Raw genomic sequence first — 72,089 nt, 5'->3', positions numbered from 1 at the left:
ACTATTGGCAACATGCGGGCTCACAAGATTCGGCTCACTGGTCTGAGTACAAAAACATGTGTGTTATGTAACATTCGAGCTCAAGTAAGAATGCGAGCCAACTCTGGACCTCCTAACCTCAAGATTGTTCTCATATGTTCTAATAATTGATTACTAAATTCTTGATTACATTGATTCATATGATCAAGAATGATCCATGTCAGCCCAAGATGGAACAAATGTCGATGAACAAAATGACATGTAGAACAACAAGATCAGCCTCCACTAAAGAGATCCTTTTGGAAAATTCATAAAATGAAGTGAAAAACTAAGGGAAGGTTGGCCACATGCCAAGGAACATTGGAAACAACAAACCGAAGCTCCACAAGCTATGTAAGTGATCTGCAAGATCCACCAAAAGCCAAATAGGAACAAGCGGTTTTGGTGTTCTAATCCAAAAAACTATCTAAGATTCCAGAAGCGATAACTTGCCGGAAAAAGATCCAAAAGTCTTATGGACTTAGGATAAGGTAGATGAACATGTCGACAATCAAAATCCAGCTCCACAAGATCCGATGAGAAAATTCCAAGAAACTTAGAATGAAATGTTGAAACTGCAAAACATGAACAAACTGAAAGAAAATGTTTTTGGTTGATGTGAGATTGCCAAGAATCAAGGATGCTCCTGCATCAAACATCTGAAGTTGTTGAAAAAGTGATTCCTTCACTTTGTTGGGGTCAGAGGAAAACCAAGTTGGTCTATCTCTTCCTGGGAAATCTATGATGAATCTTCAACTGGTTTGTCCTTCCACTTCACAAGACACTCTCTGTACTGATTGCTCCGGGTGCTACATCCAATTCTACTGTCCAAAATGTCTTCAATCTGATCTAGTTCCCTTCGGGGTATCCGCGTGTACAATTTTGCAACACTGTCCTCATTGAATTATATCTCATGATATTGGTGTAGATCTGCAATGTTGAATATAGGTGACATACACAAGCTATCCAATAATTCCAATTCATATGCATTTCTGGGACTAAATTTCCTCAAGATCTTACAAGGTTCAAACTTCCCCATCTCCAACTTATTATCAGTTCCAACTAGAAATCTCTCTTTTCTTAGATACACCATCACTTTATCTCCCACTTCAAATTATTTATGTATCCTCTTCTCATCTACTTTCTCCTTATACTTATTGTTCATGTCCTCTAAATATTGTTTAGCCTAAGTATTTACTGCCTTCATATGCTCTGCAAATTCTTCTGCTTCTTCACTCCTCTTGTCTTCATTGCTAATGTCTCTCAATTCTGATATGCCTCTATGGTGTGCTCCAGTAACAATCTCAAAAGGTGCTCTTTCGATAATCCTATTCATTGAATTATTGTAGGCAAATTCTTCTTGTGCAAGAATCAAGTCCCAACTTATGGTTTTATCTCCAACTAAGCATCTCAACAAATTTCCCAAACTCCTATTCATTACCTCTATTTGTCCATCAATCTGTGGGTGAAAAGTAGAACTAACTTCAAATATGTCTTCATCTTCTTCCAAATTGTCCTCCAAAAATATCCAACAAACTTAGTGTCTCTGTCTGAAACTATGCTCTTAGGTAATCCATGTAATCTCACCACTTCCTTGAAAAATAGGTCAGTTATATGTACTACATCTGTTGTCTTCTTATAAGGTATAAAATGTGCCATCTTTGAGAATCTATCCATCACCACAAATATAGAATCATTTCCTTTCTATGTATTAGGCAATCCAAGTATGAAATCTATGCGTATGTCCTCCCAAGGTCTCTCTGGAACTGTCAAAGGCTTATATAATCTGACATTCTAACTACCACCTTTTGCAAGTTGATAAATTCTATAGCTCTGAAAAAATTTCCTGACATCCTTATGAATCTGAGGCCAAAAGTAATTCTCACTAATTAATGCCACTGCCTTGTCAACACCAAAGCATCTGGCTAATCCTCCACTATGCTTCTCCTTTATTAGATTATCCCTCATAGAACTCCTAGGTATACACAATTGAACTCCTCTAAACAACATCTCTTCCTCAAAAACAATAATCCAACCACTTACTTTTGTCCACCATAACCGATTCCTTGCATGCTTTCCAAGGTTTTGCAAAATTCCAGTCTTCCTCATACAAGTTCTTCAATTGTTCAAAACCTAATACCTCCACTCTCATCTCTATCAGAAAGTTCCTCCTTCTACTCAAGGCATCAACAACTTTATTTGACTTTCCACTCTGATGCTTCAAAACAAAGGTATAACTCTGCAAGAATTCTACCCATCTCATATGTCTCTGATTCAACTTACTCTAACTATTCAAATATTGTAAAGCTTGATGATCGGTATACAACACAAAATCCTTAGGTAACAAATAATGTCTCCATTTCTTCAATACTTGAACTATGGCATAAAACTCCTAATCATACACAAAATATCTCCTCCTTGCATAATTTAACTTCTCACTGAAATATGCTACTGGTCTTCCTTCCTGACTCAACACTGCTCCAATTGCATTCCCACTTGCATCACAGTCCACTTGAAATACTTTGTTAAAATCTGATAAAGCCAACATAGGGTGCTCTGTCACCTTCTTCTTCAACAATCCAAAGCTCTTATTTTCTCTAGTTGTCCACTTGAAATCTTTTCTATCCCCTCTCATTGTCTCAATCATAGGGCGACAAAACTGAACTAACATTTCTAATAAACTTTCGGTAGAAACTAGCCAATCCATGAAATGATCTTACCTCTCCAATGCTTTTCAGTGTACGCCATTCAATAATTGCTCTTACCTTCTCAGGATCCATCTTCAATCCATCCGCAGATATCACAAATCCCAAATAGACTAATTCTTCCTTCATGAAACCACACTTCTTAATGTTTATCAACAACTTCTCCTCTCTCAACCTCTATAAAACTTGTCTCAAATGCAACATGTGTTCTTCCTTTCTCTTACTAAAAATCAAAATGTCATCCAAATACACAATAACAAGCTTACCCAAGAATTTATTTAATACCTCATTCATCAACTTCATGAAAGTACTTGGTGCATTAGTCAATCCAAAAGGCATCACCAACCATTCATACAATCCTTCATTTGTCTTGAATGTTGTTTTCCACTCATCTCCTTCTCTGATTGTGATCTGATGGTATCCACTCTCTAGGTCTATCTTTGTGTAGTATCTAGCTCCACTCAAACAATCCATTATGTCATCCATCCTAGGCAAGGGAAATGTGTACTTCACGGTAATCTTGTTTATTGCTCTGGAATCAGTACATATCCTCCATTCTCCATTCTTCTTAGGTGCTAACACTATTGGCACTGCACAAGGAATCAAACTTTCTCTGATCAAAACTTTCCTCAACAATTCATGTACTTGTCTATTCAACTCCTCATTCTTTGTCGGTCTCATTCAATGTGTTGCTTTATTAGGAAAAATAACTTTGGGAATCAGGTTCATGCAATGACTGATACTTGTCACAGGGGGTAATCCATCAAGTACATTATTTGAAATGATGTCTCCATACTCTGTCAGCAACTCCTTTATTCCTTTTGATTGTTCTCCTTCATGCTCTAGGTTGTAAGTCTTCTTAGGAACTAAGGCGAAACACACATTCTCATATATCATCCCATCTAGGAATTTCCTTCCATCCACCAAACAAATTCTAGCACTTGTACAAACTTCACTCTTCAAAGGCTCCTCCAAGGGTAACAAGGTCTACTTCATCCCATTTGCAACGATAGTGTATATGTTCTTCCTCCCATCATGTATTTCTTGTCTATCATACTGCCAAGGTCTTCCCAACAAAATATGATAAATATCCATAGGCATGATATCACACAAAACTTCATCATGAGAAGATCCAATCTTCAATTTCACCAAATATTGTTCACTTACTAGTATCTTATGATCATCCTGAATCCATGCTATTTGATAAGGCTTAGGGTGTTTCAATCTCTCTAAATTAGCTTACTTACCATCTCCTCTGAAACAAGATTATCTAAACTACCATTATCAATTATAACTTTACAACACTTACCGGATACCTTACATTTGGTCTTAACAAATTTCTCCTTTGCAAGGGCTCTTCATTATCTCTGGTGTGACACAAATCTCTCCTCATCACCAACAATTCTCCATCTTCCGGTTTATTAGTTGATCCAATATTTTCTTTTCTACCAATGTTGTTCTCCCAATGTTCTATGTCTTCTTACATTCAAAAGTACGATGTCCTTCTTCTTCGCACTTAAAGCAGGTTCCTCTAAACACTCTTTTATCTTGTCTTATGTCTTTCGTTCCATAACCCTCATTCTAGTATCCATCAGGTTCTCTTCTCTGGTAAAAATTTATATCATCCTTTCGATATGAACTACCATCTCTACTAACATCCTTGTCTTTATTCTAATTTGCAGAGGGTCCTCTTCCTCTGAGATAGCTCCTTCCTCCTTGAAATTTTCCTCTGGAAAACCTTCCACCTCTACCTCTTTGCTTTTGCTCATGTCTTTTGTTCAACTTTTCTTCTGTCTTCAAGGCATATTGATAGGCTTCCTCAATACTCTGCAACTTGATTAAATTGAGTTCATCTTGTATAGACATCTACAACCCATTCAAATACCTGGCAACTTGTTTAATCTCATCATCATCAGTATGTCTGAATCTGATATTCAACTTGTAGAATGCTTTGGTATATTCCTTCACACTAGATTCCTTCTGCTTCAGATTCTACAACTTCCAGAATAGATTCACTTGATAATCGACAGACATAAACTTCAATTTCAACTTACTAACCATCTGCTCCCAAGATGCGATCTTCTCTTTACCCCTTCTCTATCTATCTATCTATCTGCAAATGTTCCCACCAAAGAGATGCATGACCTTTAAACTTAGTGCAAGCATATCTCACCTTTCTATGTTCCATGATGCCTTCAAAATCAAAATACTTTTCCATCTCTGTGACCCAATCCATTATTTCATCCGAATCCAACTTGCCATCATAATCTAGTGGGGTAAAATGTGGTTTAATATTCACTCTTGACAATACTCTTATAAACCTTTTTTCATCTGGATCGTTCGCCAACTGATTTGCTCCATGTTCTCCAACTACTTCTTCCTCGTCATCACTTACATCTTTAACATGTCATCCTCTTCTTTGGGTTGTTTCAACAACTTCCAATTGAGATGTAATTCCTCACAATATTTCCATCATAACAGGGTCTGCATTTCCACACGCTCCACCATTTCTATTTCATCTTCGTGCCATCTTCATGCAAGTCCTCTATAGCTTTAGGTCAGATCTGCAATCTGCCACCCAACAACAAAATCTTACAGGACAACACAATCTCCGGAATGAAATCTCGCTTTGATACCACTTGGTGCAGTCACGGTGGGAGAGTCCTCAAAAAGAATAGTCTGGACCATGCAACAAAAGTTACACGACAGAAACAACTCAATGTGATGGAGGCAATGCAGAAACAAGCTATATTATATCGTGAAAATCAGTTACATATTGCCAGCATCATGCAGGCTCACAAGATTCGGTTCATTGATTGCTATATGATTGATTTCATTGATTTATATGATCAAGAATGATCCATGTTAGCCCAAAATGGAACAAATGCTGATGAACAGAAGGAAACATGTAGAACAACAAGGTCGGCCTCCACTAAATAGATCCTTCTGGAAAATTCATAGAATGAAGTGTGGACTTGAGGGAAGGTCAACCACACACCAAGGAACGTTAGAAACACCAAACTGAAGCTCCGCAAGATACATAAGTGATCTACAAGATCTTCCAATAGCCAAATAGGTCCAATTGGACCTAGTGTTCTAAGCCATAAAACCATCTCAGATTTCGTAAGCGATAACTTGTTGGAAAAAGATCTAAACGTCTTGCATACTTAGAATAAGGTAGATGAACATGTCCACAATCAAAATCCAGTTCCGCAAGATCCAGTGAGCAAATGCGAAGAAACTCAAAATGAAATGTTGAAACTGCAAAATAGGAACAAATTGAAAGAAAATGTTTTTGGTTGATGTAAGGTTGCCAAGAACCATGGATGCTCTTGCATCAAGAAGGTCAACGTATCCAAGTTCAGTATGAGGGTGATGCATAGCTCCGCTACTTCCTTGTGCTTGATGGAGAAAAAATTCCTAGGCAATGATGTTGACAATAAAGGGAATTACAAGGAACTTTTAAGTTCCTTACTGATGACCGGAGCCATGTGCTCAAATAGCCATTGGTTGGCTGAATTTATTTTTCCAAGCCTTTTCATTTATATTGTTAAGACTTTTATTTTGTTTTAGTATTTGGTTAAGACTATAAGACTCTTTATATTTGCTATGAAGTTATTGTTGTTAGTTTATGTATTGTGAATCTTAATATTGTTGATAGACTATTAATGTCAAAGATCAACACCCTATTTTGTTTCTTTTAATATAAAAAACAATGATTATTTTTAAATTTCACACAAAAAAAAATCTTAAATTTATTATTACAATTAAAAATTATTTTTTTTAAAATATTTAAGATAATCTTATATTTTAAAAATTAAAAAAATTAAAAAAAATAAAATCATGGAGATCAAATTTCAAGCTTGAGTGGAGGTGATTAGGTATGTGGATGTCTTATAGTCAAGAATGAAATAGTGCCCCCAAAATAATAAAATGAGATTACAGTTCATGAAGAGTAGATTTGCCTTTTGATTTTCATCCATTCTAGTGGGTGAGGCATGTCCCACCAAATTTGACTTACTTTCTTCATCTTTGAAATTATAGAATCTAGATTAAGATTATGACACTCCCAATTTTACCAAATCCTCTAATAATATTATTATTTTAACAATACTATTGCCTAGGTAATAATATTGTAACATGAAAAATGTTCATATTGACTTAAAAGTCTCACCACCTTTACCTAGGTAGTGAAGATGAAACAAAATAAGCTAAAGTTAAACATTATAATTTTAATTTATATGTAGACGTGTGAGACCAGAATTCCATGAGACGTGAATGAGCTTCATATGTAGACGTGCGAGACCAGATTTCTTGAACAGCTTGTCTATCTTGTCAAATCATTTTCATATATACATGATTTGGAAGGAATGCACAACATTTGGGAGGCATACTAATAATAGCACTATGGGTGACTGTAATACTATGATTGTGTTTCTAATATAAATTTGCAAGTTTTACATGAGTCAAATTGATAATTAAATATAATATTTAAACCTATATAAAAATTGTATGTTTCATCTATATAAGTATAAGGTAATAATATATTTATAATTTTATTTATAAAAATTGTACAACATATCTAAAAATTTATTTGTATCTTTTTCTTCTTTATCATGTAAAATATTTCGAAAGGTGATAACATATCTATTTTTCTAACCATTCTCATGTTAAAATCATAATATGTAGTACAAGCTAAGAAAAAGCCTTAGCTTTGGGAGACATGCTTTCTTCTTGCAAAGATTATAAGACCAAAATTTAGAAGAGGGTGTATGTGATAAAACTAGATAACCCTCTTTTAGTATTTATTTTCCTAAATTTGAGGCTTGTTAGGATTCCCAAAGATACTAAAGGGGGGGGGGGGGAGAGGAGGGCGGGGGGTGAATCAACATCTAACCGGTTAATGGATTTTCTAAACTTATTAAATAAATTGCATGCCAAAATAGTGTACCGCTAAACCAGAAATAATGCAGTAAATAGGATCAGTAAACACAACATAGAAAGCACACCATAACACAATATTTTTAACGAGGAAACCTAGTGTGGGAAAAACCTCGGTGGGATTTGTGACCCACAATATTTGCTCACTGGCCAATAAGTGAATATTACTGATGCGATAGGGGTCTGCACATGCAAGAAGGCCAACTGCCTAAAGCTCACTGCTCAAATACAAAAAGGGAAGTCTCACGGACTTACAAAAGTGGATTATGTAAATTCAATGTCATGTACTGCTTCAGTTCAACATCTGCTATGCCAGGTTCAATACAGGTTTAAGCTCATACAACTTCCAAAACCCTATTCCAAGGTCCGCCTTAATATTCCCATCTGCCTATTACATTCCTTCCATGTATTTCATTTCTTACAAATGATTTACAAGATCTCATACTTATATGAGTCCTAATACAATTCGCCTTGTCTACTTACAAAAAGATTTTACAATTAAATACAAAATACAATAAACAAAATCTTGTTGGCCAGGGTGTCGGTAAACATCTTTGTCATTGCCGCTGCCAGTGTCTGTGCTTGTGTCAGTGCCTATCGGTGCCATAGGATTGTAAGGTTGCCATCAATTACAATACCTTCAATCACCTACAATTTCTCATTGGAGTGTGCATTTGCCAACAATCTCCCCCTTTGGCATTGATGGCAACACTCATGAGAAAAAAGCCAAAATTGTATCCAAAAAGTGTTGTCCAAAAACCTTACCAAAACTGTGTGTTCCCCCTGAGTAGATGATCTCTTCTGTCTTATTCCTTTTTCGCATCCTCTACTACTCCCCCTTTGGCATCAATGACAAAGGTTGTCATTCAATGTCAATTGAGTGTAGTTCCTGTCTTGATCCCTATAACCGGTTGGTTACAATCTGATATAACTCCACTAATGCAAAATTTAGGTTGTTATAGAATCTTTCACTGTCCTTTAGTGCTTCTTTAGTCCTTTGGATTATACCGGTGAGTATGTGCATTTTTTCTTCCAGTGTCTTAAGTCCTGGAACAAGAGCCTCGGAAATCTCTTTTCTCAAAGAGATGAGGATGTCTAGTTTAGGACCTAGTCTACATTTTAGTTCCTTTGCCTTAAACTTTAATCTCTTTTTATCTTTTTCAAGTTTTTCAATTTTCTCTTCAAAGTCGGTAATTTCCTGTTCTACTACCGATATTGAATCTGATGAACCTATTAAATTGTCAACAATATCATTGATTTCCTTTTGAGCTCTGCTGATCTCTTTATCTATATCCTCTGTCAAAATGTTTGTCTTACATGTGTCTCTGTACAATTTCTTGAAGTCCAAAATTGTCTTTCCTAGTGCCGGTAATAATGTATCTATATGTTCCTTACTCTTCTTTATTGTTTCCTCAAAGAATTTTTCCTTCTCTTTATTCATCTTCTCTCTTAAAGTCTCCTCATTGATTTGATCAATTGTTAGAAGATTGATGGTTATGTACTTAGACAATGTGTCTAATTGGCCTAAAAAATCTTTATTCTCTATGTTACACTTGGGTCCAATCATCTTCAAAATTGGTATGGTGTCATCAATTGCCTTATATGCAAGTGCATTGCAATCAGTTATTTTCTTAATTGAATCAAGCAATACCTTTGTTACATTGGTTGGCCGGAATTCTGTTAGTGAAGAATCAGATGATTGACCAACTATCTTAACAATCTGTAATCCGCCGGTGTGAGGAACCTCTTTGCTTGTGGTGACCTCTGGTAGGTTAGTTTGAGTTTGCATTTCTACAAGCAAGGGTTTAGGTTTCCCAGCTAATGCCGGTGGCACAGTCTCTGCATTAACTTTACCTCATCCTTCTTCTCATCTGATTTCTCAGTATGTACCTTAGTCGATTTCTCAGAACTTTCCACTATTGGTTTTTCTAATTGTGACTCTGTGTTTACCTTTGAAATGTCTATAGTCGGTATCTCAACAGATTTGTCAATACTATTAGTAGTCAGTTTCTCAGTAGATACATCAGTATGTACACCAGTGGTATCTGCCATTCCTGTATCCAGGAAATCAATTACATGTTCAGTTTGTTGTTCAGTCCCAATTTCAATGTTTCCAACTGTATCCTCAATATTTGTCTCAACTATAGTGTCTTCTACCGGTGGCTCAATTGCCACATCTCTCTTCTTACTTGATTCCTTATCAACCACAATGTTGACTTCCCGTGTGTCAATATTCATTGTAAACAATACCTCAGAATTAGGATTCGTGTCCTCATGTGTTGTCTCCATACTCTCTGTTGCCGGTGGTGTATCAACATTTTGTGCCGATGGAGTATTAGAAGGAGGTGGGGGTAAGTTATCTATCATCTTTATACTCAGAGGTCCACCTACCTTACCTTTACCTTTATCCTTTTCTTTTTGATAGACTTTAAAAGTCTTTGGTCTCTTAAGCTCTTCTTGTTTCTCTTTCTCAACAAAGAATATATACCATTTATCTGTTATCTCTTTTGTGATCTCATTAACTCTGCTAGCCATTAGTGCTACATGTCGGTGACTAGTTGAAAATACTGTCTGGTTAGCCTCACTTATTAGTTCATCAATTTCTTCTATTGAATTCACTGGGTGAACTGCAAGTAGTTTCTCTATCTTCATCTTTTTATCCAATTCAACAATTGCTGCTCTCCTTGCTTCTAACCTTCTATACAACTCATTGGGTAAATCATCTACAACCTCAATCAAAAATTTCTTGTAGATATCCAAGTGTAGGATAATACTGTTTTCAATGCTTTCCTTTTCATCACTGTTAAAAGTATCATACAACTTGCTAATGTTTGATAAGTTACCATTTTCCGTTATCTCATTCAAAAGGTTGTCAAGTGGAGGAACAACTTGTTTTTCTTTTCTTTTCTTTGGTGTTAACTTCTTTGCTAGAGTCCTAACTGCCTGTTGTTTCTATCTTGTTCTCTTAGGTGTAGGAGCGGGTATCGGTGAAGGTTTCCTTTTCCTTACTACCCTTTTAAACTCTGCCGATATTTCACTGTCAGAGGAGGTACCAACCGGTGAAAGATGTGTTTCTGGTTGTAACCCTTCCAAGTCACTCTCCTTAATACCAGTTTTATTCAATATGCCTTCCTTGATTGCTTTAACTTGCCTTGCTCCTTTTCTAACTATTTGTTCAGTTTTCTTTATTCTTTTCTGTGATTGAATTTTGCTTTCAATTGTTTCCGCATTTCCAAATATTTTTTCAGTGGGTTCTTTAGGGGCTTCTAGAAGTGCTTTTGCATAAGTTTCTATTATGTTCTCATTAGCCTCATATCCCACCTCTGTAACCCAAATATTCCTCGGAACCACTACCTCAATCCAGATTTCATCTTTCTTTATCACAAAGCATATCTCCTTCTGATATTTATCTACTATAGATTGAGATAGCCTTATCCTAGTTTTCATTTTATCCTTCAGTGTCTGAAAGTGTTCATTTATGTTCTTTTCTCTGTCATCTCCCATGTTGTTTAATATGTCCAGAAGTTGTTTTCCTACCGGTATGTCAAAACCAAAATCCTTTCTACCAATACCGGATACTTGCTTGGTAATATATAACATCAAACATACAAGTAGGTTGCCAAATCTGAATGTACCTTTCTTGTCACCTTTGATCTTCCTTAGATTGTCTATCATTTCATCCTTCAACCATTCGCATATGTCAATCTTTGCATTGTTGTTTAACATGTCATAGGCACTCTTGATAAATAAGCTAGAAACAAAGTTTAATATGTTGGCATGTGTAACTTTGTATCCAAGAATCATGCTAATGAACCTTACATTGATATCCTTTACATCGTTTACTTTGTATCCAAGAATCATGCTAATGAACCTTACATTGATATCCTTTACATCGTTTACTCTCAAGGATCTCTTATCAAAGTTTGCGTTAGTTAGGGTCATTACAGTGTCATTCAGAACCTTTTTAGTCTTGTCAGGCCTGCTACCAGTGGAAGGTAAGCCTGTCACTGCCCTAACTGCTTCTTTTGTTATCTTATGAATTGAATCCAACCAAAAGAACTCCCCATGAACTCTTCTTAACACAATCCTTATAACATCCTTTGGAAAATCAGGGACACTAAGAATCTCCATAAAACCTAGGGTTTCAACTATCTTATGTTCCGGTTTCACATTTCCATTAACATCACAAATTATTGTTCTATACATGTTCATTATCTCTTCAGCTCCTAGTTCTTCAATATGAAAATGTATTTAAATTCTAGGATCCTCAGCATAAGCAACTCCTTTGGGTATTTTTGAAAAAGCTCCTAGGGTACCATCTTTCTTCGCAATTTCGGGAATAATTTTAAATATGGGCCTAGGGAGCTTAACAACTTCAATTACAGTAGGATTTGCAATGAATTCAGGTGTAGAGGAGGAAGCCATTGTATAAATACCTTAATCTACCATTAGGTATAAGTTCTTGAATGATTTTCTTCACTTCTCGTTGTGGATGCCTTCGCTCCGGATTTTGCGCTCTAAGGAAATTTGAATGCTCGATGAATGAAAAAGAGCCAAAATACTTGCTTTATAATGTCATTTCTTTCAACTGCCACATTAAATGCATGTCGGTTAAGTGAAACTTAACACATATGCCGGTAAAGAAGTATTTCAACTTCTCACCATCAACTGAGGGTAAATTAGCATGTTTTTCAATTCGTTACCATACCCCCAAAAGGTTTCTTTTTAGTTAGATGATGAATCTCCTACCGGTGGAGTGATACTATGTTCTACCAGTGAAGGAATAGCTTCATTAACATTCATATCTGACTTCCTGATCCATTGTTTTGAAAATTCTTGCTTTACTTCTTCAACCTTCTCTTTACCTTTCAAATTGGGTCCTTTGTTATTTGCCAGTGATATCTTACTTCTACAAAATTTTGAAATATGTCCAATCTTGTTACAAGCATAACAAGTCACATTGTTTTTCTAAATAGCTTTTCCATATCCTATGCTGGTATGTATTCTACATTGATTAGATAAGTGTCCAAATCTTCCACAAACATAACATCTTACATTCATTCTGCAGTTTTATGAATTATGACCAACTTTGTTGCATTTAGAACATTGACTGGTGGGTGCATTGGTGTTCTGATAGTTTCTAGATCTACATTGATTTGCTCTATGACCATACTTGTTATAGTTAAAGCATTTTCCATTAAATTTGTAGGCATTAGGTTGTCTTACCGATTTACTGTGATCCTGATTGTTTGTAGTACCGAAGCTTTCACCAACTTCAAAGCTAAGGCCATTAGTATCTCCATTAGGTTTCTGATTTTTCAACATGTCATCAAGTTCTTCTGAACTTTTCTTGAATTTCTCCTTGTGTTGATTTGCAGTAGCCAACTCATTTTCTAAGAAATCTTTCTGTCTCATGACTTTAGTTTTATCATGCTCCAAGTGAATTATATTTGTTTTCAACATATCATTTTGATGATTGAATCTTAGATTTTCATTTCCAGCATCATTGATTCTCCTAGCCAAGTCATCTTCATTCTTCTTTCGATCTTCAATGTCTTTACAAAACCTCATAGTCATATCTTGCATCTCATTCCTCAAGGTCATGTTATCCTGCTTCATCTTGCTTACAAGATCATTAAGAGTTTCTTTTTCATCATCATCACTCTGTATCTTCTCATGAAGTTCTCTTCTTTTTTTCCTAGCAATAGTGGGATTTTCCTGAAGTCCTTGAATGATTTCCTTTGCAGCCTTCAGATCATCTTCAAGTTTCATGTTCTTCATTTTTTCTGCATCATAATCTGCAAGAGTTGTTTCCAGTTGCTTTTTCAAGTTTTCCATCTGTACCAGTGTCAGAATATTCCTCAAGCTATTAGGCTTTTGAAAATAGAGGACTAGGCTCTGATACCAATTGTTAGGATTCCCAAAGATACTGAGGGGGGGGGGGGTGAATCAATATCTAATCGGTTAATGGATTTTCTAAACTTATTAAATACATTGCATGCCAAAATAGTGTACCGATAAACCATAAATAATGCAGTAAATAGGATCAGTAAACACAACATAGAAAGCACACCATAACACAATATTTTAAATGAGGAAACCTGGTGTGGAAAAAACCTTGGTGGGATTTGTGACCCACAATATTCGCTCACTAGCCAATAAGTGAATATTACTGATACAATAGGGGTCTGCACATGCAGGAAGGCCAACTGCCTAAAGCTCACTACTCAAATACAAAAAGGGAAGTCTCACTGACTTACAAAAGTAGATTATGTAAATCCAATGTCATGTATTGCTTCAGTTCAACATCTAATATGCCAGGTTCAGTGCCGGTTTAAGCTCATACAACTTCCAAAACCCTATTCCAAGGTCTGCCTTAATATTTGCATCTACCTATTACATTCCTTCCATGTATTTCATTTCTTACAAATGATTTACAAGATCTCATACTTATATGAGTCCTAATACAATTCGCCTTGTCGGCTTACAAAAAGATTTTACAATTAAATACAAAATACAATAAACAAAATCATGTCGGCCAGGGTGCCAGTAAACATCTTTGTCATTGCCGCTGCCGATGTTTATGCTCGTGCCGGTGCCTGCCGATGCCATAGGATTGTAAGGTTGCCATCAATGACAATACCTTCAATCACCTACAATTTCTCATTAGAGTGTGCATTTGCCAACAAGGCTATCCAGAAAAAAATTTCTCACCTTGTGAGAAGAAAATAACTCTTTGAGAAAGAATCACAGATAATGTAGCCTTTTTATTTTATAGAAATGATACTCATTCAAATTCTTCCAATTGGCTCTTGAAACTAATTTCCAAGCTTCTAAAAGTATACGATAGTATTTAGCTTATATTGAACCTCTATTGGCATGTTTGGCATAACTGATGAAGATGAGATGATGGTGGATGATTGTACCGATAGAGGAAGATGACATGATCAGTAATTTATATTGTCATTGATGGCAACCAGATTCAACTAATGTTTAATAATATTTACAATTGGTTTTCGGTGATTGACTTGTTGGCTAAGTGATTTGGTATATCGGAGTAAGAGTTTGACAGTTTGACAGAGTTTACCGGCAAGATTGCGAATTAGGACCTTAACCGGTAAAGCAGATAAGTTTTGATGGAATCGGGTGATTGGCGATGTTTGGTGACTTGTGGATTGATACATAAGCTTTTATGATAGATTTGAATATGTAACCGAAACCGCATCCTATGATGGTTACTGGAAGGCATGTTTTGAATTTCTGATGAATTTTTGTTAGGGTTTAAGAAGGGTTTAAGGACCGGTAAAGAATTCTCTTAATCGGTAATGATTTTTGGTTTGGCGGTGATCTACATCAAGTTCACGTGTTGATGATAATGTGGCACAAACTGGGTGATGAGTTTGAAAGATGTTTTGGCATGTTTGGAGAATGAATTTCTTGGGAATGTGCAAAGTCCTTAGCGAAATGTGCCAAGGGTTTGACTTTGTACCAGATTGACTTGCTGTAACAATTTATGATCATTCAATGGTCGATATTGATTTGTAATTGTTTGTAATGATCCCTATGATGATCTGTAATGAGTTGTAAAGATTTGTGATGATCTATGTAGTAATTCTTAGGGTTTTGATGTCGACCTAGTTGTAAAAGTTATTTATGTCGGCAAGGTTGATGCTTTGGAGTGTCGGTGATTTTGAGAAGTGTGAGAAGCCGAACCAGTGTGTGAGAGAAGATTTGCCAAAGAGATGCAGACTTAGAACTTAATTGGATCTGATCAAGCAAGAAGTAGAGTGTTATACATAGATCATTCACTGTTGTTCTCTAATAATTACAACAACTAAAATCCCTTAATTGGGTAGGTCCTAACAGGCCTCACATTGTAAAATCCCCTAACAAGGTGACTCAATATCTGGGTTCTAAATCCTCTTGCGAGGTTGATCCTAATAGATCAAAGCTTCTAACATGGTTGAGGTAAATCTCTTAACTGGGTGACTCCTAACAGGGTTTTCTCCTAACAGGGCATCATTGTAAGCTTCTAACCGGGCTTGGCTCCTAACAGGGCACATTCCAAAAGAGTGCAAAATATTTGTGGGTACCAATTCCCACCATGGTTTTTCCCTATTTGGGTTTCCACGTAAAAAACATGGTGTTCATGTGTGGTATACTTTTCTTGTGATGTTCATGTTGTATTTCTGTTAACTGGTGAAGACAATTTATGTTTGTTTATCAAAGATCTTAAAGTGGTTACCGCTATTGATGATTATATGATTGATGAAGCATTCTGATTAGTTAATAAGTTGGTAACTGTGTTTGTTGATTTGATATTGAATTGTTGGCTGATTTGATTAATAAGTTTGCATAAGAGGAAATGATTATCTAGATCTGATAAGAAAATCTGTTATGAAGATTTGGTTGAAGTGTTGAATGTTTTCAGATCTGAGATAAGTCTGTTTTGGTGTTGAAAGTTTCAATTTTTGTTAATATTGATTCACCCCCCTCTCAGTATTAACCGGATCCTCTAGGATTATCAATTGGTATCAAAGCATTGGTCCTTTGTGTGCAGAAAACCTAATAGCTTAAGGGAAAGATTCTATGAAAGATGATGAAGAAGGAGGGTCCCAAGTTTACCAAGGACAACTAATGGATATGGAGTGATCAGATGAAGATCTACATTAAAGAAATGGGTTCACAGTACTGGAATCATGTGATAACCAAATATGTTTCTCCTACTACCAGTCCCTTGACACTGGATAAGCTCAAAGAATAGTAGGAAAACATTTGAGCTCTTGAAGCAATTGTAAGTGTTGTGTCTAACTCTAAATATATTGATGTTCATGGATTAGAAACTGCAAATGAAGTATGGGAGAAATTAAATTTAATCTATGGAGGAGATGAACATGTACAAAGGCTAAAGGAAGAGAGTCTGAGAGGAAAATTTGATGATATGAAAATGGTTGACGGTGAGAACATAACTCAATATGGACAAAGGATTAAGGAAGTTGTAGGTGGAATAAAGAGTGTCTGAGGTAAGATTGAAGATGATACTATTGTTAGCAAAATGCATAGAACTCTTTTACCGCAGTATTCTATCAAAGTGTCTGCTATTCAAGAATTGAGATCCATTTCAAAAGATAAAGTTACTGTTGATTCTTTAATTGGAAAGTTAACTGCATTTGAACTTAATAATTTTGATAATAGTGTTTCCAAACCTTCTGAATTTTCCTTTAAGGCTTTAGTAACCGGTACATCAGCAAGGAAAGGAAAAGATGTTTGTCATAATCATGACTGCAGGTCTAGTCATGGTGGTAGCAAAGGTGATGGTGATGATGAAGATCATCTGATGGAACTTGAGGCATTACAGGCTAGAAGATTCCCTAGAGGAATAGGTAAATATAAAGGTAAATTACCCTTGAAGTGTTTCTCTTATAGTAAGCTTGGACACATAGCTGCTAACTGCCCTAAGGCTGATAAGAAAGATAAGTTTAGGAGATTCAAAGGAAAAAGCAAGAAACATTGTTATGTTGCAGTGCATGAAGGTGTGACTGATGATGAATCAGAAGAAGATGACAATGAGGAGATAGTATTTGTTGCTATGAAGAAGGATCTTACTGATGAGAATACTAATGTAAATGATTGTTTGGTGGTGAAGATTGAAGACAACTAGTTGTGGCACAAGAGATTTTGTCATGTCAATTTTGACAATTTGATCAAAGTGAGTAAGTCAAGTATTGTTAGAGATTTGCCCCATCTTGTGAAATCGGACAATGTGTTATGCAAGGATTTCCAGACGGGTAAGATGACCTCTGTATCCTTTAAGAGTAAGTCTTTTTCTTCAGAGAATATTCTTGATTTGGTTTATATTGATCTTTGTGGTCCTATGAGGACTAAGAGCTATTTTGGTGATAAGTATTTTATGATCTTTACTGATGATTATTCCAAAATGATGTGGGTAAATTTTTTGAGAGAAAAGTCTAAGGCTTTTAGTAAGTTTAAAGCATTTAAAGCTCTTGTTGAGAAAGATACAAGGAAGAATCTAAAATGTTTGAGATCTGATCGGGGAGGTGAATTTACTTCTGATGAGTTTGTGAAGTTATGTGATGAATGGGGAATTAAGAGGCAAATCTCAGCTCCTAGAACTCCACAACAAAATGGGATAGCGGAGAGAATGAATAGAACAGTTGTTGAAGCTGCTAGAACCATATTGATTCAAGGTGAAGTACCGAAGATGTTTTGGAGAGAAGCAGTCAACACTGTTGTCTATACTTTGAACCGGGTACTTGTCAAAAAAGGTAATAACAAAACACCTTATGAACTATGGCATGGAAAGACTCCTAGTATAATCTATTTCAAAATCTTTGGGAGTAAATGTTATATTAAGAGAGATGATTACACTGAAAAACTTGATACTAAGTGTGATGAAGGCATTTTTCTTGTTTACTCTAGAAAGAGTAAGGCATTTAAATGTTGTAATAAGAGAACTAAGAAGATCATTGAGAGTGCTAATGTGAAGATAGATGAACTCCTTGAGAAATCTGGTGAGTCCAGCATATTTGAGCTTGAGAAAGATGAAGACAAACTTGTGTTCATAGAACCGGAAGTGTAGAAGATTGATGAGAAAAATGTTGCTAAAATAGGTGCTCAACCAGTAAATGTAGAGAGCGATGAAGAACATGAAGCAGGAAGCACAACACTGGAACCGGTTATTCCAAGGTATGTCAGGTTAAATCAATCAGAAAAACAAATAATTGGAGATAAACAGTTGGAGTACAAACAAGGAGGAAAATCAAAGAAAATTCTTGTATGATTTCTACTATTGAGTCGAGAATAGTAAGAGAGGCATTACGGATGATGATTGGATTAGTGCAATGAATGAGGAGTTAGATCAGATAGAGAAGAACAAGATATGGACACTTGTTCCCAGACCGGAAGACAAGAATTTGATTTTTAGAAACAAGTTAAATGAAGAAGGAAAGGTTGTGAGAAATAAAGCAAGATTGGTTTGCAAAGGCTATGCATAATCATAAAGATATGGAACTAAATGGGTTTTTAGAAACAAGTTAAATGAAGAAGGAAAGGTTGTGAGAAATAAAGCAAGATTGGTTTGCAAAGGCTATGCACAAGAAGAAGGAGAAGATTATGGTGAAACCTTTGCACCTGTGGCAAGATTGGAAGGAGTAAGAATGTTACTTTCTTATGTTGCATTTAAAGGATTTAAAGTCTATAAAATGGATGTTAAATAAGCTTTTCTCAATGGCATCCTTGAAGAAGTAAACATAGAACAACCAGATGGATTTACTTTTTCTGAAGACAAAGATATGGTTTGCAAACTACATAAGGCACTACATGGATTGAAGCAAGCACCAAGAGCATGGTTTGAAAGGTTGCATGCATACCTAATCAAGATAGGATTCCAACATACCAGCGAGGACAATAACTGATGCTCTACAAAAAGGATTAGAAAATCTATTTGATGGCAACACACACAAGAGCACAAGAAACAAACGTTAGTGTTAGCAACAAAAGATTATCCTAAACAGGCATATCAAGAGAGATATTAAGCATGAAATAGAAAGCATACAAACATAGAATAGATAAACTATACTCCTCCAAATGCTAATCAAGATGCTCATAGTTGCTCCTCCCTTGTTCCTCTCCTCTCCAAGTTCCACATGAGTGTAGCTCTCAACTTTTAGCACTAGCCATGGATGTCATATGGAGATTCAAGATGGTTGAAAATGATAAACAAATGCTATGCAAGTGTAGATAGTGATGCTATGAAAAAGCTCTATGCTAATACCAGTATAACTATAATACTCTAATGCTTCCTTCTTTGCTTGAGGAGAAGGGTTCTATTTATAGAAGAAATGGGGAAATGAAGGGTTAAGATTGAGAAATCTTAACAAGGGTAAGGATTGAAAGATATTCAATCCATGTGAGACTTTCAACCCAATCCCATGTTGACAAGTGTCACCATGAGGAGGCTTGAGAGGAGAGATAAGGAGCATTAAATGCTTGAGGGGACATGATGGTTACCCTAGGGGGTTGGGTTAGGGTTAGGTTAATGGATATTCCTTTTATCCAAGGGATAAATGAATGTGCAAGGGTTAAATGGCTACCTAAGTCAAAGAAATAAATGCTTTGAAGAGACCCATGAGTCAAAAGGATTGTTAAGTTAGAGGAAAGTCTCTAACCAAAGGTAAAAGGTGAGTTAACCATAAATGGTTATGTAAGAGCCTTTAATGGTTTGGAAGACTTTAGAGGTTAACCTTTTGAAGACATAAAGCCTTTAATGGTTATTGAAGACTTTGGAGGTTTTTGAGAAGTGACTTCCTTTTATTTAGGAATGTGACAATGATTAGGATAAGATTAGGCTAATTAGAAGGAGTTAGAAGAATCTAGAAGGGATTTAGGCATGCAAGTGGATTTTGTAGAAGAATGCAAGTGGGGGGAATTTTGGGATTTTCAATTAAAATAAAATCATTTATTTCAATTAAATGGTGTAATTTGCATTTCAAATAAATATTAATTTATTTAAATGAGAAAAAGGAAGATAAAGCATTAAATGCTTGAAGACTTTAAGGGAAACCTTTAAAGGCTTAAGAAGACTCTAGAAGGAAGCCATTAAGTTTGAAGACTTTAAGGTAAACCATTAAAGTCTTAAGAAGACTCTAGAAGGAAGCCATTAAGTTTGAAGACTTTAAGGGAAACCATTAAAGGTTTCAAGTGGGTGAGGATAAATAAGATTTTAAATAAATAATTTATTTATTAAAACAGTTGTGCAACTTGCATTTGTAGGAAAATGCAAATGGGTGAAGGATAAAGGTGATTTAAATAAATGTGAGAGATGAGATTTTGGGGGATTTAAATAAATATTAATTTATTTAAATGTGAGAGAAGATTTTAATTAAACAAATATGATTTATTTATTTAATTAATGGTTTAAATTTGGTTAAGTGAATTAAATCAAATAAATTGAATAATTTATTTAATTAATAGGAGAAGAGGGTTAAGATGAATTAATTAAATATTAATTTAATTAATTATTGATTGATGGTTAAATAATCAAATAAATACTAAATATTCATTTAATTAAGTGGACAGATTTATGTGACTACAGTAATATATATCTAAAGACTAATGGAGAGAAAGTATTAATAGCTAAAGTATTTGTGGATGATATTATCTTTGGTGGCAATGATGACTTATGAATGGATATTGTTGAGGAGATGAAAAAGGAATTTGAGATGACTCTTATTGGAGAGATTCAATTTTTTATTGGGTTGCAGGTCCAACAGTTGGATGGTGGAATTTTTATCTATTAGAGTAAGTATGTCAAAGAGGTGTTGAAAACATTTGCCATGGAACATTGTAAACTGGTTGGTACTTCGATGGTGATAGGCTCAAAGTTGTCTAAACAAGATGACTCACCATCTATGGATGAGAAAGAATACAGGTCTATGATTGGTAAATTGCATTATGTCATTCATAGCAGACCAAATATTGCACATGTTGTTGGATTGGTTTCTAGATTTCAAAAGGATCCCAAGGAGACTCACTTGGTAGTGGTGAAAAGGATATTCTGGTACTTGAAAGGCACAATAGATTATGGTTTGTGGTATCCTTATAAAGGAAATTTATCTTTGGATGTGTTTACTGGTGTAGATTGGGCAGGCAATGTAGATGAATGGAAAAGCACTACCGGTGGAGCTTTTCTTCTTGGAGGCAGATTGGTTGCTTGGACAAGTAAGAAGAAAACTTGTGTTTCTCAATCAACAATAGAGGCAGAGTATGTTGCAGCATCAGTGAATTGCACACAGGCAATCTGGATGAAAAATGTGCTTGAAGGATTTAGATTTGATATGTCTGAACTAGTAACTATTTACTGTGATAATACTAGTGCAATCAATATTTCAAAAAATCATGTGTTACATGCAAGAAAAAAGCACATAGAATTGAAATATCATTTTCTAAAGGAAAGAGTACATGAAAAACAAGTCCGCAAGGAGTATGTGACAAGCAAAGAGCAGCTAGCAGATATTTTCACAAAACCATTGCCGAAGATAACCTTTCAGTATCTCGGAGGTAAATTAGGGGTCAGACCCCTACTTAGATAAAACTAGAATGATGCATCAATCCAGTGGGCTTCATGACTATTTTTCACTTTGGATTGATGAGATGCAGGCTACTCCGCAGGGGGAGCATCTTAGATGTGTTTGCAGACATGTTGAAGACAACAACTGCAGTAGACTTGATGATTTGTGATTCTTATGCACCTTTAGCATTGTTGTCAAATGGGGAGAATAAATATGATTAAGAGAAGACATATGATCAGTTGGAGTTAGATATAATGTAACTGATAGATGAGGTGCAATAGAGAAGAGAAGAGTTGCAGAGAAGGTCCAAAACAAAACAAAACAATATGAGTTGAGTATGTTGATATTTAGTGTTGCCATCAATGCCAAAGGGGGGATATTGTTGGCATGTTTGGCATAAATAATGAAGATGAGATGATGGTGGATGACTATACCGGTAGAGGAAGATGACATGATCAGTTATTTATATTGTCCTTGATGGAAACCAAGTTCAACTGATGTTTAATGATGTTTACAATTGGTTTTCAGTGATTGACTTGTTGGCTAAGTGATTTGGTCTACCAGAGTAAGAGTTTGATAGTTTGATAGAGTTTACCGACAAGACTGCGAATTAGGACCTTAACCGGTAAAGCAGATAAGTTTTGATGGAATCGGGTGATTGATGATGTTTGGTGACCTGTGGATTGATACATAATATTTTATGATGGATTTGAGTATGTAACCAAAAGCACATCCTATGATGGTTACTGGAAGGCATGTTTTGAATTTTTGATGAAGTTTTGCTAGGGTTTAAGAAGGGTTTAAGGACTGGTAAAGAATTATTTTAATCGGTAATGATTTTTGGTTTAGCAGTGATCTACATCAAGTTCACATGTTGATGATAATGCGACACAAACTACGTGATGAGTTTGAAAGATGTTTTGGCACATTTGGGGAACAAATTTCTTGGGAATGTGCAAAGTGCTTAGCGGAATGTGCTAAGAGTTTGACTTTGTATCAGATCGACTTGCTATGATGATTTATGATCATTCCACGACCGATATTGATTTGTAATTGTTTGTAATGATCCCTATGATGATCTGTAATGAGTTATAAATGTTTGTGATGATCTATATAGTATGTCTTAGGGTTTTAATGCCAAACTAGTTGTAAAAGTTATTTATGTTAGCAAGGCTGATGTTTTGGACTGTCATTGATTTTGAGAAGTGTGAGAAGTCGAACCAGTGTGTCTGAGAAGATCTGCCAAAGAGATGCAAACTTAGAACTTAATTGGATTTGATCAAGCAAGCAGTAGAGTGCTATACACAGATCATTCAATGTTGTTCTCTAATAATTACAACTACTAAAATCCCTTAACTGGGTAGGTCCTAATAGGCCTTGTATATGGTGAAAATGGATAACAATAATAACAAGATCGAAAGGCTAAATGAATTCAACCACCAAACCCTAGCCTAACAACAACAAAGATCCACCATAACATATGAAGATTACCTAAGACAATGTAAATAAAACAAAATCACAAAGATGATAACATCACATGTCCAATAGGGTTTTGATCTCCATTCTTCCTATCTCCATTGATCTTGCTTGATATATTTGCTCTCAGATTTTATGTGCACAAGAGCTCAACAAAGAATGGAATGTGGTTGCAAGTAGGATCGTAGTGTAGCCAAGTCCTCAAGATTGTCGATTAAGGTTTGATAATGAAGAAAACATCTCCTTAAATAGAAGACACAACATGAAATGGAGGGATAAGATTGAGAGGTGTAAAAAGGAGGTCAGCTAGGATTAGAGGGTAGGTAGAAGAAATAATAAAATAATGAAAGAGGTAGGTAGTGTAGGAATTAAGAGATGAATGACATGTGTCATTTGCAGAAAAAGCTAATGAATTAATTAAATAAATAAAGATCTATTTAATTAATAGAAGAAATGAGATCAATTAAATAAATAAAATATTTATTTAATTTAGGAAAAGGATAATTTAAATAAATAAATGTATTTATTTAAATGAGAAATAAGGCTAGAAGAGGATAAATGAATTAATTAAATAAATAAGGATTTATTTAATTAATAGAAGAATTAGGCTTAGATAATTAAATAAATAATATTTATTTAATTAGACATGACAATTTTGAGTGTCTACATTTTTCCCCTCTATGAGACAATGCGGCTTGTCGCGTTGTTTCAAAGAAGATAAGATGAACTGATACAGAGTTGCCCCAATATGGGAATGATATGCCCCCTCGAGAGATTGGATGAAAATGTCTGAAAAGAGTGCAGACAATCTCTTGATAAGAAAGACGAGATAGAATGGACTGATCGAATAAAGTGACAGAGTCACGGGATAAAGAAGACTAACTCGGGAAACAAGGGCGAGGGCTAGAGTAGGCTATAAGATAGACCACGGGGGAAAATACATCCTCATTGTCATCTACACATCCACGAGAGCAGATTGCAGAGCGAGAAAAGAGCAGCAGCAGTCAGCAGTGATGGCTTTCGTTCATAGATTTGACCGTGTTCGTCGATTCCAGAGGCCAGCAGAGGCAGGAGAGCCAGTAAGCGTCGCAAAACCTCCTCGTACTTTGACGCATTTAATTTTGTCATTAATGCATGCTAGTTAGAGCAATAAATGCGCTCTAGGTTAGGGTTAAAAACTATCAAAAATCGTCTAGCCGCGTCTGTGTCGGTGCCAGGCATGTCTGTGTCCGCCAAATGCGTCTGTGTCAGTGCCAAGCACGTTTGCGTCTAGAACCGCGTCTGCGTAGAATGCGGGCGCGTTTGCGTCATGAAGGGGCGTCTGTGTCGCCCAGTCATGTTTATGCAGGGCATAGGCGCGTTTGTGTCATACAGGCGCGTCTGTGTTGTACAGGCGCGCTTGTGCAGTCTGTAGGCGCGTTTGTGAGATAAAAGCGTGTTTATGTCAGAGAAAATGCAAGTTTATCTTCTAGGTCAAATCGACAGTTCTATGATGAACATACGCTATCGATTGGATAAGCTGCTGAGAGGATACACTCAAATAGGTCCTCTAGAGAAGATCAGGATAGATCAAGGCACTTTGTGATGAACAGTGAGTACCAAGATAGAGTACTTTGTGATGAACAGGGAGTACTTAAAGTATGAGTAGCACTTTGTGATGAACAGGGAGTGCAAATGTGAGCAACACTTTGTGATGAACAGTGAGTGTCACACACGTAGTACTTTGTGATGAATAGGGAGTACTACTAGGATAGATAGCAACACTTTGTGGTGAGCAGTGAGTGTCACTAGGATAAATAGCTATGTGCATTTAGATAGCGAGTAGCATTTTGTGATAAACAGTGAATGCCACGATGACTGACATGATTTGATTTTCTTGACTGTAGGAGTATTTACCTATGCTGGAGTCACAGGAGAGATTCCCGTCAACACAAAGATTGCGACCTGAGTTGTCAGTTGGAGACAGAGCTACCATCGAGGAGATGGGTCTGAGACATGTATTGTATGTGCCTGAGTTTCGGGCAAACATGGGTTTGCTGACTGCGTTGGCTGAGAGATGGCACTCAGAGACGTGCACGTTCCATTTGCCGATGGGTGAGATGACAGTCACCCTTGAGGATGTATCCAGGATTCTGCGTGTGCCGATCGATGGAGATCTGATCCCATATGATCGAGATGGAGACAGGGAGGCATTGAGACGGGTGTTTCAGGACCCTGGCTTGGAGATGAGGGCAGGACACGTGGCATGGGACACCATGACAGCCACAGGGTTAGCATTGCTGACAGTGATTGGAGGAGCTATCAGTGGGTTCCTGTGTCCAGACAGGGCGACACGGGGGTTGGCTATGGGTTGGGGGGGAGCACTGGAGACATTGGTGACACAACACACCAGATATGCCTAGGGACCATGTGTGCTGACCCATTTGTATTACGAGCTTCACCAGTTTGTGTATCATGGATCAGTGGGATTGGGCTGTGGAGTGACACTGCTGCAGGTATGGGCCTACGAGCATCTGCTGATTACCCGACCGATACACTTCAGGGGCAGGGGTCATGGACGCAGCTTTGTTCATCTGTACGACATGATCACATCACAGTCGCGGATTGGTAGGTTAGAGCATTGGTGGCGAGTGATTGATGACATTGATGTGGTCATATGGAGACCATATCTAGGCTGTGAGGAGTGGGAGGATGATGTAGTGGAGCTACCTTACACCTTCCGAAGCAGGTACCTGATTGGGCGGATGCCCTATGTGCTAGAGAGACAGCTGGTAGACAGGGTTTGCCGACAGTATGGCAGGATCCAGAAGATGCCATGGGGCTCGGGCATGTATGCCCGCACAGTCAGAGATCAGGCATAATTTGGGCCGTTACTGTCATATGATCAGGCACTCACACAGCTAGTAGAGATGGTGCCCCTACCCTGGGACATGTGGCCTGAGATCGAGGATGCCGAGATGGATGCTGAGTATATAGCATATTGGGCAGAGCATCCATTCCTATGGTTGACGGATCTAGGAGAGGCACTAGAGGGAGATGGTGGGGGAGATGATGATGATGGTGGAGGTGATGGGGGCAGAGGCCAATGGAGGAGGAGAAGAGTAGTTGGAGAGAGGCAAGTTGCACCTCAGAGGGAGGGTGGGGAGGAGAGACAGGCTTAGGTGATGAGGGGTCACGGTGGATTGCCCTTACAGGTACCAGCAGCACAGGGTCCCAGAGCACAGGTACAGAGACAGGGACAGGTACAGGCACAGGGGCATGTACAGAGACAGGTACCTGTACAGGCACCAGTATAGGTATAGGTACAGGGGCAGGCACAGGGACAGGCACCTGCAGAGGGGGAGCCACAGGCAGAGGCAGAGGGGGCTGACCCAGAGGAGGATGAGCTGATTGAGCTCAGGGAGATCTGCCAGGGCCAGGTAGATGAGATTCAGGACCTAGAGAGGGAGAGAGATCGGCTCAGGATGAGGCTTAGGGATACTAAGCGGGAGAGAGATCAGGCTATCCAGTGCTATACCGAGGCTGAGACAACGCTGAGGGCAGGGAGACAGGTGGCGGAGGACACAGGGGCAGGATATGCATATGTCCTACGGGCAAGAGAGGAGATAGGCTACTGTAGGGACCTCTACTATGGTGCAGTGCCAGCAGATCAGCGGGCAAGGAGTTTCCATAGACCGTCGCGTACAGTGACAGCTACGGGAGGGAGCTGGAGGAGATAGGCATCGAGTGGTGGGGTCATGGGTCCTCTACCACCACCAGATAGAGGGGATAGGTGGGATGATCCTGGGGCGGGTCCCTCAGGGGCTTAGATTCCACCGAGGCTAGGCGGCTCCGAGGGAGGGAGTTCATCATAGCCACAAAGGGCTCCCTTTGTATCAGTATTGTACCATTTTGTTGTATGATGATGTAGACACCTGCGGGTGATTGTAGCCATATGATTTTGACATCATTGTATCATGACACTTTATATATATATATATGAGATGATTCATTTTTGCAGCAGCTATATGCATGTGTACCTTTGTGATGAGATGTTCTTATGATGTATGTTTTGTGTGATGCTTATAATATGGATGCAAATATGTATGTAATGAAATGCAATGTTTTTATTCTTTTATGTTGTATATGTGTATGCATGATGCAAATGTGAATGTATGTAATGCAGATGAATATGATAATGCAAATGTAAATTGTGCTAACAGGTGTTGTGTGCAGGATGTGATGCAGTTGTGATATCTATATGCATGTATGTATGAAATGCTTATATGTGATAATGCAGGTGCAACTACATGAAATGCAAATGTTTTTGGCGTGTCATTATACTTAGTCATGTGATAGCAGGCTACACGAACTCGAGAAGGACGATGGAAGTCAATCAAGAAAGGGGGGATGAAAGACAGAAGATATGAAAGTGAAAGAGCTTCTTGTGCATTATCATCATTGAGCTTTATTATGGAAAAATAGGTTATGACAATCGAGGCATATGTTCGACCCAGAAAGTCATTGTACCTGTTTGCATGGAGATAAGACAGTCACAAACAAGGAATGCCCCAGTTCACACTAGACTCACAATGTCCTCATATCCTTGGACAAGTCATAGCATTACTAAGAGACAATCCATAGACAGCAAATAAAAATAGATGATGATACCCCATCCTCGCCTTTCTAGTCAAAGACATCCTGGAGATATAATCTCTAGTTAGAGACATCCTGGAAAAGCTAAAAGACATGTCACTAAAAGATAAAATCAAAAGAAAACCAAGACTCGACACCAACATCCACTGTAGTCCTCAGGTTTAGTGTCTCTTGTCACTTGTATAAGTCTTATTTGATTGTGGTTACAATGTTTACTTTCACAAAAAGGATAGATAGCACTGAACCATATGTTGTCTGAGTCTGTTGAAAGATTTGATTTTGTTGAAGCCCATTGTTGCTGCTGTGTCTCATCTGAAACTGACTGAATCCATGAAGCTGATACTTTATTGTGGAGAAGATGAAACTTTATTGTGGACTGGCAATGCAGATGTTATTTTATTGCAGATTGTGCGCAGATAGACTGAAGGAAGTTGGAAGAAACTGTACTCCTCGAAACACGTGATGTTCTTAGTTCCACACCCATCACTAGACATAGGATTTGTCGTAGCCACAGATAGGATCTGATTTATTATGGAGGGAAAGGGAGGTTTATTAGGAATGGCTAACCAATCTTGGGTAGATCAATAATAAGCCATGATGGGAATGGGTAAGTTTATTATGGATGAATTGGTCGTGAGTGTGTGCAAAGTGAAGTGATGAAAGAGAGTCCTGAAGGAGGGAGGAGCAATGTCTCTATGCATGGCGCTGGTGACCTAGTTTTCACCATGGTACTTGCCCAGGGCGCCACCAAAGTGGTTTTCACCATTGGACGAAATTATTTCTCTTTACTTTTTTCGATTTTTCAATGTTTTTTGTGTCACAAGGCGCCTGTTTGCCAGGTTTTCACCAAGTAACGATTTTTTTGTTTTATAATTTTTTTTGTAGTTTTGAATTTTTTGATTTTTTTGTATTTTTGAATTAGGATATTCTGAAGAGCTATGTGTAGAACCTACGAAGGTGCATGCTGTTGATAGGATCCTCCAAAGGTTAACCTTCTGTAGTTGAGAGCTGATATGCCCCAGATCCATATACTACTGTAATGATGTAAGGACCAAGCCAATTTGGTTCGAACTTGCCTTCTTCTCTCTGTCTTGCTGATTCTTGGGGTTTTCTCTGAGAACTAAGTCCCCTACCTCAAATGTGCGAGGCTTGACTTTGTGATTGTAGTTGTGACTCATTCGTTGTTGATAAGCCTTGAGATGATTAAAAGCAGTTTGTCTCCGTTCATCCAGTAGTTCCAGTTCTTGTAAGCGAGAGACCCTATAATCTTCATCACTGATGATGTTTTGCAAAGAGACCCGTAAAGAGGGTAACTCGACCTCAATAGGCAAGATGGCTTCAGCGTCATAGACAAGTGAATATGGTGTAGCTCCTGTAGGTGTGCGAACACTTGTATGATAGGCCCAAAGTGTAGGATTAAGTTGGATATGCCAGTTATGGCTAGCATCGTCGACTGTCTTCTTGAGGATTTTAAGGATTGTTTTATTAGACTCCTTAGCTTGGCCATTACCTTGGGGGTAATATGGTGTGGAGAAACGATGGGAAATATGGAAGCGGTCACAGAGTTCACGAACATCCTAATTTTTTAAGGGACGCCCGTTATCAGTAATAATGGAAACAGGAATACCATATCGACAAATGATATAGTTAAGGATGAATGTAGCAATCTGTTTTCCAGTGACTTGTGTGAGAGGCACGGCTTCAATCCATTTTGTAAAATACTCTGTAGCAGTGATAATGAATTTATGACCATTAGAAGAAGGAGGGTGAATCTTTCCTATGAGATCGAGTCCCCACTGACAAAAGGGCCAAGGAGACGCAAGTGGTTGTAGTTCTTGTGCTGGCGCATGTATGAGGTCTCCATGAATTTGACATTGCTTACATTTCTTGACAAACTGATATGAGTCTTTTTCCATGTTGGGCCAGTAATATCCAGTCCTAATGAGTTTACTGGCCAAAGTAGGACCACATATCCCTTCATGTACTTCACGTAACGCAATCTGAGCTTCGTCACTTTCTAAACATCTAAGAAGAGTGCCATCTAGACCTCGCCGGTATAGGATATCAGCTAAAATGACATATCAAGAGGATTGGCGAATGAAGGTGTGGCGTTGGTTATTTGATAGATCAGGAGGTAGGGTATTGTCGCGAAGGTATGTGAAGATGGAACCATATAACTGGGATTCGGGACCAACAACACATATCATTTCAGTAGGAGTGATCTCATATGAAGGAACCAAAAGGTTCTCCACCAAGAACTCATAGCAGGTCTCATTTTGAGGTAGATCAATTAGTGAAGCGATTGTAGCCATGGCATTTGCGGCACAATTCTGCTCTCTTGGTATCTGCTCAAAATCTATCTTTGTGAAATGTTGTTTTAGGTCGTCCACCATTTGTTTGTAAGGCAGTAATTTTTCATCTTTTGTTTGGTAATCATCAATTGCTTGACGGATGACAAGTTGAGAATCCCCAAAAACATGAAGTTCCTGAATCTTCCACTGAACTGCAATTCGTAATCCAGTTGTTAATGCCTCATATTCCGCTATATTGTTAGTGCAAGGAAATGATAAGCGGTATGATTTTGGTATAGAGTCCCCTTGAGGAGTTATAAAGAGGATACCAGCTCCTGCCCCATGCTGTGTGTATGAGCCGTCAAAGTACAGTTGCCATGGCTTTGCATGTGATATTGTTAAAATGGATTCATCTGGAAATTCTAAATTTAGAGGATCATTATCAATCATAGGGGCATCTGCTAACTGATCTGCGATGGCTTGTCCTTTTATTGCTTTTTTGTCCACATACTCGATGTCAAATTCACTCAGGATCATTACCCACTTGGTTAGTCGCCCAGTAAGTGTTGCTTTGTTGAGAAGGTATTTCAATGGGTCTATCCTTGCAATCAACTTATTCTTATGAGTAAGCATGTAACATCATAATTTCTGTGAAGCAAAGACCACGGCGAGACATGCACACTTGATTGGTGTGTAGTTTAGCTCATATCCCACCAATGTGCGACTGATATAGTATACTGCCTTTTCCTTGCCTTCCATGCTTTGTTGTGCTAAGAGTGCCCCCAGTGCTATTGGAGTGGCTGATATGTATAGTAACAGTGGCTTATCTGGAACTGGTGGCATCAAAACTGGCGGATTCAAAAGATAACCTTTGAGCATCTGAAAAGCTTGTTGATAGTTATCATCCCATTGGAATTTGATGTTTTTATGTAGCAGGTGTTGGAAAGGATCACACTTATCTGCAAGTTGCGCTATGAATCTCCTTATAGACTGAAGTCTTCCCTGTAAGGATCGAAGTTGACTGATATTTCTAGGTGGTTGCATCTCCAAGACCTTGACTTTTGCCGGATCAGCTTCAATTCCTCTTTTGGACACAATGAATCCTAGGAGCTTCCTAGAGGTTACTCTGAAGACACATTTCTTGGGGTTTAATCTTACTTTGTATTTTTCCAACCGATCAAAGACGACTGAAAGTATGCCCAAATGTGTATCTCTGTCTACTGATTTACCCAAGAGATCATCAACATAATATTCCATGGTTACGTGCATGAGATCATGAAAGATAGTAGTCATGGCTCTTTGATATGTAGCACCTACATTTTTTAGCCCAAAGGGCATGACATTCTAGCAGAAAGTTCCCCAAGGACAAGTGAATGATGTTTTGTGTTGATCCTCGGGTGCGATCCTTATTTGATTATAACCAGAAAATCCATCCATCAATGATAACATCTCGTGACTTGCCATGAGATCCACAATCAAGTCAATATTTGGTAATGGGAAGTCATCCTTAGGACAAGCTTTATTGATGTCTCTGAAATCTGTACATATTCTGATGCTGCGATCTGGTTTACTAATAGGTACCAAATTGGAGATCCATTTAGGATACTCAATTGGGCGTATGAATCCGACATCCAATAATTTCTCAAGTTCTGCTTTGACTAGTAATGCCACTTATGGATGCATTTTTCTTAATTTTTGTTTCACTGGCTTTGCCCCCGGTTTGACTGTCAAATGATGCATTACCAAATCCGGATCTAGTCCAGGCATGTCAGCGTATGACCATGCAAAGTTGATTTGTTGTTCTTTGAAGAAACTTATGAATTTTGACCTTTCGGACTCTGTCAATGATTGAGCTAGGAATATATTGTGTGGAACCTCTTCTGTACCAATGTTTGTCTTGATAGTCTCCTCTACCAACATGGATGACTTTTCTTCATATGATGCTGGGAGAATGTCGAGCCTTCCATCTTCGGGTGCCTCAGAGAGGTTTTCACCCTCAGATACATCCTTTTTTTTTACTTTTTTGGGATCAAATAGCGCCACGGTGTGGTTTTAACCATAAGACCCTTGATTTGTTCTTATTTTCACATTTTTGCGACTGAAAAGTCCGACACCCTCACCAAAATATGCCATGTTGTTGAGTTCTATAGTGTATCCTACTTTGTGGTCCCCATGGGGAAGATCATCTCGTATGCCAAGATAGTCAATAATAGCTTCATCATTTTGGAATGTGTCAAACTGTGCTGGTCCTTCATGATCCCAGTCAATGAGTTGGTGGTGAACAAGGGGAAGGCCTTTAATGTCTTCAGAGTTAGCAGGGCTAAGAGTGAAGATGTGGTTATATTCGGGTATATCAAGGTAATTGTCAAGGTCATCGATGGCACTCTCCTCATCAGTTTCGATCGCGAGCAAATCCAAATTGTCATCACTAGTAGCGCATTCTGGGATAGGTGTTCTCATCCTATGTGATTTCAACCTAGAACCTTGAGACAAAGACTGTGTGGAATTCTCTTGGGTTTTTTCTTGACCAACTCTGAACTTTTTATAAAATTCCTCTTCTTTTGTGGGTTCATCTGGCTCTCTGAATGTCTCAGTGAGCTCATAGTCACTGGAGGATTTGTCTGAACCCCATTCCCATTTGTTGGAGTCTGTGGAGTAGTGATCCTCTTGTTGAATTTTGGCAACTTTGATTTGTGATGCTTTTTCTGTCCTTTTAGTGTGGATCTTGGAAGTTAGAAAACCAAGTCCCTTCGAACGTTCCCTTTTTACAGTCAATTCAAGTTGTAAAGGTTCAATGACACCTTCCTTTCGTAACCCAAGAGGGCTTTTTCCATCATACCCAAATTTTTGTAAAATCTTGAAGCCTTTGCCATATTTGTCACAGGGTATATTGATGTGACCTTGTGTGTCATCTTCAATGTCTCTGTATAGCATTTTGTATAAACCTTCCTCTTCCAATTCACCCCATCTTTGAAAGGTAGTAGGGTCCCATTTGAATACCACAATAGATATTTGCTTGTTAGGATGTGGTCTTCCATATTCCTTTGGAGAACTCATGACTTGTCGTAAGTACATGGTCTGATTTAAAGTGTATTCTCCCATGCCTTTGTCTTGAAATTTGCCTTTAAGCTTACCTTGCTTTGATGTCGAGGGTTTCAATGACTCAGGATCAATGTATGCCGAAGAAGGAACAACTTCATGATTACTAGGAATGATGGTCTCAGTATGTGATCTCAGGTTATTGCAATATATGAATGGATTAGGATCACTGTTAACTATTACCTCGACTCCATTGTGAGGAAACTTAATGCATTGGTGATATGTCGATGGGACTGCCCTCATTTCATGAATCCAAGGACATCCTAGCAATATATTATAAGTGAGATCTAGATCCAAGACTTGACAAACCACATCCTTTGTAACTGGTCCAATTCTTAGAGGTAAGGTGACTGTGCCCTTGGATGAGCGTTCTTCATCATCACATGCCTTGATGGTGATTTTATTTGTTGAATTCACAGCTTTATCAGAATATCCCAATTGTTTAATGGTGCTCAATGTACAAATGTTTAGACCAGCTCCTCCATCTATCAAGACTCATTTGATTCTATGTTTGTGTATGAAGGCTTCAATGTGTAATGGTGCATTATGTGGCTGACTTATGGAGGCGTCATCGGCTTCTGTGAATGTAAGGGAGTGTGGAACGGAAAGGTATCCCACCATGGCTTGAAACTGGTCCACGTTCATATCAGTAGGAATGGCGGTGTCTCTCAAGATTTTGTCAAGAATAGCTTTATGAGCGGGGGATATACGTAGGAGCTCAAGGATGGAGATGAGCGTGGGTGTCTTCCCTAACTGTTCTACAAGGTCATACTCAGGTTTGGTTGATGAAGAAGTGGTGTTTTTAGTGGAGGCACCTGGCAAAGTAATTTTACCTTGACGAGTTGTAACATGACATTCAGAGGTAGGTTCGGAAGAAGATCCAACACCTCTTAGGACAATCTTGGGTCGCTGGGTAGAACTCTCAGGAGTTTTGTCCTTGATGATAATAGTAGAGACATGATTGTCCATCGAAATGTGATTGATAGTTGAATCATAGTTGTAAGGTGCTCTAGTATAGTTGGCTTGATCATCTGTGACTTTAGCTTTTCCCTTGTCATGCTTTGGGAATGGCCTTAAACATCTCATGTTCTTGATTGGATGAGTGTCCCTCAATCTCAATGTCACCTCTATCAATGAGATCTTGCACGATATTCTTCAGTCGATGACAATTTCCTATTTTATGACCCTTGCTCTTATGAAATTCACAATACTCATCATCATTCCACCAATTTGGTTTAACCTTTGGTTCATATGGAGGAAAATCTGGAACTATGATCACCTTGTTTGCCACAAGCTTTTTGAAGACTGACTCAAGTGGTTCTCCCAATGGAGTGTACTTCCTTCGTGATCTAGAAGTTGTTTGAGTATTCACTTGATTGTTTGTAGAACTTGATCCCGAAAAGATGAATTTAGGTCGCACTGTGTTGGCATCAACAACACCATCATTGACTGTGTTCTTGTTTTTATTCCAAAATCTTGGCTTGTCTTTTCCTTTAAAGTCATCTTTGTTTTCCTTGAATATCTTAATGACTCCTTGCTCAATTAGGACCTTTTCTGTTGCTAAGCCTTTTTCAATGACGTCCTTGAAGGTGGACCAACAAGCTTTTCTTAGATCATAGCCAATGTCTTTGTTAACATTTTGTGTGAACATCTCTACCATTTGCTTTTGTGGAATTTCACAAGAGCATCTGCTGGCTAGATTTCTCCATCTTTGTAAAAATGATGCAAAAGACTCTCCCTCTCTTTGTTTGGTGTTGCATAAAGTAGTGATTGATATGTCTGTCTCTATGTTGTAGGAGAAATGTTGAATAAATGCCTCTACTAAGTCACCCCATGACTTAATACCAGGTGGGAGTTGGGAGAACCATTCCATAGCTTGATCACCTAAGCTTTGTGGGAATAATCTCATCAAATATGTCTCTTCTGAAGCTACTTCAATGCAAGCTGTGAAAAACTATCTTATGTGTGCCTTAGGATCCCCTTTTCCTCTATACTTATCAAATTTAGGCATCACAAAGTGTGTAGGAAATGGAGGCATTGGAATACTCTTGTCGAATGGATAAGGACATATGTCTCTCATTGTGTATGTTGATTTCGGTGTATTTATGTCCTCCATTTTCTTTTGTAAGTCCCTGATTTGTTGCTCCAAATTGCTCTTAGGTGGAGATCGACTTCTTGAAGCATACCCCATGTTTGAGGCACCAATTTGAGGAGGAGCTTGTTGCATATATGGATGATATTGATCATACACATGTTCATATGGAGGGGGTCTATAGTGATGCTGCATATATGGACCACTTGGTATAGATTCATGTTGAGGAACACCATATCTATTTTGTGCATGTATACTGTAATCTACAGGCATGTCATGTTCTATTGTGTTGCCCCCAAATTTGACATGGGATTTCCTCGTGTCCAAATTTTGAGCATGCCTTTGCATATCCAATTGCTTTGGTTGATCCATAGCTTGAGTATGTGATTGAGCATATCTGTCTGCATAAGACTTCCATAATGGTCTGCGAAGGTAAGTAACATATGCTTGACCATGTGTGTGTGGGACCTCTGGTTTTTGAAGCAAAGATGATGGTGATTCAGGTACCATATATGGTCCTCTATTTCCTCCACTATTAGGCCTCCTTTGATCCATGTTGGAGTGAGTTTGTTGCAAAGGTCGATTTTCCATTATTTGAGACATGTCAAAATCATGAGGTATCTTGGCTCCACTTTGTGCCATCATTTGTAAGAAGTATTGTCTATCCCTCCTCATTATTTCCTCAACCAATCGATTGAAATGGGGATTCATAATGGATTCTTCCACATCTGCTGAATGTATTGAAAAGTTGTCCACATTGTCATTGTGTGTAGCATTGTTGTTTTTAGTGTCCATGTTCTCAACATTTGGAATGTTTCTATAGACATCCATGTCAGGCAATGTAGTGTGATTAGTATTGAAAAAGATATCATTGTCATACTCATAAGAACTCATGTTTGCGGACTCTTGAGCCTCTTTAGTTTCTCTCCTAAATTTTTGAAGATGGGTTTCAACCATGAACTAGGTATTGACCAAGATGTGTAAGACTGGATGAAAATGGAAAAAGTATGGAAGACCAAGAGTTGGATGGAGTGTAAATGAATCTGAGATGTACTTGCAATGTCCAAAGTGTAAGACCAAGTATGTATGTAGTAGAGTAGGTGTGGCTTCCAAAGAGAGGATAGTTTCTCTTGATGAGGTAAGTTGACCTTGACTCTAAGTAAGACCAAATGAGACCCAAAGGTAAGAAACCTTGATGAGGGACCACTTAGCAAAGTGTTGTTGTATGTAGTGTGTTGACAAAGTATGATGAGGACAAGCAAGTGACCTTTTGACTCAAGTTTAGACAAGTGTGAATGTAAAGCAAGATGTGAAGCAATGATGGACTGTGTGAGACCCAAAAACAGGTTGAATGCTAGATGAAACCTGGAGAAACAACCTAGGAAGCTCAAGAATTCTGAAACTGACTGTGTTTGCTTGCTAGACTGTAAATTTTTTTTTCAATTCTCGACACAGACGTGCCTGTATACTTCATAGACGCGGTTCCCCGACACAGACGTGGCTTTGTTCAACATAGACGTTGTTATAAACACAGACGCAATTCTGCCCTTCACATACGTGTTTAGATGACACCGATGCGATTTGAACAAACACAGATGCATTTCTGTAAACTTTGTGCAATTTTTTCCAATCTGTGAAGTCATTTTGTTATGACCAAATCTGACTGTTTGACTATTTTTCATGACGAGAGGACACAATGTTGATGAGGACTCAATGTTTGCAAGTGTATAGACTCCAAATGACTCCAAAAAAAAAAAAGTGTGTTGTTTGATGTAAAATTGTTTTGCATACACTTGAAGACACAAAAGACACAATGTTTTGTTGTTTGGTCTTGAATGTTTGAATGTTTAAAATTAGTCAAGCACAATTCTTATGGCTGGCCAAGACAATAGTTGTTGATCCCACATGGGGTTTTACCCTTGAGGCTACTCTATTCAGAGCGGATACTTAGATGCTTGACCTCACTGGCTCCACCCTCGGCACTCACTTCTCGGGTCAGCCAAGCATCAGTCCCCATGAAAACTCCCCATGGCGAACTTTGTATCTCTACTAAGAACCGTATGTGTGTGGGCCGCTACCAGAGGTCCGACCTCCTGCCCCAACAACTAGAAGGATTTGGGCTTCTAAAACAAAAAGGTGCTAGTAAGGGCATCCGCTCGTGTGGCCATACATGCGGCACTTTCAGCTCTGTAAATACAGAAGGCTCCCAGTCGGTAGGGGTTATGCCCTACAAATGATCAAATAAATTTGATCAAACGGGTTTATGGGGAGACATAGTGTCGGTATGAACTAATCAGCACACGTTATTCATAGTTTTCACCATGAATACATTTGATTATAGTGGTTCGGAAGAGGTGGGTTTTCCTCGCTACCACTTGGGTCGTTCTCTTCTCACTAGTAGTCCTAATGACCACACGGGAAGACAGGCCCTCTAAAGATTAAACAAAAAGAGCCTATTGCTCAAGACACAAAAGACAATGATTCAATTTTAGTGCACCAATGGAAATGTTTGCTAGTCTATGAAAACAAGGCACACAATAAAAAATCCAAAGACCCTTGCCAAGGACCTGCAACAAAAGGTTGTTAGTAGTTTGGATTTGTTTCAAATAATCATCCCTTCCTGCAAACACACAAGTTAGGTAAATTTTAAAACCCAAAAGACTTTGTGAAATAGGGGCCTTCAACCAAGCAATTTAGCTTCCAAGGCAAGCTGCACCAATTTTGTTAGCTAGATCTGAAAATGTTAGCTCAAAATAAACTAGATCTGAAACCCTAAGTGCAAAATCCGAAAACTGAATCAATAAAACTTCAAAATTTTGAAATAGGTGATACACATACGCGATTACCCTCTACACAGATGCGGCTCTGAGACACAAATGCGGCTCACAGACACGAGTAAAAACCACAGACGCGCTTTGCAGACCCAGATGTGGATAAAAATGACACAGGCGCATTTACGTAACACAAACATTCTTTTCTGAAACCTACAAAATAAAATTTTGTCGAGAACACAGACGCGGATCCAGATGTCGCAGACGTGCCAGAAAATCAAAAACGCAGTCCGAAAGTGCACAGACGCGGAAATACCAAAAAAATGCTGTTGAAAATGTTCGATCTGCAACTTCAAAAACTCAAAATCTGCAACAAGGAGGTTAAATGCAAAGGGACAAGAATCCCACCGGGTGTGCCAAAATGTATATGGTGAAAATGGATAACAATAATAACAAGATTGAAAGGCTAAATGAATTCAACCACCAAACCCTAGCCTAACAACAACAAAGATCCACCATAACATATGAAGATTACCTAAGACAATGTAAATAAAACAAAATCACAAATATGATACCATCACATGTCCAATAGGGTTTTGATCTCCATTCTTCCTATCTCCATTGATCTTGCTTGATATATTTGCTCTCAGATTTTATGTGCACAAGAGCTCAACAAAGAACGGAATGTGGTTGCAAGTAGGATCGTAGTGTAGCCAAGTCCTCAAGATTGTCGATTAGGGTTTGATAATGAAGAAAGCATCTCCTTAAATAGAAGACACAACATGAAATGGAGGGATAAGATTGAGAGGTGTAAAAAGGAGGTCGGCTAGGATTAGAGGGTAGGTAGAAGAAATAATAAAATAATGAAAGAGGTAGGTAGTGTAGGAATTAAGAGATGAATGACATGTGTCATGTGTAGAAAAAGCTAATGAATTAATTAAATAAATAAAGATTTATTTAATTAATAGAAGAAATGAGATCAATTAAATAAATAAAATATTTATTTAATTTAGGAAAAGGATAATTTAAATAAATAAATGTATTTATTTAAATGAGAAATAAGGCTAGAAGAGGATAAATGAATTAATTAAATAAATAAGGATTTATTTAATTAATAGAAGAATTAGGCTTAGATAATTAAATAAATAATATTTATTTAATTAGACATGACAATTTTGAGTGTCTACAGGCCTCACATTGTAAAATCCCCTAACAGGTGACTTAATATCTGAGTTCTAAATCCTCTTGCAAGGTTGGTCCTAATAGATCAAATCTTCTAATAGGGCTTAGGTAAATCTCTTAACTAGGTGACTCCTAACATGGTCTGCTCCTAACAGGGCATCATTGCAAGCTTCTAACCAGGCTTGGCTCCTAACAAGACGCATTCCGAAAGAGTGCAAAATATTTGTGGGTACCAATTCCCATCGTGGTTTTTCCCTTTTTGGGTTTCCATGTGAAGAATATGGTGTTCATGTGTGGTATGCTTTTCCTGTGATGTTCATGTTTTATTTTCGTTAACTAGTGAAGACAGTTTGTGTTTGTTTATCAAAGATCTTAAAGTGGTTACCAGTATTGATGATTATATGATTGATGAAGCATTCTGATTAGTTGATAAGTTGGTAACTGTGTTTGTTGATTTGATATTGAATTGTTGGCTGATCTGATTAATAAGTTTGCATAAGAGGAAATGATTATCTAGATCTGATAAGGAAATTTGTTATGAAGATTTGTTTTAAGTGTTGAATGTTTTCAGATCTGAGATAAGTCTATTTTGGTGTTCAAAGTTTCAGTTTTTGTTGATATGGATTCACCCCCCTCACAGTATTAATCAGACCCTCTAGGATTATTAACCTCAATTATGTCAAGACTTTTTTTCTTCCACTAGTCCTACCTTTTGTCTAATATTTTATAGTGTTTACAAGAATCTTTCTAGATAGAGCTTCCCCAATTAAGTTATCTATGAAATTATGGAGTGATCACCTCTTTGCCAGAAGTAATGAAATCCCATATCTCGGAACCACTAGGAGGATTTACAATTGTGAGCATTCCCTCTTTATCCATTGTATCATGAAATTTTGCTTGCATAATTTTGTACATATTGACTTCAAGTTTAGATACATGTATCAAGTAGATTTTACTAAAAATACTAAATATTTTGCTTTAAGATCAAGGATATTGAAATCAATAGAAGATATGGTGTTACAAAATTGTTGAATGGTTGAATGGACTGGAATACTAAGAGGGGGGTGAATCAATATTCCTACAATAATAAAACTTTCCACTGATTTTAACCTTAGCAATTAATCTCATGAACATGAATCAACAAATGCATAATTAACAGATCCTCCCACTGTGGGTTTGAAAGGTTTTGTGGACACCGTCGATTGGTTAATTAACAGTTACAAGAAAGATGTGGAGGATAATAAGAAGTTGAGCCATAGGGTCCAAATTCTGGAGATAATCAGTATTGGTGAAGGCAAATCTATGGCAGAATATGTTGAGGATTTGAGTAAAACTATTGCTAAAGCCAAAGAGATCAGAGATTCCTTCAACCCTAGGTTTGAGCAAATTGAGAAGGCCCTGACAGAGATCAAAACCAATGATAATGCTACAGACCAGAGAATGGCGGAAACTGACAACAAATTCAACAAAATTGAAAAATGCCTCAAAAGTATTAATGAATAAAGCTATAGCATTCTGAAGGCCTCGACCGACAATACCAAAATTCTCATCAGCAAACTAGAGAATGAGAAGGATTCCCTGGAGCTGGAACCTGACATTGAAGGTATGGGAGAAGTGAAAGGACCTAGAACAAGGACCAAAGGCAAAAAGAAGGAGAAGAAGCCAAATAAGGATATGGAAGAACTCAAAGTTGCTTCAGCAAACTATGACGAGCTGGTCAATAAGGCGGTTGATCTTCTTAAGTCTTTATAGTTGTTTGTCTTTTTATCTTTTCTCTAGTTTTTCCGCTTTGTCGTTCCTTTCTTTAGCTGTGCATTCAGTTTACTGGCCTTTTATAAGTTGTTTTAAAGCTGGTATGGATGCTTTTTGATGAACTATCTTATGCTCCTATGTTAAAGGTTTCGGGTCCTTAAAACCTATTTTTTATATTAATCAGAACAAATGCATAATAAATGAAAAACATAATCACAAGATAGACACCGAATTTTAATACGTGGAAAACCCAAATGGGAAAAACCACAGAGAGGGTTAACTCTTAGGATAATATAACTAGTTATATGGTGTTTACAAAAGGGTGGCTCACTGCTTGATTACAATATGACTCACTCACAAAATACAAAATGACTCACTATTAGAATGCTCACTGCAATAGAAATAAGTGAACTAAGGAAAATTGCATCTCCAAATGCAAGAGGTCAGTTCCAAGATAAGCTCAGATATCAAACAACAACTTGCAAAAGATCTAGTAAGGGATCTATGCAATACTTTCTCCAACCTATCAACAACTATCTACAACAAGTCCGGTACGGGATTATTGCAATACTATCTTCAATCTGTCAATCCATCTGCTTGCAACATATCCAGTAAGGCATTACTGCAACATTGTAACTGCACTCGCACTTTCCACACTTCACTCTTACACACATCACACTTTGATACTCATATACATTTGCTTCCTTCTCTCTTGTTGTTGTTGTATCTCACATATGCATATACTCATATATACTAGTAAGCACATACACCAAGATAATATGTCAACCAAACATAAAAGGTTTATACAATAATGCATGGTTTGGATCAACGCACTACTCAAATATGCCTTGACCAAAACAAGGTAACCAAGTCGGCCTTCATTGATCTTCTACATGCTTTCTTTTAATTATTGGAACATATGCTTCAATTATTGGAACAAAATAAGGGTCTATCAGACCCATAAACATGGACCCGTAAACACAAATTCCAAGCATATCGACTTCCATATTCAAGATACAAATGCCACATATTCCAGAGCATAGAGTTCATCAATCATATTGCAATACAAACACCCAAATAACAATTCAACTATCACAACTAATACCAAAATGTGATACAAACCATGACTAGCAAAACACTAGATTCTGGAGCAAAGGATCTTCCAAAAAATACTCCTAAAAACCATACATGCCTCACTGCTCAATAGCACATACACACCTATCTTCCACTGTTGCTCAATATGCTACATCCGGTCCTAACTAGATCACAAGATTTGACATTGTAGACACCTAAAAGTTGCACAATGAATTAAGTGAATTTTATTCATTTAATTATCCCCAATTCTTCCAATTAATTAAATTAAGATTTAATTAATATCCCTATTCTTCTAATTGACCTTTTAATCAAATTAAAGATTTGATTAAATCTCCTTCTTCTAGCCTAACCTATTAATTAAACTAAGGTTTGATTAAGTACCCTTAGCCATTTGATTGAATAAATCTTATTTATTTGATTAAAATCATTTTTTCCCCTTTTAATTAAATTCACATTTAATTGAAAATCCCCTTTGTAAATAAATAAATCATTATTTATTTTTGAATAGTCCCCCCACTTACAAAATCCTACAAATGCAAGTTGCATCCCTTTTGGCTAAATTAAATCATTTTAATTTAACTAAAAATCCTATTTTCCCTCACCCACTTGCATTCTCCTACATCTCCCACTTGCCTCCATAATCATCCTTCTAGAAACCTCCTAATCCAATCCTAATCATGTCTAATCTCCTAATCATGTCCTATCCCTAAATTTGGGGGTCACTTCTCCAAATTTGGAAGAAAGTCTTCAAAATGCATTTAAGACTTTATCTATTTCAACAAGTTAACTTGTTGAGTCTTCCAAACATGTAAGGCTCTTACATAAACCACTAGTGGTTTTCCTCTTTGGGCAAGTTAGCCTCCAAAGTCTTCAAAAGGCATTTAATGCCTCTTACAAGCCCACACCCCTTAGCCATGATGGTTGTCCCTTTAACCATTTTCCCATGTTGCACAAGAGTTTACCTCTTGGGTAATAGCATGCCTCCCTGGTTAATGACATTATCCAATGATGTCACTCCTTGAGGTTATCCCTAATTTCTTGCTTAGCATCTAATGCTTGTTTATCATCTTCTCAATCCCTCTCAAGGTGACATTTGCCAACTTGGGATTAGATTGAATCTCTCCCATGGATTGACAACTTTCAATCCTAGCCCTTGTTGAGATTACTCAATCTCAACCACCTATTTCTCTATTTTGCCGATAAATAGAACTTATTTCTTCAAATCAAGAATCCATCATCTTGTGCATCCAAATTATAGTCATTTTGCAGGTTCTCAAGGAGCTCATTTGTCATCTTCAAGCATCTAAGTCTTCTAGCGTTAGAATCATAGCATTTAGCTTAATTGCATTATGTTTTAGATCATTTATCTTAAATTGCATATCAATTACATACTTTTTCATCTTCATCTAGCTTAATTAGCTCATCATAATATTCAATTTGGAATTGACTTAGCCTCATATCATCTCCACCATCTTGAGCATAACTAGCTTTTCATCTTGCATCCTTAGCTTTCATTCATATCATCATCTCACCATTCACTAGGATCTTAGTTGCATTCATTTTGATCCTAGAATCATCATTTAAATCTCATTCTCTAGGTTGACATCCAAGAGATCAAGTGCTCTTCCAAGTGAGGGCCACCTTGAATCTTAAGGATCTTTAGGGATAGAGGAGCATGGTACAATATGAATATACACATCGGCTAGATAACATAAATACATGAATATCAAAAACAATTGTTGATGCCAGATCCAAAAGATGTCGGCCTCCAATACCGATAACTTGATTCTAAACCATGTCGCCCTGCATTACCGGTAACCAAAGAATTCATTCCAACCTTTCGGTGTCGGTGTAGTGTCTGTGAAGTGCCTGGCGATACACAACTGAACCAAAATATGAAGCCAGAACAAGTTACCATGTTGCCATCAATGACATCCTATTGAAACCAACCAATTGAGTATCAATTGCCAACAAGAAGTTAGCATAGACATAATCTGAAGAAAAGAGACTCATTGAAAAATCAGTTAAAGTTTTGGAACAGGTGGTACCGGAACTGCAACTTGATGCAAACACCAATTCATCCGGTAAGCTTTAGAACTTAATAGATCATATATCCACCCAATTTGATTCTTTGACCAAGGCATCAACTCGACAAGCTATGGAGAAATTTAAAGATGCTAAAGTTCAAATATTTTTTCAAATGATTAGTAATGATAAGGCCCAGGTAGATAAGGAGTTAAAACTAATTGATGACACCTTAGCGGAAGGTGATAAATTTATAAGTCTTGTCTAATTTTGACCAATTTCACTACTGAGATAGACAAGCAAATAGATAATTGTAGAGGACAGTTAGCTTAGATTTCTCAGGCTTATGATCCTACAACTAACTTAAACGACAATATTGAAGGACACATTTTGAATATCATGGAGCAGATTAGGAATTTTGAGAAGGAGAAGGAGAGGATGATCAGGCGGACAGGTGAACTTCGAAACCTTAATGGTCCTCGGTTGGACACCTTAGTGTATCATAAGATGGACTGCATTCAAAACATGTCTCAAGAGACTCCTACTGAGATTACGGCTATATAATTTCATGCTTATGTTTTGAATGGTTTTGTTTCAATTTTGGAGAAGTAGTGGGTAGGATGGAACACATATCTTGGGTCCCTTAAGATGGCATTTGCAAATGTCTTGAAACATGTATAGATTTGATCATTCAGTGAATGTGTATATATGTACAAACAATTTTGATGCACACCCTATCTTTGGCTTTGCTGTCAAAGGGGGAGAGATGAGGTGAAAAATGTACAGGTTGATTGTATGTATGGAGTGTATAGTTCAGTGTAATGCAGATTTTTGGATTGTTGATCTAAGGGGGAGCCTTAGAATTCTTTCATTCTTTCATCCGGTGTACATGTTTCACAAGTGTTGCCATCAATGACAAAGTGGGAGATTGTTGGCAATTGCCACTCATCCGGTGATCTTTCATGCTTGATTTATGGTCTAGGGTTGTCATTGATGGCAACTCTTCTTGGAGACTCGATCCGACAGTCATGATTCATCTTATCCGGAAGCTGGAGTTAATTGGTAAAACAGGGTATTTTGGTATTGTTTTGTTCTGGAATAATTTTTGATGATTGCAATAATTTTCGTGGTTGATTTCATGTTCTTGATGAAGGGTAAGATCCTTAGGAAGCATGTGAATACACTCTTTTGGTCCAATGCTATGTTTTGTTCGAGATTGAAGTCGACTTGGAGCTACACATTACACTTCTTGAAGTCGACTTGAAGGAAATTATTTTTGTGCTAAGACCGGATATATAAGATTGAATTGGCAATCGGTTTTTGAGTTAATACAATTATGGTGTTCCATTTTGGTGCGATTGAGTGCAATTTCACATGCACACTTTTCTTTCAAACAATCTGGTAGCTGACTAAGACAGAAACAGAGTATTCAACAGAGTGAAGACAGTCAGAGATTCGGTCCTTAACTGAAACTCATTCTTGCATTGTCAGATGCTACTTGAGAGTTCATTTCATTGTATTTCCTCATTGTAATCAAATTGTAACTCAGTGAGACTTCCCTGAAGGTTGTAGCCTTTCGGACAATTGTAATCGAGCAGTTAGCCTAAATGCAAGTGCATTCCCCTTCTATGTAATATTTATGTACTCCTGGCCATAGTATATGAATATTGTGGGTTCCAGCCCCACCATGGTTTTTCCCTTTCCGGGTTTCCACGTAAAAATTCTGGTATTATGGATTTGTGGATTCTTTGTTGCATGTTTATGTTCTTTTCTGTTATGCATTACTAATCGGTGGATAAAGAATAAGTTTGTGGATTTGACTTCCGGTAGATCATTAATTCACCACCTCTCCCCCCTCCCTCTCAGTGATCCTTGATTCTAACAATGAGATAGTGTGTGAATTGATGAGAAGTAAATGTGAATGATATTTAAGAAAATTTGAGATTACAAAGTTTTGAAGGTCATTTTGTGAAAAAATTTGAAGGCGATACATTTGGTGAGACAAAGTGTTGTGACAATGGTGATTATCAAAGATATTTCCCATGATGTTGGTCGCTTGACATATAGGTTCAAGGATAATTTCACGATCAGGAGATTCCTCTTATATCAGTTTTTTAATTCTTTTTGTTGCCAAAAAATATTGTGTCTCTTGGCAACCTCTTTTGTATCTTACCCTGAAGTAGTGTGCCTCGGTTGAGAAAGTCCTTGTATCTTTCCCTAAGGTAGTGTGCCTTAGTCTCACAATTCCATCAAGTGCATATTGCTCCTTGGTAATAAGACTAAAACTTTGTAATCAATTATATTTATATCATGAGTATGATTTTCACTATGGTTTTTCCCTGATTGGGTTTTCCACATAAATATGGTGTTCATGGTTGATATTTTCAGTGTTGTTGTTAAATATTGTTTATTATCAGTTATATCCGATTTGAAGTGTTCTGGACTAATTCACCCCCCCTCCCAATCTTGTCATGGGCTTAACAATAACATCAAACCATAAAAATGTTTTTCTAGTCAACTAAATGTAGGTAATATAATGGGTGGAAGTTGGCTAAAATTTGAATTTCAATTTTGAGAATGCAAGGGTCAAATATGTACTTGTGGGGTCCTAGGATGATGAAATAGTAATGTGTATGCATATAATAAGTTCCTATTATGTAAATAGTATGGTAGATCTAGTATGTAGGAGAGACAAATATGTAGTTACAAGACATTCTCCCAAAAGAACACATATGTAAATGGGAAAATGACACATATAATTATTATGAAGTATTACTATTTCATAATAATAACTAGCATACCAATAATTATTATGAAGTATTACTATTCCATAATACTCATAATATTGTATTTATAGAATTTATCTACAAAATTGTATTGATGAAATTTACTATTTCATAATACTCATAATATTGTATTTATAAAATTTATTTACAAAATTGTATTGATGAAATTAGTATACCTATGCCATTTCGCATTTTATTTTGTGTCTATTTTTAGAAAATTCTTTGTAAATGTATGTAGTGACAAATGACATAATCTTTTATGAAATTGGACTCATCTCCTAACTTTTTTCATTTCCATGTATATCCCCAAGCATTTATGCACCACCTTATTCTTACAAATACACTATCTGATACATTTTCTCGATCCATACATTTATCACATTCACTTATACACTTACCTTATCCATATAGTCCCTAGCTATCTAGATTTGGTTGTTATCCTCTTATAGGACACTCTCATGATCACATGGATGAACCTACGGGTAGGAACTTGTTTTCTTTCTATCTAAAATTTAAAATTTGAATTTGGTTGAATGACCCTTTGTTTGCATGCTCTAATCCAACTCAACACATGTTTTATAAAATTATATCTTATGTTTTAATATTAAAAGGCATTAAATTACATTCACTTCTCATTCAAGCATCATTCAAAATCATTTTGCATTCTAGATCATTAAAGAAGAAATTATTAGTGTTCACACTCAAATTTGGTGCACTGATAGGAATATGGGAGGTTTTCTTGCTATTTTCAAATCTTTGAACATATTTTTTGGGAATTGGCCTAGGAGAGCTTGTCTCCTTGGAATGCAATAATAACCCTAGAAAGGTATTCTTAAATACTATTAGTCACATAGATATTAAAAAAGGTAGATGAGATAGAGATACACTAGGTGAGAATAGAACATAGTTATGCCATGCAAAAGAATGAACCTAGACTTAGAAGAGTAGTTCATAATCATGAACTTACCTCAAAGTTATGAACTTGTCCTTTGAACATAACACACATCAAATATAGAACATAAGACATTCATTTGATATATAAGACTCGTTTTCTAAGAATATTTATGTTTGATGTCATACTCTTTATCATTGATACACACTCTTTAAGCATATAACTAATTATTGCTCATCTTGAAATTTATTTTCCTAATTTTGGGAGCTTTTGGTAGAGAACTATGTATATCTGTGGATCACATTTTATGTTACATTGTTAGATTGATATTTCTTTTTCTCATCATGATGATGGATCACAAAATGTGAATTGAAATGTTGATTAAAAAATATACATTTTTTTGTTAGAGAATTTTAAAATTATCTATAATTTAGATTTTGGAAATATCACGTTTTTGTTTTACTTTACTACTTCAAATTATTGCACATTATTTGATTACTAATCCTTAATTATATTTAGTTATTGTAATTTATTTTGTGTTTAATTGATTATATTTACTTAGTTGGCGTAGGCTAACTTAATAAAAAAAATGTGTCCTTTACATAAATATCTACTTAAATTTCAAGCTATTATATAAGAACTAACAATATAAAAAATGTCTAGTTTAACTAAGCTGCCGACACAATCAAATATTAATTTTCACATTGTAATAGTAGGGACTAGTCATTATGTGATATTGTTAATTAAAATGTTGAAGTTATAATAACCCTAATAAATTTTTTGAGCAATTTAGGTAAAGAGGGTTGAAATCTATTACAATGGGTTACTAGAAAAAAAAAAGACATTCATAGGGTGGTCCCATGCATTTGATTAAGTTTAATGTTTAAATTTTACCAATGTCCTATCCATTATGTCAAAATCATCTAAGAATCTTGAATTATTTGTCTCTATAGTTTGAATCTTGATGACACGAAACACACCACCATCGCCACTAATCACTCTCAACCAACAAATCTATAGTCCTTCAAGTCAAATTTAAAACTTCAAAAAATATATTTTTAACAATTACTTAGAGTAAAAAAAACAACTTACTCTTTAATAAGATTATAATGAAAAGTTGTACAATGATAGCAAGCTTTAAACAACACATTAATAAGTGGACCTTACAACAACAAAAAAATTAAGTAAGATTTCAAGATAAGCCTGCACAAAACGGGGAACTGCTATGCAGCCATATAAATAGCATCTGAAAAACAGATTTTTCATTTATTAAACTTTAGAATGTACTGTTCAAGCTTGCCCACAAAGATAGAATGTACTGTTAAAACTTGCCCCACAAAGATATCATCATGTAAGCCTGAAACAAACAAGAAAATTAAATGCAAAATTGATGTAGATGGGATCTTTTTGAGCTGTTAACCTGATTCGATTGGTGAAACGTCTATAGATTTTGATAAGCGTTTTTTTGGATTCTTCCGTATCTCCCCCTGCGATCAAGCCGCAATTCTTCATCGTCCCGGGACTAGCTCCCAGCTAAGAGTTCTTGATTTTTCTTCCGCTCACACTAGGGGACAAATTTTTACTGTAAAATGCCCACCAGCAAACAGGGTCGCCATCCAGGATGCAAAAGAGTTGATGAAAAAGGTGTTGATGTCCAGGTACATGATCACGTTTTGCCCTCCCCCAACGAGGAATATCAGGCTGCAGATTACTGTTCCAGATTGAGACATGGAGATTACAGTCAAAAGAAAGTTCAAATAGTACTCACTGGTTGTGATTATGGTATCCTATAGTGCGCAGGACACTCTGAATGATAGGGCTGTTTGAGGCTGAGTTGAAACTTTGTAGTAGTGGAGCTTATGGATTTGGCTTATATGTATAGAATTCTCCATAGCCGCTTCAGAAATCGGGTCTTGATATTTTGTAGTCCACCAAAAGTCTAGGTTAGGTCATGATTGTAGTGGGTGTCTGTCGATAATTGGGAGGCATTTGATTATCCAGAGTTGCCAACTGAGTGGAAAATGTTGAAAAAATCAAGAAATTTGAAACAAAAATGGTAAATGGGTAGTCATGTAGAAGGTAAATTCTTATCTCTCTGAAATGGGTAATGGTGTATCTGATATTCACAGTGAAGATTCTGAAGATAGTTGAGTTTGCAGACCATGGAGGCTGCATGCCATGGCCAGAACAATGCTAGTGAAATCCTTATATAGATGGTAAATTCTAAAAAATCAGGAAATTTGAAACAAAAATGGTAAATGGGTAGAATATAGAAGGTAAATTCTCATCTTTCTGAAGTGGGTTATGATATATCCGATATCCACACTGAAGATTTTGAAGATAGTTGAGTTTGCAGACCATGGAGGCTGCATGACATGGACTGAACAATGCTAGTGGAATCCTGAGTGGATAAATTCATTGGAAGGTCAGCATAGAAGTTTAGATGATGGAGAGCAGAGTTCTGTTTTGGATTGCATGCTTGATTGTCTATGGGTTGCCATGGATAACCAGTGTTCAAGCTCTTGCTGAGGAAGCCCAAATTTTGCTGGACATGAAGAGAAGTCTGAAGGATCCTTACAATGCACTGAACAACTGGAAAGAGTCCATTGATGCACCTTGCAACTGGGATGGAATTAGCTGCGACAATAGTACAGGTATGGTCACTGAGATAACACTTGAAAGCAAATTTATAAATGGTCGCCTGTACTCCAATATTTGCAAATTGCAAAATTTGAAGAAACTTCAACTGGGAATCAATAAGTTTTATGGGAACTTACCCTCAGATATAATGAACTGCACTAAGCTTCAGTCCCTGAATCTCACAAATAATTCTCTCTCTGGAACTTTGCCAGACTTTTCCCCATTAAAATCCTTGCAGCTTCTTGATGTGACAATCAATAACTTCACAGGTAAATTTCCTTCTTCTGTTGGTAATTTACCTAATCTGACCTCCCTCAACCTTGCCAGTAATCCATTCAGTCCTGGTAAAATACCTCAGCAGCTCATGAATTTGAAGAAACTTGAGGAGCTATACTTGGCTCGCTGCAATTTGGTAGGAGAAATTCCAAGTTTTATTATTAATTTCACAGATTTGTGTCTTGTGGATCTCTCTGCCAACCACTTGACTGGATCTATTCCAAAAGAGATCTTCAGACTCAGTAAACTCCACCAACTAGAGCTGTATGACAACAATCTAAGTGGAAATATACCCCCAGAACTAGGAAATCTCAGAGCACTAGAATATTTTGATGCATCAAAGAACATGTTGAGTGGAAATCTTCCAGAAGAGGTTGGGAATTTGAAAAACTTAGTTTCTTTTGAGCTCAACATGAACCATCTTTCTGGTCAAATCCCTGAAAGCTTTGGCGAGTTTCCTAATCTTGAAGGCTTGTCACTGTATCAGAACAATTTCACAGGCCAACTGCCACAGAAGCTTGGTAGTTTATCAAAGTTTAACTTGATTGATGTTTCTGACAACCAGTTCACTGGCTCACTACCAAAAGATATATGCAAAGGAGGTAACCTGCAATACTTTCTTGCTCTTGATAACCTTTTCACAGGAGAACTGCCCGAGTCTTATGAAGCTTGCAAAAGCTTGATACGTTTCAGAGTAAATGCCAATAATCTAACTGGTAAGGTACCCAAAGGAATTTGGGGTTTGCCAAATGCCATTATTATTGACCTTAGCTTCAATAACTTTGATGGTGAACTTGGTCCTGAGATCAGCAATGCAAAGAGTTTAACAGAATTCTACATTAACAATAATCAATTCTCGGGGATCTTGGTGCCAGAGATAGGAATGTCCTCACAATTAGTCAAACTTGAGGTCCAGAGTAATCAGTTTACAGGTTCAATCCCAAAAGAAATCAGCAGTCTGAGGAATTTGAATGAACTGTATTTGCAGGAAAATATGTTTGAGGGATCCATTCCAGCTGAAATTGGTTTATGCACTTCTTTGGTTGTTATCAACCTTGCAGAAAACCATTTGAATGGATTGATTCCAGAGTCTCTGGGATCCATTCAAGGTCTGAATTCTCTGAATCTTTCAAATAACAATCTCCATGGCTCAATTCCAAACAGCCTTGGTACATTGCAGCTAAGTTTTCTTGACTTCTCCAACAACCATTTATCTGGCCCTGTTCCAAATTCCTTAATCAACGCAGCAAACAGTGAAGGCTTCTCAGGAAATCCAGGGCTTTGTGTTAAAAACCCTAGAAGTCGTAATAAGGAACTTCAAACTTGTAAGGGTTCTGATCCAACGAAAGAATCCAGAAAAATGATATTTATATCTGGGTTCATTGTTGGAATAGCAATGCTAATAGTAGTGATTGGGTTGATACTTATTAGGCGAAAATGGTGGCAAAATCAAGAGGACTTCAGGGATAAAAGGGGAAGTTCATGCTGGAAACTTAAATCTTTTCATAAAATAAGTTTCACTGAGAAGGACATTTCTGAAGCTTTGCTAAAGGAAGAGAATGTCATTGGAAGTGGTGGGTCGGGCAAGGTTTATCGTGTGGATTTGCAGAACAATTTAACTGTTGCTGTAAAGAGACTCTGGCCGGGGAACATTAACAGTATAAAGCAAAATGATCTCCACAAACTGATGAAGGCAGAAGTGGACGTTTTAGGGATGGTTAGGCACAAAAACATTGTGAAGCTCTACTGTTGTTTATCAAATGGTAAGTCAAATCTTTTGGTATATGAATATATGCAGAATGGAAACTTGTTTGATGCTTTGCATAAAGTCTGCACAGAAAAGGCATCAAAGGATAGTGGTTTGCATTTGGATTGGCCAACAAGGCACAAGATTGCATTAGGAGCAGCTCATGGATTGGCATATCTTCATCATGATTGCTCACCTGCAATAGTTCACAGAGACGTAAAATCTACCAATATTCTGCTGGATAACTGTTTTGAGGCAAGGATTGCTGATTTTGGTATTGCAAAATTTCTTCAAGCTGGAAGAGGAAAGGATCCCACCATAGCTTTTGCAGGCACCTGTGGTTACATTGCTCCTGGTAAGTTCAGGATGGTAGTGTGATTCTATATTTGATGTTTAGGCATAGCAAAATCTCTAATCCCTGAGAACATTTTAACAGGTTTGCAATTGATTCTAATCTTCAGGCTTACAAATATGGTTTTTTTTTTTTTTTTACAATATTTATCCAAGTGATATGAAAACAGGGAACCGGGAACCGGCTATCCAGTCATGAGCACCATGGCATTGATGGCTGGATGCTATACTAAAGTTTTGATTTCTTATCAATGAGGATCATTTCCAATCTGTTCACTGTACCATTGCCTCAAACGAATTTAACAGCAGTCCTCATTGATGAGAGGTCAAATTCTAAGTTATGCAATCCAACCATTGATGCCATGGACTCCTGGTGTTGGCTGGTTAGCTGTTTGTAGCCTAAATTATATATATATGATTTTATTTATGATAAAGTATGTCTTAATATTGAAAGGGCAATTCTCAATAGATAATTGTTAGGCAGGATCAAAATTGGAAAATTTAGGTCTTATATGATACTAACATCAATTTACACATTGCAGAAAATGCATATTGTTTTGATGTCACTGAGAAGAGTGATGTTTACAGTTTTGGAGTGGTTTTGTTGGAGCTTGTTACTGGAAAAGAACCAATTGAGCCGGAATTTGGTGATAGTAAGGATATAGTTTACTGGATTTCACATAAAATTGGTCAACAAGACACTTTTGAGGTTTTGGATCCAAGGATTTCTAAATCATTCGAGGAAGAAATGTTCCAATTCTTGAAAATTGCAATACGTTGCACATGCAAACTCCCAGCACTACGACCCACCATGAGAGAAGTTGTACAAATGTTGTTGGACGTTGATCCTTGCACTACTAGTTTGAAAACAACACAAAAAAGTAGGAATCATGTTATGTACTTAGAAATATAATATTATAATGCATATAGATTGATGGAGATGTCAACATGTGGCACACATCCTTTAAGTTAGTTATATTTCGTCATGTTCACAACTTGTAATTAATTATTTTAGGAAATGAGTAGGTTTGTCAATATCGAGTTTAGTGGTTTAGCCTTCTATTATGTTTTGAGAAGGACGTCTATACAAATAAGGTGAATATCATTGTAAGGATATATGAATAGTATTATATTTGTTTGAGATTTATTGGAGATGTAGTTTAGAGTTGTATTTTAAATAAAGAGTGTTGTCTCCTACATATATTGGATATTAAGATATTCTAGCTTTCAAATATTTCTTGAATTTTCTATGATTTCTTTTTTACATCACCTTATTTCTAATATTATATGCATATATCTTATCAAGAAATATTAGAGCTTTAATTTGGGCAAAATGAGGATGAAACCTTAGCTTTAAATATTTGCATATAGTTCACAAACCATTGTCTTTTACTTTTTTTTTCCTTTTTTACTAGAGTTTGAAAGTCATTTGAAAAACCACAACCTGATTTTCAAACTTTTTTTTATCAATATCGAACATGTCATTGTGAGTTTAGAGTTTTTCATAGTGTTATCAAAGCATGATCTTGTAAATTGGAAGACGGGAAACAAGTTTGATTTAGGAAGCTTATGTTCTCAAGCACATATTTCTCTCATTTTTTCAAATTTTAAAGTTTGCAAGGTTGATCAAGGACATATTAAAGCACCCATAATCTAGATTTCAAGTTACTAGAAGTATTTGTGAGAGATTTATTGCAACATAAGGTTTTCACCAAATTCACTTCTCTTAGATTTTTTTCCACTACATTGACATCTAGAGTCAAGTAAGTTATAGTAAATTTTTTAAATTATTTTCATTTGTTTTGAGTAATTTATTGTGAAAAATATTTTGGTGACATCATGGTGGGGCCTTCAACAAGAGTCAAGGGAAGGGATATAGTCACAACTAAGAAATTGTCTAATAATGATGATCCAATATTAGAAGAGATGGATGGGACTAATAAGAAGGTAGCAACTAATAAAGTTAAAGAGGAAAAAAAAATAGTAGTAACTTTCAAGTTAAATCTAATGAGTTTAGCTACAAAGAAAGAGATAGAATGGATTGCTAAGAAAAACGATATTGATGAAATACATAAACAATTTGTTTCTCTCAATGATTTTATTGAATCCCTATGAGTTTATTTGCATCCTTAGACTCAAGAAGCTAATGTGACTCCTATGAGAATTGAGAAATAAGGAGAAGACAAAGATAATGAATAACATTAGAGACATGCGACATTGAAAAACTCATTAGAAGAACTCAAACCAATAATATATTGTCATGCACTATAATTATTTGGAGAGATGTTGAAGGGTCTACCACCTAAAAGAGACCATGTGTTAGGAAAGGTGTCTCAACCTTGCTCCTAATGTTAAGAATTCAAAGATATAATTTTTAGGCTTTAAAATCTAAAAACTCATTTTTTGGGCTATAGAGATCATTTTTTGCCAAAATAAGATTCCAAGTAGTTCACCATGAATATATAAATGGTAGGGACATGCACCTCTTCAAGATTTACAATTTAAAAAAGGTGTAGGGTGAGTGGATAGTTAGCCTCTTGGATCAAAATATATGTGCTCCTTTAAAAGTGGCACCTCCCACATTGGAATATAAGAATATCTACTAGTTGTAATAGGGAGTTACAATTATCGACCAATTTATGATACATCATAAAACATATTTGAATGGAGATAATGGAGTCAAAATGGAGTGCCCAAATTAGTGAGTGGGTTATGACAAAATTTTGGAAGGTGGAGGGAATATTATGAGCCTGTAGACTCATCTTGGGATTTGAGTGCTTAAGTTTTACCTAGGGATTTGAGCACCAATTTTTTTTTTTTTGGTTTTAGTTCATGGTTTTCTAATTAGCATACAATGGTTTCATGTATTGCTTATGTTATTTATTGGGTTCTTGAGATAGATTTTTTTATAGTGATTTTTGTTGATACTATTATGGTGCCAATTACTCTAGATCTCTAGCTTGTGACACCCTAGGGGCTTAAACACTACAAGTGTATTGTAACATTTGATTATTGAATAATAAAAGGTATTTCTTTTTATTATGGGGGTTTTCTCTAAAAAGGGTTACCTCTTGTGTTTTTTCCTTGTAGTTGTATGACTAGTTTATTTTTTGCAAATAACTCCTCTAATAGATTAGTATTGGAAGCATGCTTTATACCTTTACTTCCTTTGACCATGATCATGGCATTCAACTAGTTCTAGATGAGAAAACCAAAATATTAGGTCATATCCTTATCCCATGTGCAATAAGTGAGTTAATAAAATGGTATAGGAGATGTTGGATGAAAATAATATTCATCTCAATCCAAGTGATTGTTCTTCTCCTAAATTTATTATTTATAAGGATTAGAGTGGGTGTATATTTCTTGAATAAAAAGAGTTAATTAAGCTTAATTAAGAGAAAATAATCATCTTGGATCTTGAGTTAATTCATTGGAATCACATAATGAAGATGAGGACTAGGACTAAACTAGATTACCTCAAGTGGTGTTAGAATATGTAAATTAGAGATTAACCCAAAATTGAGAGAAATGAGAAGATAATCTAAAATTATTAATGTGGATTATCTTAAAACTAAAATTGCACACCAAAGCTAGCTTTCAGGAATACGCAAGAGAAATAAAAATGCTGAGAATAATAATAACATTACAAGAGCTCAAAAAGCATGGTTGAATAACAACATAATGTAGTGGATACATATACAAGAAGAGGGGAGGCAAGATAAACCAATGAGTGACACTTATGAGAGGGTGTCAACTACTAAAATTTGATCCACTCATTACAACTAAGTAAGATTACCTAAATGTATAAGAAAAGACATACTGCCCAACTAAGGAAAATAGAAAAGTTACACTAGCACCCCCTGTAAGATAACCTCAAAGGGTAAAAAGATGGGTCCTAACAACTAAAACTTGATGAAGTACCTATGAACATAGAAATCCTCCTAAAGAGAAAAATCCGTCAAGAAAAGATATAATCACCTTCCTTATAAATAGAGAGATAAAGAAAGGTCTAAATAGGCCCCAAAGATGAAGCCTCCCACACCCCAATAAAGCAATAGATGAAGATACTTGATTTCAATAAAGATTTTGGTGAAAAATTTAGTAATTTTCATAGAAGTTGTGAAGTATTAGAGATTAATGAAATATCCATGGATAAGCTCTCAAGTGCAGTGCATATGAAACTTTATGTTCTTGGTTGACTAATAGTGGAACAAGTTATATGAAATATATATGGCACTATAGTCATAAAATATGAGGCATGTCCATCTATATTAAATACCAAACTTAGTGAGAATATTCCAAAGCTAAATAGATTGAGTAGTGGCATTAATAACTCCATAATAATCATCCTCAATAGAAGATAGAGAAATAGTAGACTACTTCTTGTGTGAGAAAAACTATAACCTGAAACAAGATAGAAGCTATAATTTTAATTGGATTTGTATTTGTCTAATATTTTTTGTCCAATCTAAATATGTATAGTCTACCACATTGACATTAATTCCCACTTTGTATTTAATCCCAAACTTATGAGTACCCTAGATATATAATAGAGAATCTAATTGATATCCTCTTACTACAACTCATGTGCCTCTTGTATAAATTGAGAGACATGCCCACATCATATGAAGTATCACTTCAAATAAATGAGGCTCCCAACAAGGTATTGAAACAAGATGCCATCAACCAAAGGAAAAGAACATTGAGCCTCAAATTTTATTATATAAATAGAGTCAAATCTAGCTTATAGTTAGCCTTGTAAAGCTATACAATAAAATATCAAACGTGTTACTACTTACTAAGTTTGCCATTAGTCTTATGTTCAAAGTTATTCTATATATTCTAGTCGGTTACTTCTACCGAATCTTTCAGTCGGTAAGCACAGAACATTTGGTAAGCACAATGCAATCGGTTGCAGAAGAAAGTAGTCTCCGAGCGTAGTATACACCGAACACTCTACCGAGTAACACTCTATGTCTACCGAGCAGCAAGAATGATATACCGAGTGAACACACACCGAGTGAAACGTGTTACCAAATTCATTGAACTTGGACATATATGGGAAACATGTTACAAAGATCAAGGAACAAGTAACCGTTATCACATTGGAAATTGCACTTAAAGATTGTGTATGATTTTGAGGTCATCTAACCAATGAAATATTTTGCATGGTTATTCATTCGAGAAATCATGTTTGTAAGATCGAAGCATGGACTAGATCACCGATATAAGAGATCTATTTATACAGCATGAATTCAGGATTAGATATATGTGCATGTGCGTGTGAAGCAAGACATATACAAAAAGGAAAATCATGAGATATCATAGAGTGTTATGACTGTTACAATTGACAGAGAAACAAAGAGGTCACCGAGAAGGATTTCAGAGAACAGTCAAGGAACAGAGTAAACAGAAGGGTTTGCCAAGTTAATATATGGATTATCGAGGTATGCTATAAGCAAGGTAATATCATTTTGAGCACATAGAATCTGCTATAAAATTTCAGATGTAAAGTTGTAGATAATTTGTAAAGATTTGATTGTAATATTTTGAGTTGTAAGAAAAACCTCTAACAAGGTAAAAGACTCTAACTAAGTCTATAAATTGTAAAGCCTCTAACCAGGTGCAACATTTAGAATAAGTGTTGTAAAATCCTTTAGCAAGGTAGATCTAATAGATCTTGATACTCCTAATAGGGTAAGCTATCAGAAATAGCTAAACATGTAGCTCTAACCGAGCAACCTTTATTATTGCAGTAGTGAAGTTGTGGGTGTCATCCCCACCGCAGTTTTTCTCTCTAACCAAGAGTTTCTGCGTAACCAAAATATATGTGTTATGGAGTGAATCATGTATGATTGTTATTTATTTGTTTTAGCATTATATTATGTTACTGCACTATTCAGTTTATGCTTAACAGTAAAGTTATTGTTGAATAAAAGTTTTGAAGTACTGATTCACCCCTCCCCTCTCAGTACATTAGCTTTCCATATTGGGCCTTACAAAACATAATTAAGAGAAATCAATGGTTATCCTAGAAATTGACAAAGAGTTCTTAATCTTGAGAAAATAATGCAACAATCCCAAGCTAGTCATTAAATTTTTTCATAAAAGGTGGTTTTCACTACCATGTGTATGAAGAAAAATTCCTTATGATGAATAAGTTGTCATCATGGAGAACCCAAAAAATAATATAGTTATCTTATTATAGAATGCAGATGTTTAGACCCAAATTGAAATGAGAAAACCCAACTAGGAGAAGAAAGGATTTCATCTTGGCATATTAAGTCAAAGGGGATTGTTTCAAGCCATAAGATTTCCTGAGTCTACAAGCCAAGGAATAATCTTATATAAAAATCAATGGATTCTCCATGCAAATCTTCTCCTCAAGGCCTTAATGAAAAATTGCACTATTTATGTCCATCTAGTGAACCTCCCATTGATGTGTTAGAATAATAGAAGATCCTAATTAAATTAGTATATGGATTAGAAGCTAAGATGTTAATCAATTTTGGAATTGCTAGTGTACAAGTTGTTGCATGACATTGAATGAGAAGGAATTGATGCAATTTCTCAAAGGATACTAGAGCTAGAAAAATTGGATGAGGATAGAAGGACTACACAAAATGAGATCTTTTCACACAAGCAAGTATTAAAGTATATATTTGAAAAATGAAACTAAAAATAAATTTTCATATTGGTGATGTGGTCCTCGTGTGGAATTTTAGATCAAAGGATAAAGGTAAATATGGTAATTTTGATTCATTATGGATTGGTCCATACGAATTTGTAGAGATGTGTGACAAGGTTAATTGTCCACATTGAATTTAAATATATTTATGTCTAATTGTTAAATATAGAGTCTGTCCATGGTTATTTGCAGTAATTTTCTACCTAAAGTTTCTCCTAACCAAATTCAAGCACACATTATACTCTTAATTAATTAAATCAAATTAACTCATTGATTATTATTTCTTGAAAATGGAAGAATCCGATAGGATAGAAATTGTAGGAAAAGGGCAAAAATTAATCTAAGAAATCATGAGGTAAACATTAGAAACTACTATAAATAAGATAAATTGATCAATAATCTCACACTAACTAATAGTAATGTAAGTAGAGTGAAAGATCCCAATGATAAAATATACTATAGTTCCTATCCTTCAATTAAAGTGGGCCCTTGCCCCACCTCTAGAGAGAGACCAATTAATAGTTAACAATCAATAGCTTGGATGGACTTATGCTTCCATTTCATAGTTTGGAACAAAGTTGCATGCTTATTTTGAAGAAATAACAGAGTTCTAATCTCGGATCCATATGTTATTGTGTGTGTGTGTGTGTGTGTGTGTGTGTGAGAGAGAGAGAGAGAGAGAGAGAGAGAGAGAGAGAGAGAGAGAGAGAGAGAGAGAGAGAGAGAGATTGCATCTACACTACAACTTATATATAATATCCTTGGTCCAAAATCTAGATTGTAAGACCTTAAAATACAAACCAATTCAATTTATTTTAATGTGTTTGAGTTGTTCCATGTTCTCAAGGTGTTGTAAAGAATATTTAATAAGGATCTAGATAATATAGAAATAACCATAGAAATCGTAGTAAAAATTGTGAGAATATTTATGATTTAATCAATATCTCAGTGTACAAGGGTTATCATTTAAGATATTGTAATAAGGGGCACCCCTAGGTCTAGTAGAGCCTAAAGTGCATAGGATAATAAGGTCTTTATATCCTATTTGTTGGCTATTGATCTGATAATTTCAAGAAATAAAGATGGCTACTTTATAGACATAATCAGACATTCAGTTGGAAACACCAAGTTGTTAATGCATTGCATGGAAATCTACCACTGGGGTGGACGACATGGCCAATATATCACATGCAAGTGTTGTTGGCAGTATTATGTATACAAAAGTTTGTAGTAGACTAGACATTACCCAAGTAATGGGAGCCTTGATTCAATATATAGCTAATCTTGGACAGCTTCAGATATCTGAGGTGTACTTCTAATTATTCCTAGTATTTTCATAGTTTTCCTTCTAGACCTCAACATTTTGTGAGTATTTTTGAATAGATATATATTAGATTAGGCATGTGACAATGACAACAAAGATCCACCAATGGTTATTTTCTTACTATGTTCGATGGTACTATTAGTTGTATGAGTAAGGAGAAAGCTAGTCACTTTGTTCATGATAAAAACTTATTATATCATGGAAGCTATTCATTCTTATAAGGAAGCCATTTGTCTTAGATGGTTGTGTTAATGATATTGGTTTTTATGTAGGGTGGGATACTATTTGTCGTGATAGTCAAAGTGTCATTTTCTTAGAAAAGAATCCTACCTTTTGTACCATAATAAAGCGCATTGATGTTCAATTTTATTAATTTGTGATACGGTTGAAGATGGGAAGGTAAAATTGGTAAAAATTAATTGGCACTTTGATTAATGTTATAGTTGCACTAACAAAGCCAATGAGCACATAGAAATATGAATGGTGTTCTAGTTCCATGAGCCTCACGACCCTTGCAATTGATTGATAGGTTCTTGAATGGTCTTCAACAAGTGGGAGAATGTTGTAATTAAGTTGTCTTAGATTTTATGATTTCTAACATTAGTAATTGTATGTATTTATTGATGTATTTAATTATTTATTACATACTAATGTCAAGTCATCTAGTGGGACACATTAGCTTGGTGGAATCCTACTTGATTATCATTGCATGATACATGAGCATAGTATGTGGAGATAGGCACCCCACTTAGAGGATCTTAGAATAATGACAAATACATTACAAGTGTCATGTTATGGTAGTTTTATGATAGAACGTATGATGCAATTTATGACCCAATTACATATGATAGCCTATGATAGATTCTATGAAACATTTTATGGGTGCTAGATATTCTTAGAGGTGGCCACCCATGCATGCAAGGGTGTTGCATGCATGAGAGAGTTTACATGTTGAGGGAATCGTGTGCATGTAAGGAGGGCACCCAAGTTTGAGATTTAATGATGATTATTCACATGTAGATAGGTTGCATGCATGCAAGTGTTTTGCATTTCTTGGGATGTCTTATAGCATTAGATTCACGCCACATGAACTTAGGCATACAACTTGGCTCTCCTCTCTATGCAATGTAAAATTTAGATATTGGATTTTTTTTTTTTGCAAGTTATTGTTATGCTACTGAAATTGATCCAGTGTTGTGAATTGATATTGAAGATTCAATTGTTGAAGAATCTTGTAAATACTGACATTGTATTGTAACTACTTTTTTATAGAAAAGACAAAAGTACTATCCTTTTGGAATATGGAGTTTTTTTATCTGAAAGGGTTTTCTCCTTGTATAGCATGTTTTCATTGCTCTATGATATTTGTCAATTTATTTATAATAATCCGAATGTGTTTCTTTCATTGTAACTTAAACTATTTGCATAAATTTGCAACATCTCCCCTACTATATTAGTGTTGGGAAGCATTTTTTGCACCTTTTCTTCCTTTTAGGGACTAAATACATGACAATTAGAGCTATTAATAGATTTTTTTAAATGGTAAACTATCAAAATTAATCCCTTTTGCACCATGAAGAAATAAATCAAAAGTAATTTGAAAGGAACTCTAATAATATACTCCAAGATCATATATATAATAGTTTCTAATTAATAAATCATAAATTCCATTTCTTTATTCCACTGAATAAACATTTTTTTTATATAATTATCTTTATTCATCTTTTTACATGAAGTCACATATTATAAGTCTAAAGCAAAATTGCTATGATCTTGCAAGTTAACCTACCAATTTCTCTAGAAATATATATCAAAATATAATTTATACACCTTTCTCAATATGATTTACAATAAATGTATAGATAATTATAAAATTATTGTTTCATGATTTTAAAAATGCCAATAAAAATTTGATCTAATTTGTAACTTATCTTTGAATTAGTGTGACAGAAAGAAGAAAAGATACATGCAAGAGAGCCAAGAGTGTTAGAGATTGTGAATAGAGTTGCTATAGCTTTCTTCAAAATCATAGAGTGCCTAGAGAGATCATCCCCACCAAAAATGGAGCGCAAAAGGGAAGATAAACAACTTGGGCATGGAATCAAAGTTGGTGGGCATGAACAAAGACATTATGAACCATGCTAGTCGAAGGTGTAATGCTCAAACGATCACCTTCAGTTTGCGAAAAAATACGAGATGCTAGCACAGTGCGTGGATGTTTGAGCCATAGCATGCTAGTGTCCACAAGTCAAACAATCAATGAAGTTGGGAAAAAGCCAAGGCGAAGGCTAACTTGGAAAGCCATGTGGACAAAAAGACAAAAAAGGTAAAGAAGTTCTCCAATCAACATAAAGTGAAGGCGCTTATATAGCATAAAATCACATGGGGTGAAATTTATGACACTATATTTTTCTCCCACTTTAGCGAGCATATCACTGTCAAAAGATGCGAAACTAAAGTAGAGATAAAGGTTAGAACAATTTTACCAAGACACGAAGGGGAAGCAAAATCCTTTAACTGAAGTTTACCTTGAGCAAATGTCCTGAACCTTTGTAAGATCTTGCTAGGTGGTTCCATCATAAACATGTTAGCTACAACACAAACATGTCAGAGAACAAGCAAAAAAATTGATATGATTAGGTACTGAGATAACGAGATAGTGATTAAAATATACGCATTAGTATGGGTAGCAAGTTGTGTTATGCTAGATAGCCATACGATAGGGTGGCTTACATCAATCAACAATTGATCAGGTAGTGGTTTGGCCTCCACAAAGGCAAAAGATAAAAAAATCAAGTGGTTTGGCCCCCACAAAGGAAAAATATAAAAAGATCAAGTGGTTTGGCCCCCACAAAGGGAAAAGATAAAAAGATGAAGTGGTTTGGCCCCCACAAAGGAAAAACATAAAAATATCATTAGATAATCATGATGCAAATACAAAAATGCAGAGAAATGTAGAGAAACAAAGATATCAAAGCCCCCCTTAGAATGGTATGTGTGTAATGCATGTAATTCTATGGAGAAGAGATGTTGTGCACATCAACATAACCAGATGTTTCCTTGGAATGCTACCTTGCAACAGATGACACATAAAACCCACAACATCAACAAAAACACAAAGGCACGGGGGGATCTATTGATATGGTGTCAAAACCCATAGTAGTAAGATGAGACATTGTATATAGCTACATATGAGTATTTCATCATGGTGCCAAACTTTATAGATCATATGAAGAAGGACACATGAAGACAAAGAGAAAAGAAAAATTGGGTCAACATGAAAAAGAGCCTAAATTCCCCCAATGCTTTGCATCATCCACGATATTGAAAAGAAAAATATGACAAATAGAAGAAGTGTGATCAACAAATAGAAGAATATTTATGAAAAAAATCTCATGTTTATGAGAACCTATAGAGTAAATCGGGTCCTCCAAGAGAGCACAACACTTAAAGATAGTTAACCTCCCATTTCCAAGCACCAACGGAGTAAATTTGGTCCTCCAGGAGGGAACAAACATAGAAAATAAGCATGGGGGAACATAAACAAGCACACCCTAATTTAAAATATAAAGAAAACAAGGTACTTCCCTAAAAGTTCTCCACTAACAGGTCATCGTCCTCCCAATCTCAATCATATGGGGAGGGAGGGTGAGCCTATAGAGGGATAATTGCAAGGATAGCATTAGAGATGATACCAACATAAAGAGTTAAGGATGAGGAAAATTCCACATTCTCGTCCAAAAGCTCATGAGAGGTGAGGATCAATGATCACGTGAAGATCATAGATAGCGCTAGGATATCCTCTAAATAATCAAACAAACACCCCTTTGTGGAGAGAGTGGGTGTCTTAGCCCGAGTTGCCAAAATAGGAGTTGTGCCACTACCCTCTGTGGGAGGGGCAATGATAAACTTTGGAGAAGGCGCAACCTTCTCAAAAATACAAACAAAAATAAGAAATAAAATAGGCACTAAATCAGACAAGGGAACAATTGAAGAAATTACCAAAACTAGTTTCCAATGGTGAAACGTTGGAATGAGACCCTGTTTGAACCCACGCTTAGGCTATATTGGAGATACAAGCCTCTAGTCAACCATAGTGGGTTGAAGGACCCCAAGAAATCTCTGATGAAGATGCAACTACAAAGATAGAGGATCAAACAAGGCTACACTAGACACCACTTATTTATGCAGCATATTGAGAGGTTGAGAGAGTGAAGGCACATCAAGCAAGGAGGTGATGAGGGGAGACTCTGAGGAGGGAGCAATGAAATCCTATACCCGCTTAGGGTGAGGCTCACCAACATTCCTTGAAGTAGATGAGAGAAGGACAAAAGATGAGACAAATGTTGCGAAGAAGGGAACAAATGGAGCAAGAGCAAGCTCGGAAATAGTAGAGGCAGGAGTGTACATTGATAACTCACTCGCAGCTTTCAAAACAACCTCACGTTCTCGAACCCTCATTCACCAATGACGCTTACGATCACACACAAGATGGTTCTAGAATAAATGGGGACAAAGAATAGAGGTCTGAGAAGGAACAACAATATCATTCTTCATAGGAGAGGCCTTCAAGGCCGTTACTAATGAAGGAGAAAGCCCAACTAATGAAGCAGGATGTGTAGCTAAATTAGGTATTATAGACATAGCCATAGGTTCCCTTCCTCTTTTTTCTCTAGGAGCATTCAGAGGAACAAAAGATACCTTCAAAGGCTATGATGAGGAGCCAAAGGTGATGAGAAATCATAAGGTGAGTGCCTACCCTTACCGTATCAAGTAGGATGAGGGATGTTAGCTAAGATTGAGAGATCAAATGGTGGACAAGTTGCGAACTTTGATAGCATGGGTTCCTTTCCCTTATCTAAATTAGAAGCAGTCGTAGGAATGAAAGACATTGTCGAGGGTTGCGCTATCCTGAGAAGATACAACTAGGTCTACCTTTAGGAACAAGTCTATCCTCAACCCCTGATGAGGAAGGGACAAAAGACATGACTTGTTGCAATACATGAGCAGACGAGGAAGGCGAAGTAGATATTGATGCAGGAGGAGGTAATGAATACCCAGGATGAACTGACTTAGAAACCAACTCCCCCATCTTATATTTATAATAATATTTGTACATTAAATCACCATAGGGAAGAATAGGCCCAACCGAAGTAGGCCAAAAATCATCCAATGAAAAATCCCCACAGACTACCAGCAGTCGATATCTAGTATCCTAGATAATATACACTGAACCTTCATGAGGAAACTTTAAACACTTATGAATCACTGAGGAGACGACATCCATGGCAATCAACCAGGGAATACCTAGTTTGACCCAAAAAAAGGTTTGATTAAAGAATGATAACAAACATGACCGATACAACCTTGAGTCCCACAAGGACAAAGGTGATGTTTCCCAAAGAACTAAGCGACAACTTGTTATGCATGCAAAGGGTAGTACGTGACACTTGTCATATCTCAATCTATGCTAGCCATTAACAAACAAGGCCTCCTCTACAATGCTATCAACTCTGCATTAAGGATCAACCATCACACCTGTAACAATATGACCATTTAACTTTGCAGGGATGTATAGAGGATTAGGCTCTCCATAATAAGGGACATCCAAATGGGTGAAAGATAAATTGATAGTTCTTGCCATCTGGCTAGGAGGCGAGATTGGAGTGATAGTAACCATATCAACATACAAGCCTTCACTTGATGCCAGATTTGAAGATGATGCAAAGATGAAATTAGACGGATGAGGTAGAAAAGGATTTGTGTAGATCTGCAACTCACTATTTGTCTTGTCAACAAACTTATTAGACTTATGTTTTCTCTCACCAACCCAGATAGCTCCATTGTCTGTATGGTGTTGGACAAGATGTCTAAGATGAATACAATGTTTAGTGTCATGTGCAAATACATGGTGATACTGACAAAACTTTGAGCCATCATACCACTGAGGGTATGGTCTTTTGTTGGGAAAGGGTCTAATCTCAGGAAGGGTTATTAAATTATCGTTTAATAATCTCTGCATTATGCTCAAATAAGAACCATTTAACTTAGTAAAGATCCTATTTCATTGTGGTTTCTTGTACATATCCCTTAGTTTTTTAAGGTATTGTATTGACATTAGCCATAACCTTGTTCTTTCTAGACACTTGCGTGGATGACATACCCCCAAAGGTACCAGCACAAGTATTCAAAGCAAAATCTCTGAATTGAATCATCACGTGTTTGTAGTCAGTAAGTGTGGAAAACATATTAGCAAATTTCTAATATTAGTTAAGAGACAAATTTTATCTCAATGTTGGTTGCAGATTTTCGATGAACATTCTTTTCACGTCGCTATCTGGCAAGGTAAAGGGAATTTTGGTAGAGATAGATTGGTATCAATAAATAAAATCATTAACCCTCTCATTTGGCTTTTTCTTACAATGAGGAAGGTCAAATATGGTGAAGTTGCTACCAATTTTTTCCTAGAACCGTTTGAGAAACAAGTCCATGAGTTGGTCAATTATTAAGATGGAGTGATTTGACAACGAACTATGCCATTCCAATGAAATTCTGTTAAGGGATTGAGAGAATAGTTTGAGCTGAAAAAAATCCAAACTATGATAATCACTACACATGGTCATGAAAGAATCAATATGTACATTAGGATCCCCTTCACTATTAAACTGATCAAACTTCATTGTCTTAGCCCCCTAGGGAAGGATGGTATTAAGGATACTTAAGTAAAGTGGGCTCTTGTAATAATATGTAGGTAGTGAAGATTGACCAAGGTAGATGCAAAATTTGTAAGTTGTTGTTGCAATTGTTCCATGTTCTACAATATGGTGTCTAAACTAGGATTATCAGGTAGAGGGGGTGGAGGTGAACCATCCTTAGTAGTGGATGTATATGTATTGTGATTACCACCTCCACCAACACTAGCATGAGGTCTAGTACCACCACCAAAGGTGATGCAGGAGCATCCTTGGTTCTTGGCAATCTTGCATCAACCAAAAACATTTTCTTTCAATTTGTCCCTGTTTTGTAGTTTCAACATTTCATTCTGAGTTTCTTAGCATTTACTCATTGGATCTTGCGGAGCTGGATTTTGATTGTGGACATGTTCATCTACCTTATCCTAAGTCTGTAGGATATTTGGATCTTTTTCAGGCAAGTTATCGCTTCTAGAATCTAAGACAAATTTCTAGCTTAGAACACCAGAACCACTTGGACCTATTTGGCTATTGATCTTGTGGATCACTTTTGTAGCTTACAGAGCTTCGATTCATTGTTTCCAATGTTCTTTGGAAAGTGGACGACCTTCCCTTGGGTCTAAACTTCATGCTATGGATTTTCTGGAAGGATCTCTTTGGCAAAGGCCGACCTTGTTGTTTTACACATTTCATTTTTTTTCTTCAACATTTGTTCCATCTTGGGTTGATGCAAATCACTCTTGATCATATAAATCAATGTAACCAAACATGTAATAATAAATAGTTAAAAACATAGAAGAATAATCCAGAGGTTAGAAGGTGTAGAGTTGGCTCGCATTCTTGATTGATCCCGAATGATGCATAACACACATGTTTTGTACTCAGGCATGTGATTTGAATCTTGTGAGCCCACATGTTACTGGCAATTTGTAACTAATTTTCATGATATAATATATATATAGTTTGTTTTTGCATTGCCTCCATCACATTGAGTTGTTTCTGTTGTGTAACTTCTGCTGCATGGTCTAGACTGTTCTCTTTGAGGACCCTCCCACCATGAATGCACCAAGTGGTATCAGAGTGAGTTTTGTTCCATACATTGTGTTATCCTGTAAGATTTTGTTGTGGGGTGACAGATTGAAGATCTGGCCTAGAACTGTAGAGGACTGATGTAAACATGGCCCGAAGGAATGATAGAAATAGTGAAGCATGTGGAAATGCAGACCCTGATGTGATGAAAATGTTGAGAGGAATTGCAGCCCAATTATAAGTTGTTGAAGCGGCCCAGAGAAGAGGTCGACATGTTGAAGATGTGAGTGATTATGAGGAAGAAGAAGTAGCTGGAGAACAAGGAGCAAATCCACTAGTGAACGATCCAGATGAAGAAAGGTTTATAAGAGCATTGTCAAGAGAGAATACTAGACCACATTTTACCCCACTAGATTATGATGGCAAGTTGGATTCAGATGAATTGTTGAATTGGATCATGGAAATGGAAAATCTTTTTGATTTTGAAGGCACTGCTGAAGATATAAATGCAAGATATGCTTGCACTAAGTTGAAAGGTCATGTATCTCCTTAGTGGGAACATTTGCAAGTAGATAGATAGAGAAGAGGTAAAGACAAGATCAAATTTTGGGAGTGGATGGTTAGTAAGTTGAAATCAAGGTTTATGTGAGCTGATTATCAAGTGGATCTGTTCTAGAAGTTGCAAAATCTAAAGCAAAAGGAATCTAGTGTGAAGGAGTATACCAAAGCATCCTACAAGTTGAATATTAGATCTAGACATATTGATGATGATATTGAACAAGTCGCTAGATATTTGAATGGGTTGTAGATGTCTATACAAGATGAACTCAGTTTAATCAAGTTGCAGAGTGTTGAGGAAGCTTATCAATATGCCCTGAATGCAAAGGAGAAGCTGAACAAAATACACGAGCAGAAGCAAAAAGGTAGAGGTGGAAGGGTTTCTAGAGGAATATTTCAAGGAGGAAGAAGTTATTTTGGAGGAAGAGGATCCTGTGTAGATCAAAATAAAGACAAGGAGGTTAGTAGGGATGGTAGTTCATATGGAAAGGATGATAGAAAATTTTACTAGAGAAGAGACCCTGATGGATATCGGAATGAGAGTTATGGAAAAGAAAAGAAAAGACAAGATAAGAGAGTGTTTAGAGGAACCTGGTTTAAGTGCGGAGGAGAAGAACATCGTGCTTTTGAATGTAAGAAGACATAGAACACTGGGAGAGAAACACTAGTAGAAGAAGACCATAAAGGATTAGCTGATAAACCAAAAGATGGATAATTGTTGGTGATGAGGAGAGTATTGTGTCATACCAGAGATGATGAAGAGCCCTTGCAGAGGAGGAATTTTGTTCAAGACCAGATGTAAGGTATCTGGTAAGTGTTGTAAAGTTATAATTGATAGTGGTAGTTTAGATAATCTTGTTTCGAAGGAGATGGTGAATAAGTTGAATTTGGAAAGATTAAAGCACCCTAAGCCTTATCATTTAGCATGGATTCAGGATGATCATAAGATATTAGTAAGTGAACAATTTTTGGTGAAATTGAAGATTGGATCTTATCATGATGAAGTTTTGTGTGATATTATGCCTAGGGATATATGTCATGTTGGGTAGACCTTGATAGTATGATAGAAAAGCAATACATGATGGAAGGAAGAACATATACACTACTATTGGAAATGGGATGAAGAAGACCTTTTTGCCCTTGGAGGAGCCTTTGAAGAGTGAAGTTTGTACAAGTGCTAGAATTTGTTTGGTGGATGGAAGGAAATTACTAGATGGGATGAGACATGAGAATGTGTGTTTTTCCTTAGTTCCTAAGAAGACTAAGAATCTAGAGAATGAAGAAGAACAACGAAAGGAGATAAAGGAGTTGCTGCCAAAATACAGGGACATCATTTTAGATAATGTACTTGATGGACTACTACCCGTGAGAAGTATTAGTCATTGCATGAACCTAATTCCTAGAGCTATTTTGCCTAATAAAGAAGCACACTGGATAACATAGGCAAAGAATGAGGATCTGAATAGACAAGTGTAGGATTTATTGAGGAAGGGTTTGATCAGAGAAATTTTGAGTCCTTGTGTAGTACCAACAGTGTTAGCACCTAAGAAGAATGGGGAATGGAGGATGTGTAATGATTCCACAACAATAAACAAGATCACAATGAAGTACTGATTTCCCTTGGCTAGGATGGATGACATAATGGATTGTTTGAGTGGAGCCCAATACTACGCAAAGATATACTTGAAGAATTGATACTATCAGATCAAAATCAGAGAAGGGGATGAGTGGAAGACAACATTCAAGAAAAATGAAAGACTGTATGAATGGTTGTTGGTGCCTTTTGGATTGACTAATGCACCGAGTACTTTCATGAGGTTGATGAATAAGGTATTAAATAAATTATTGGGTAAGTTTATGATTGTATATTTAGATGACATTTTCATTTTCAGTAAGAGAAAGGAAGAACATATGTTGCATTTGAGGCAAGTTTTGCAGAGGTTGAGAGAAGAAAAGTTGTTGATAAACATTAAGAAGTGCAGTTTCATGAAGGAAGAATTAGTCTATTTAGGATTTATGATATTTGCGGATGGATTGAAGATGGATCCTGAGAAGGTAAGAGTAATGTTGAATGGCCTACACTGGAAAGCATTAGAGAGGTAAGATCATTTCATGGCTTGGCTAGTTTCTACTGGAAGTTTATCAGAAATTTCAGTTCAGTTTGCAGCCCTATGATTGAGACAATGAGAGGGGATAGAAAGGATTTCAAGTCGACAACTGGAGAAAATAGGAGATTTGAATTGTTGAATCAGAAGGTGACAGAGCAGCCTATGTTGTCTTTACCGAATTTTAACAAAGTAGTTCAAGTGGACTGTGATGCAAGTGGAGCTGTGTTGATGAAGCAGTCACTGGTGAGGAGGGACCTCAAGGAGATCAATCAGGACCGGTTAGAAAGAGTAAGCACAACAGAAACACAAAGATATGATGGAGGCAATGCATAAAAAAAAAATTATTCCATGAAAATTGATTACATCCAACTGGTAACAACCGGGTTACAACATACCAACTCATAGGCCTGGTAGAACATACAGAATAGGTCACAACCGAGACCTTGAATCTTGAGATCTATCTTCTACACACAGTCTAGATACTTGATTATTTGATTCCTTCCATTTTAATGCACAATTACAATTATATATATCTATCCAAAGGATCCAGTCAGCCCAAAAGGGATCAAAACCCGAAGAACAAGACCTAATGTGTAAAATAACAAGGCCGGCCTTCGCTGAGAGATTCCTCCAGAAAATCCAAAGGATGAAATGTAGATCATGGGAAAAGGTTGGCCAAACACCAAGGAACATTAGAATCAACACCCAAGCCTCCACAAGCTTCGGAAGGGGTTTTAGTAGATCACTAAAAATAGGTCCAGCCAACCGGTAACAAAAATTGCCAACCGGTAATAGGAAACTGTGAAGGAAACTGATAGCGATA

The 72,089-nt window shown here is 36.6% G+C and overlaps 1 protein-coding gene across 1 annotated transcript; it reads left to right on the top strand.

The window, feature by feature from the left end:
• Positions 1-49,319: 49,319 nt before the first annotated feature.
• LOC131044025 (receptor-like protein kinase 7) lies at positions 49,320-54,078 on the top strand. The gene is made up of 2 exons (XM_059218553.1): positions 49,320-52,868; positions 53,407-54,078. Exons 1-2 carry the CDS (start codon positions 50,294-50,296, stop codon positions 53,775-53,777), a joined length of 2,946 nt encoding a protein of 981 aa, XP_059074536.1. The 5' UTR covers positions 49,320-50,293; the 3' UTR covers positions 53,778-54,078.
• Positions 54,079-72,089: the final 18,011 nt, after the last annotated feature.

This window comes from Cryptomeria japonica, chromosome 3 (assembly GCF_030272615.1).
Source record: "Cryptomeria japonica chromosome 3, Sugi_1.0, whole genome shotgun sequence".
Classification (NCBI taxonomy): domain Eukaryota; kingdom Viridiplantae; phylum Streptophyta; class Pinopsida; order Cupressales; family Cupressaceae; genus Cryptomeria; species Cryptomeria japonica.
Note: the sequence above shows the minus strand (reverse complement) of the source record. Positions and strands in the feature narration are given on the sequence as shown.

Coding starts and splice junctions, on each gene's coding strand:
- LOC131044025 (XM_059218553.1), top strand. CDS start 50,294: ATGATGGAGAGCAGAGTTCTGTTTTGGATTGCATGCTTGATTGTCTAT. Junction 52,869..53,406: donor CTGTGGTTACATTGCTCCTG/GTAAGTTCAGGA, acceptor TACACATTGCAG/AAAATGCATATTGTTTTGAT.